The sequence below is a fragment of the Lampris incognitus genome, chromosome 8 (assembly GCF_029633865.1).
Source record: "Lampris incognitus isolate fLamInc1 chromosome 8, fLamInc1.hap2, whole genome shotgun sequence".
Classification (NCBI taxonomy): domain Eukaryota; kingdom Metazoa; phylum Chordata; class Actinopteri; order Lampriformes; family Lampridae; genus Lampris; species Lampris incognitus.
Window position 1 is genome coordinate 23,693,322 of NC_079218.1, and position 65,294 is coordinate 23,758,615.

A 65,294-nucleotide genomic window follows, 5' to 3' on the forward strand; every position below is an offset into this window, starting at 1 on the left:
CGTCGAAAAAAATTCAAGAAAAGTTGAGGTACATAGTTTTGGGACAGCAGTGTCAGGATACTTGATTGTCCAGCACAAAGCCCAAGTCTGCCCCCAATTTAGCACCTTTTGGATGATTTGGAATGCAGAATAACGGCACATTCAAAACTGTTTTCTTCAACAAGTTCATCATTGCATTAAAGGAGTGGCAGGCTCTCACACTTTGTTAGTATAAACTGGTGGAGAGCCTCTCACAACACATTAACGCAGTTATTCAAACCAAAAATGGACCTCCAATCTATTTCAATTAAAGTGATTACTGCAGTGAACTACAATATTTCTTTTATTTTGATATATGTAAAAGCTGTAAGGAGTGATTCTACATGTGATCATATCATGGGTTAGAATATGTTTTACTCACAAAGAGCTTGCAAGGAATATGACCCATTTAATTGGTGACAATACTTTATAAAGACAGTTACACTACACAGAATTAACACACTAGCTGCATGAAAATGTTTACAAATCCTAACAAACAGTTCCAACTACAAACCTGTGCAAATAGCAGACAAAAACAAAGTCAAATTATTGTTCTGATGGAGTGGCATGGGCATAGTTGCTAAAAGCAGTGAGTTAGGGAGATTATCTGGCTATGTAATATTCCAGTATACCATAGGGTCACAATGATGAGTCATTTGAACAGAGAAGCATCAACTTGCTGATGCTGCTGCTCCTAGAATTTTTATCCATTTTAATTGCAACTGTATTGCTTAAGTCTTGCTGTTCTTTCTCTTGCGTTGACTGGGGCATAAATAAATGATGTGATGACAGAGGTGTGTACAAAGGTGTGCAGTGAGTCGGATGAGGTGACTGAGGTAATGTGACGAACTAGAGGAGTGTCCTCTCCTGTGTTTAGCGTTTTGTAACCAGGCGAAGTAGAACAGAGCTGGCAGAGGAACGATGACTCATGGCTGCCTCATTGGCTGTGAGCACAAAGTGGGTAGGAGGGGATGACAGCTTCATAAAGTATCTGAGATCACACCGCTACATCACTCTACTGGCTCCCTGGAAAATGCTTACATACTGATGAGACTTCTATGTCAAGCCATCTTAAGGACTCTAGGTTCATTTTCCAAGTGTTTAAATTACAAGAAAATAGAAAGGCGGTGCTTGAAACGCTGGATCACCATATCCGTATTCCTAAACCCAAAAGCAGTCTTAATTGATTTCATGGTGTCTCAGAGCTTGTCAGTGCAAATAGGTATATCCTGAAATTCAGCTGTGTTCCACCTTGAGACAACATATTTATACACTGTCCCTACAATGAGGGCCGTAGAGAACATTTTTAAAGACGGGTATAAAGAGATCTTCTGAAAACACAATGCAGCCAAAGCTTCCAGCATTTGACAAGGATTCCCTAGAATTGTTAGGAACAACATAATTCTACAAGATAGTATTGTAATCTGCAACTTCAAAAGGCCAAGAAGATGTAATTCGAGATACAATCTGTTTTTATTAGCTGTGTAAGTTTGCAGATGCAATGAATTTGACCTAATATAAACACAATGACTTTTTCCAAGTCATGTTGATTACTCAAGCGTGCCTGACTTGCACAGGGTTATATGATTTGAGTGTACCTAAAAAGGTCCCCTGATGCAGGTAAAAAAAACCAAGCGTCTCCAAGCGATATGTTCTACTTACATGGTCTCCTCATCAATATCGTTCTCCTCAGTGTTGCTGGTGGCTGTAGAACTGCCTGAGGTGCTGCTGCCATCCAGGGGGTTGACCTCCTCTTCAGTTAGACAGTCTACCTCCAGGTCCCCATCTGAGAGCTCCTGGCCACATAAACACAACATTTGGACCTCAGTGGATCATAGCTCCATGTTCAAGTAACAACTTCAGTATGTGGATGTACAACATGACTTTAATAACTGTGTTTTGCCCCTTCCTTTTTCTTTAGGGATAGAGGGGTCCGTCTTTGCAGGTTTATTTGCCAGTTCAGCATTTTCACATTTTTTTCCTGCAAACTAACAGGACGGTCTTACAGATATGATATGACCCAACATAGTGCAATCTGGGGAATTCCAACAACATCTCTTCTAGAATGAGTCAGCTACAATGTTTCAATTAACTGTGACAAAAACAGCTCTAAGGTCAGGCACAGCTAAAGTTGAACTAAAAGAAGATCATTTGTTAATCTTAATAAAAGGTCTTTGTGCTGAGCAGAGTAGAATTTTTCCAAACAAATCACTTCTGCCAACACAGTTAATCTATAATAAACAATCTTCAGAAAGGGGTCATGTATCATAGGGTCCAGATAAGTCATTGAGAAGAAGGCAAACAACTGCATGATTTAACACAAAAAGGTATGCATAAATGAAAATTCCCACAGTGCTGTCAAAAGGCAGCAAAGCTTAATGGATTACAGTGGGCAGCCATCCATAAATTATTGGATCCATTGCCAGTTATCTTTAGCTGAAGGTATCAAGGAGAAGGCTTCTACCCACATTTGAGTCATCATGCTGGGTTTTGTCTTCCTCCTCGCCTTCTTTGGCATCTGTCAATGTGCTCTGTATGCCCTCCTCACTCTTTCCCGCCCGGTTGTCTCTTTCAGAGGCCAAGGGGCCTGTTCCCAGTCTCAGGTCACGAGGAGAGGAGCTGCAGGATGTCTGCCCGCAAAACAGCTCAATGGCCAGCCTCTGGAATCACAAACAATGTGGACTCATCAGGACATCATCCATTAGGGAACTGCATGGCTTTTGAGGAGCAATGAACAAGAGAGCTGTACAATACAGGACTCAAGGAGCCAACTCAGTTGGAAGAAAACTTTTGAGACAGAATCACAGAAAGTTGAATCAGTTCATCTGGACACAACGTTTATTGGGAGAAACAGACTGAAGAGGTCACTTAGATGAGTGATGAAACATTTCTCTCAATAAACATTGCATCTCAACTTTTCTGACATACCCGCCACATATGGAATCATCATTGGTTTACACTTAAGACAGCTGTTGTCCTTCTCCTCCCTTCGATTGGCGGGTGCACTGTTTGGGCGTCTTCCTGGTTTTAACAAATGCCCAGTTAGGATAACCACACTTGACCAGGGCCTGTTTAATGTAGGATTTCTCCCCTTCCCCAGCTGCTGTGTCATTGGGGATGTTGTCAGCTTGGTGATACAGTGTTCTGATGACTCCTTGTTTGTGCTCCAGTGGATGATGAGAGTCAAACCTTAAGTACTGATCAACATACGTTGTTTAAGGTAAACATCAAAATGTCCCCCATCACCAAAAAAACAAAGAAGAATAACCTGTCATTTTTCACAAAATGACAAGTGAACTTGAAAAAACTTGTTGCGGTTGTCCAACGAGTTAATGTGGTCGATGAAACGTGGCATGTCCTGAGATTTAATTTTAACCCAAGTCTCACCTACAAATCTGAACCAATGGCTAGGCGGTGTCCCTGGACAGGACATCAGAACCCTCTTTTCCACTTCCTCCATATACAAGTTGGTCACTATAGATGAAACTGGGGAACCCATAGCACACCACATTTCACTGACCACATTAACTCAGTGGACCGAGGGGGGGGGGGGGGGCTAAGAGTACACCTGTCGCCATTTTACAAAGCTGTGACTGCAACTATTCCTCAATCCTCTGTGAATAGTACACATGGCTGATGTAACTCTAGTTATTAGTCACAGCAATTTGTATATGAATCCGATCGTTGGTTCGGTTGTTATGCAACTGCATTGTTTTTAAGGGTGGGGATACCTGCAGTCAGTTGAGACTGAAGAAGTCACTTAGATGAGTGATGAAACATTTCTCCCAATAAACGCTGTGTCCAGAGCAACTGATTCAACTTTCTGTGATTTCCTTACCTGGATTATTGAGTATACATCACGACATTGTAAGACAGAAGACCGAACCCCCCCCCCCCCTACCTCTTTGAGGTTGTTGATCTGCTGAATGTAACTGGACTGTGCCGATTCCAGCTGGCTGATATACCAGTACTGGTCTCTGCACTTCTGGAAGAAGGTGGGTGAGCGTACTTGGTATCTGCAAAGCACCGTGATACAAATGAAACAGTTTATTCAAAATATGCTTACATGAAGAAAGCCTAGCTTTACTCTTTGTTCTCGTACCTATCACAGGCAGAGCCACAGAGGGGGAATCTCTTCCAACAGTATTGAGCACTGAAAGGATTTACAATTTGTTTTCACTGATCTGTTAGTTCAGTGGTAGGTAACATGGGGCTAATGAAATATTAGATCTCATGGCAAAAAGTGACCCATTCACTTTTTGTGTATTTTGCAATGTAGTAGCACCAGATTGTTGTGGTTTACTGTTCTGTTTTAATTAACTTTATAATAAGCCCCATTAAATGTCCTTGGGTAATTTAGTTACTTAAATAACTTTTGTTTCTAATTTCAATTGTCATATTCTCTAACTTAAAACTAGGGATGTCACGTAATATTGATGAATTTAATATTGATCAGTACATTGTTATACCGAGAAACTCTTAAGGCATCAATATATTACAAATGCAGTAAAATCTAATTTTTTATGTTCTGTTTTTCTATTCATTTGCTTTTTGTAATGCAATACGTTTATTAACCACATGGAGGCAATGTTACAGTCTGCCGCCAACGGTACACTGTTCCTGAATTGAGGATTTGCCTAAATCAAGAAACAACTTGTTTCTTTGATAGAAAAAAATAAAAACTGAGCATTTAACTTGTGGGGCCAAATGTAGCCCCATTTCTTATAGTACATTTGCATTACATGAGATTTTGTCATCACTTATTATGATTGTGAGTATTATTAGTTATTACAGGCTATTTAACAAGTTTATAAGCTGGTCTATAGCCACTGCCAGTATTTCCATTTGAAATTTGCAGATAAATAACAACATTTTTCCAATTATTGATACTTCAAAGAGGGCTCAATCGAAGTCTACTTCAAACAAAATTTTCACAAATAATTTTCTTATCAATTAGTTTACCTCCACCCACACACACAAAAAAAAAAGTAAAAAGGAGGAAGTATCAACACTTCTACATAGCATTGTAATACTATCAATCAGAACGTGATGATCAGTGTTTCCACACGTCCTTATTGCAACAGCACTTCAAACCATTCCAAGATGAGACGTTTTCAAATAATTAAATAGAGGTAGTGGAATAGTGGTGGTGGTGTGGTCAGTTGTTCTAATGACTACAGTACAAAGAAAAAAGCAAAACAAACTAACAACAAAAAGGATAATCTCATACGCCAGGCACTAAAGATTCATATTTTCAGCCAACAGCAAATGTAACTGCATGATGACTTCACACACATCTCGATCAAAATAGTATCACAGTGGTGGGGTGAGTAAGAGAGTAGATCGCTTGAGACATAGTGTGTTACACAATGCATTGCTGCCTCCTGGTAACAAAAAGAGAGAATTTGTATTGTGTGTTCGAGTCTACACCACAGCAGGACTCAGTATTCCAGCAATGATTATTGACCTGTATATTGGCATGACCTTTTAATGATGTAAACATCTTATTACAATCATTTTAAACTCACAAATTTCCCTATGGTGCAACTTTGTTTCTGGTATATAGCCTACAGCTGTGTTTTTACATATTGCACCGAAACTATATTAGAAATGTTTACAGTGATCAATGACAGCAACATAATTTGGGGAAAAGGTTTATGTGCATACCGTTCAACAAGCATTAATGTTACAAGCAGATCTTGTAGAATTAATGCTTGCATCTATATGACATACACCTTGCTAAAGCCAGGTAGATGTCTGTGTGTGTGTGTGTGTGTGTGTGTGTGTGTGTGTGTGTGTGCATACCCACCGGAGGACAAGCGTGTCAGTTTGCATGTTGAGGTATCCTTCGCTGGCCAGGAGGTCGAGCCTGAAAAAGCGGTTGTAGCCCCAGCATTCTCCAACCTCAAAGTCTGATGCAAACTCCCGTATGATGTTCTTGGTGGGGTCACTTGAGGCCTGGTGGACCATCTCCACACGATATTCATACCTTCAGACAAGGGAAAACACAGCATTAACACTTTAATCTAAATATCGAAACATATGACTTACAGAAAAGGTAGAAATTTGAAGAGAGAAATAAGATTTGTTGGGATCATACTTTGATGTTTCAGGGAGTCCAGCAGACAGTTCCAAAAACACAGACAGGTAGTTGCCACGGACCACGCCATTTCCATCCTGAAGAAACATTTTGAAAATAAATATAAATAACTGTTTTGTGTGGATGTACACTGAGTGTACAAAACATTAGGAACCCCTACTCTTTCCATGGAAAAGACTGACCAAGTTAGATCAGATGAAAGCTGATGCCTGTTAAATCCATTACAACTAGTGTAGAGCAGTCACTCTCTATCCGGTCCCTCAGGTACCAACAGTACTGCTGGTTTTGTATTCTGCATGGTAATTTATTAAATTCACCTGTTCTTCCAGTTATTACAGCCTCCAGTCGGGAGGTTTTACACCTGGAACGACAGGAGAATCAAAAACCAGCAGTACCCTTTGTACCTGCGGAATGGAGAACCACTGGTGTAGAGGAAGTGTATGACAAAGGTGAAGGTGGTTTAAGAAATACTTTTTAAGGCTTAAGGCGATTGAAAAAAAATGATTGTGTATTGTAGAGAAAATGTCTGAACTGAGTATGATAGCAAACATTTGGCATGGTGTTTTGAGTGTCAAACTGCAACATTGCTAGTTTTTTAATGCCAAAATATCCTGGGTGTGTCAGTACTATTATTGAGTCTATAAGGACATCCAGCTGCCAACGGCAGCACAATGGTTGAAAACAGTTCATTGACTTAAGAGGTCAGAGGAGCCTGACACAATTTGTACAAAGCAATAGACCAAAGACCTATGAAAAAACACACATTCAGTTGGACCAAGACACAAATGTGGTATGACAGCCAGATTACCCTGCAGATTTCCATTCTATTCTGCAGAAAAAAACAAACAAACATGGACCTGTGGTTGCAATTAGCTAAGAAACACAAGATTGGTACATCAAGTTCACTGTCAAGACAATGAAAATGCAGGCAGAGAAGCTATAAAAGATCCCACATCCAGTGATTGCCTTCTCATGTTTGTCTTAGGATGCTTTCAAAGCAGGCTCATTTGGAGCAGTTGTTTTGAAACCGTGAGCATTTCCCCCAAAGATCAATTCGTTTGGGCATATGTGAACACAGCAATTGCACTCGGTGGTGGGACAAAACAAGCAGGCCAAGATCACCAAGAAAGGGTGGTCTCTGCTCGCTTCCAATCAAACCCTGGAGCGGTTTATTTGCATTGAGAATACAAGCTGATCCAACGGACCAAAACACGCTTACCTGATGCATATTCGGAATAGAAATTGTTGGGTAAATACCACATATGACGTAGCGTATCTTTGTACAAAATGCATCAACACATCATTTTTGAAATGAAGTCTAGAGGCATGTTCAAAGACAATCTGATAATCGTTCTGATAACACTGGTATAACAACCAGAGCTTGTGAGCTCTGGTTGGGCAGCACAGTGGCCCAGTGGTTAGCACTGTTGCCTCACAGCAAGAAGGTCCTGGGGTTGAACCCTGGGACATGCCAGGTCCTTTCTGTGTTGAGTTTGCATGTTCTCCCTGTGTCTGTGTGGGTTTCCTTCGGGTGCTCCGTTTTCTTCCCCCCATCAAAAGGCATGCATAGGTTAATACTCCTGTTTGTGCCTCTGACAGAGGCAAGGCAAGAAGAACTGGAGTTGGTCCCTGGCTGCTGCACGGCGACTGCCCACTGCTCCTGACTGAAGTGTGTGTTGGGATGGGTTAAATGCAGAGGATTAATTTCCACATGGGGATTAATAAACTACATCTTAATCTTAATCCATTTTCAATGCATTGCTCCACTTTCAATGCGTTATTCCCATTATTTTCTTTTCCAAAGATCATGATGAAATTCTCAAAAGAAAATTCTGAACAATGAGGGAACAGTTTGCTCACACATGGCGTTCGTTTAAAAATTTTGGTCCGTTTCTAAATATTGCCAAAACAAAACAAACCAGGGTGCGAGTACAACTTTGTAACAAATTAGTCCCTGATTCGGAACACAGCAAACGGATTATAGGTGTGAAAGCAGCCTTAGTAGCACAGCTTAGTGTATGGAGTCAAATCTTAGGAACGGCAGCATGTAGGTAAATAACACAGGCAGACCCTGTAAACCTTCAAGGGCATTAATTGATTTTTACTAAAAGGATGAAAACCATTTTAATTGTGCACTCAGTGGCCTGTGAGATCTCAATGCAGTCATTAAATCAACCTACTAAATAATAACAGTAGTCTCCCCATATGACACAGACCAGTTTGTCTGTCCCGTATTAGACAACAACAAAATTCAATGGGAAAAACTTGAGGGAGCTATTGGTTATCCTTCCCATGCAAACAGGTAAATTTATCAATAAAAACTGGATTTAAACAGCTGGAATTGGAAGAGAACCTGAAATATGATTAATTACTCACTGGATAGACTTTGAGTCTCCAGCAGAGTCCAGAAATCTGGAGAGGTGGGCTATACACTGGGTCTGCTCTCTGCCTCAGGGTGCTGCACACACAAACACGCATACATGAACAGAAAGAAAAAAATTACACAAATCCCTTGTCAACACAAAAACCGAATATGTTATAGCATGACAGATTTTTTTCTTCTTGGCTTTTTTACCCCTTTTTTTCTCACCAATTGTACTTGGCCAATTACTCTATTTCCCGAGCCATTCTGGTCTCTGCTCCACCCCTCTGCTGATCCGGGGAGAGCTGCAGACTACCACATGCCTCCTCCGATACATATGGAGTCGCCAGCTGCTTCTTATCACCTAACAGTCAGGAGTTTCACCAGGGGGACGTAGCGCGTGGAAGGATCATGCTATTCCCCCCAGAGGAGGCACTAGTGCAGCGACCAGGACACATACCCACATCCGGCTTCCCACCTGCAGACACAGCCAATTGTTTCTGTAGGGACACCCGACCAAGCTGGAGGTAACACGGAGACTCGAACCAGCGAGCCCCGTGTCGGTAGGCAACAGAATAGAACGCTATGTTACCCGGACGCCCCTATAGCATGACAGATTGTTCACCAATGCAGAGCTTTATAATTCCTGTGACTGATGGAAATTTACAATGACAGACTAATTAAGAGCTGGTGCAAAAGATCTTGACCCGTGTCTTTCAACTGTGAACCAAACCTAGCCTTTTCCAAATGAAAAGGTCAACTGATGCAGTGCAGGGATATTTGCAAGAATGAAAACAACTTCCACGTGTCACATGAGTGCTCGGTGCTAGAGCACCAACCATTATGTGATCCATTCTACAACATTTAACCTTCACATCACTGTTCTATACAGCACTTCAGAACCTCTGTAGAATCCCTGAAAAAAAACCTGATGCCATATTAGTCATTTAATGGAATATGGAAATCTTAACCTTGTTGAAATACTTGAAGATGTGTTTGGTACTCAGCATGTCTGAAGCTTAAAATGAATGCAGTTTTACTATGCTTGGTTAAAGAAAGTGTTTAAACATGATTTACCTGAAGTTAGCAAGAACAAAAGTGCTGGAGTCATAAGCAGGAACCAGCTCACTGTAAAGAGAGAGTGCCAGTTAGATAGGTGACACAGAAAGGGTAGGTGTACAAAACGGAGATTCTCTACAGCTTGTGGATATTGTCAGTGTACATGAACCTCTGCACAGCCAGGCGACACAATGATTAGTGAGGTCACTGCCCCATCCAGAGAGTCCCAGCATCCCCAACCAAGGGCTAAATAAGAATTTCCCCCAATTAAGTTATCAATAGAGCATATAAAACAAAAACATGAGTAAAATATAAACATATATTTACCTGAGCATTAACATAGAACGAAAAACTGACAACATTTTATCAGATTCAGTCAGCTTGTTGCCCTGACAAGGTCTGAAGGGGAGGGTTCTGCAATAAAACATTAAGTCTGGGCTCAGCTAAAATAGCCAGTAAAGTCTAAGAATTTGTAATGGACTAGGCAATGCATGAGATTTCGCTTGAAACTCAGGTTGTCTGAGGTTTACTTCGATATCAGAGTGTGAGAAGTGTTGGGTGTTACCTGGTGAAATCAGGAGGAACGGGTGTAGTGACAAAGGACTGCATAGGTTTGCGATGGACCTGTTGGAACATGAGCAGGATCTCTGGGCTCTTGGAGATCAGCTCACTCTTGCTGCAGGAGTGCAGCTGATAAACACAATCAGAAATATAGGCCTCATCATTTGTTGCCACAAAGCACAACATCCTGAAGGGAAACTTTGGACTAGAGCCTAGGAAAATCATCACAAGTGACAATATGTTTAAATTTTCCCACATTGCCAGAGTTAATGAATCGATAATAAGAGGCTGTTATTTTTTTTTGTAAAAAAATAAAAATTTAGCCAACTGTTCTTTATCTTAAGAAATATTTTGTTTTTTTTACCATCTTCCTCCACCTCCATCTGTATTCAAAAGCCCTGAAGGAAATCAAATGAAGAGTTTCCCACTTATTGTCAAATGCAAAATGGTCTCAGATCTAATCTGGCACTGGCTGTGGAGACCATGCAGAGATTATTGGTGCACTTACGAATACAGCCATTTAGACAGAACAAATATAGAACACCCTCTTTACATGTACTCAACACTAAGGACTGCATCGCACAGAACATTAATTAAGTGATTAAAAGTTGCATATAAGTTGCAATAAATCTTCAAATAAAAAACACAATAAACCCAGTGATTCTCAAACCACCAAGGTACATAGAAAATTCAAGAAAATAAAGAATTCTAGATGCTGGTGGTAGCTATGACCCAGCCATCAGTCCAAATTCTTCCCATAACGACTTAGGAATGCTATATAGTGATAATGTTGTAGCAAAATGAAACATGAAAAACTGCAAACCTGATGTTCCACTTCTTGAAGAAGAGACTCGAGTAGCTCTGTCTCTTGAGTGAGGGAGGTCTTCTGGCCTAGTAGGGAGAGAGATGTCAATTCTGATTACCCTTTTAATTCTGCTTTGTACACAATATATTTGTATTAAATAAGAGCCATAATATGGGCTATGCGAATGAGCTGGTACGTGTGCAACATATGTGCTGGTAGGTAGTGCTGGGGACATCCACCAGAGAGAGGAATTATCCGTAGAGATCAATGTTATATCTGTGTGTGTATGTATGTCAATCACCTTTCCTTAAAAAAAAAAAAAGATAAAGTCTACAGTGTACAAGAAGCTAACACCTTAACAGGACTTCCGCAGGACAGGAAGGCATTTCCATTGATATCTCAGGACTAGGAGAGAGCATCCCAAAGGATTAAAGATGGCTGGGACAGGAAAATAATGTCGGAAGAATTAATTTTAATCAATGAGAACAGTTTTCACAAACAATAACAATAACCATGAGATCAGAAAGACCTGTCTGACCCAACCCCCACTGCCAATTTTAGTTTGGTCCAACCATAAATGTCTTAGTGCATCAATTCTAAGGAGACAAGATGGTAGCGTTTTTCGGTGCAGACCACTGGCAAAAATGGCAAAATGCAAAAACATAAAACCCGGGGAGTTAAATGGGACCCAAGCTATGACAGCAGGGATGGTATTCACAAGACTGAGAGGTGACAGGGAAAATACTGATGGGACTGAGTGGGACAGGAAGGCACCTTCTGTCTCTTCAGCTCATACCAGTTGGCAGATGTTTCCTTGAGATGGTGATGCCATGTATGCCAACCATACATACTACTGCAATTACCTACCCATGAGAGTAATGAGCTTGTTCTTGAGCTGGTTATCCAGACGTGCAATCATCATTTCCACTGCATTACGGATCTCTCGTACACGTTCATCTTTTGCCCCTCTCACAGCCTCAACATTCCTCTCCTGAACAGTGTAACAGGTGCACAGGACGGAGAAAGAGTGTGCATGTGAAGAAAGAAGCACCAGCATACACACAAGCAAATGCACATCACTGCGAGTCTCATATAAATGAGTCAGTTGTGCTGGTTAATTTACCAGTAATGGAATTGCTACATGCGCTTTATAGCTAGACATACATTTTCAATAGAAATTGTACCTTATTGCTATCTAGTGGGTTCAGTCTGCATTGCAAGGTGTTAGTGCAGGTATTCTTTATGAACTCCACTTAAAAAGTCTGCACATCAATGCTACAACATGATCCAACACATTTCTTACAAGTAATGTTTCAGTAAGATGCCTTTTCTATCATCACTGCAGCATGACAGTACAACCTTAGAAAGTCTTAAATATATGATGAAACAGTTTGCATTATATAAACAGTGTATATATATGTATATGAAAAGTTTGCATTAAAGTGAAAATCCTATTTTCTTTAACGATGTGCAAGTTATCCAGAAAACATTATCTTTGACAAACTGTCCCTCAGCCCATTGTTTGAAGTACACAATGTAATTACATGTTGACAATTAAAGCGCTGATGATTTTAACCATTTAGTATGAAAAGATTGTGCAGACTGCTTTAAAAAAAAAAATCTCCCTACATGTGACCCAAAACAGTTATGACTCCCCCATGACAACACTGAAAAGGGAGGTCCCCCTGTTTTTAATTCTATATCCAAATTAGTTACTTCTTTGCGTGGGCAACAAATACATTAGGAGCAAAAGGAAATTGGTCCTCACAACTTCTTGCACCAGACTGATGAGTTCCATGAGGCGACGCCGGAGCTTGGCCACCTCCTCATTCACCTTAGTCACATGCTGCTCATAGATCTCAACCAGGGGCTTAAAGGTGTGGCCACCATGCTATAGACAAGGGAGAGAGAGGGGAAAGATACCAGATAAGATGGCAGGAGATATGAAATAAGATGCAACTTTCCTGTTCATTAAATATCAGTCCACTTCATCTCTACAAACCTAGATGTAGATTTTAACAAATTCATATGCAATGTGTTATTGAATCAACCAACATAGATGGATTGCAGGTCATTTTGAAAGACTGGTACTTAGTTAAATTTTGCCCTCATTTGAATTAGCCTGGGTAGGACAACAACAGTGATCAAACACAACAGCACCACATTTCTCTCTCTTTAACACACACAGAAGTTTGTGGCACCCCTGTTTCAAAGTTTTGGATGGCTTTGCATTGCAATTCTAATAGTTGAATAAATATGGGAAGCTTCTGATTACATTAACATGTAAGATGTGGTCTAAAATTCAAGTATGTAAAGAAATTACCATGCCACCCCACAGAGCACACTGATGACAGATGCACTTCTTACAAGTCCAACAGAAAACACTCAACTTCTCAAGATGGTTCTCACATCTGGAGGAGAAAAAAAATATTCAGATATACAATCCAGGGACGATTTCCCACCAAAACTTTTAGTTTATACTGTATGTCATAACAAAAATTTATTTTCTTACAAATACTGCAAACCATGAACAGAACTTCAGTGATCCCTAAATATACGGAAAACAAATGCTTAAATTGCAATAAATTGTCAGTTCCTGTATCAAAAGCAGAGTCAATTAATTAAAGGGTGGAAAAACTTCAATTTAGTTAATCTGAAAGAAAAAATGGTGAGGAATTTGTTGAACAGGAAGTGCCATGCTGCAAATAGTAGATTGCACAGTAGGCTCCAAAACAGGCAATAAAAATGACTTGAAACTAGGGCTTTTCCAAAGACCAAAACCATGTCTTTTACTCCCTTTCTACAGATGAAACATAAGTTTGATGATTAAAGATTAGCTTCAGTATGGGCTCCCTTCCACACCCCTGCTGTCAAGGACTCTGACAAACTTGCGAAACATGAGTTTCTATGTAAAATACTGCAAGCACAAAAAGATAAAAATATTAGGGCCGTTCTAAACAAATCTGATACAGACAATTTCTATGTTCACCCTTCTGCCCAGTGTGGTTGCAATCAGACTGCACATTCTTCAGTCCACCACTTTCCCTAGTGTGACCTTTACATTAAAACCCCATGCCATATTGGGAATAAAACTAGATGGGTTGCACAAATTTGTAAGACAATGATATTTTCCTAAGAAATGTTAATTTCTATCACTAGTGTCTAATTTGCAAATAGCTTAGCAGAAATGGTTACCGGTGCCTTGGTTGAAAGGTAATTAAGGCATCATTAGCTATTTTTGAAAAATTATAATTTTTCAAAATGATTTTAACTAACTAACAAACTTCTCTCGAAAATGAATGGGGCGGGGCAAGCACTTACTAATCTCAGGCAAACAGTCAGATATTAACAGGCAAAATAATGCAGTTGTACTTGAAAAGGGCAAATTATCTTCTTTAGCTCTTCTGCCCCATACAGAATAGACAGCCTGAGCTATATAAAGCTTATAGGCTGTGGTGCGTTTCCATCCCAGGGGGAGGAGAAATGGGATCTTGAGACTGTGGGAGAGAGTATGAAATGAGGACATGGCTCCGATAAGGAACAAGAAAAGCAAGAGGAACATAGTATTGTCTAGTTAAAAAGGTAATAATGGGATAAAAACAGTGAAAGTATTCCTGGTCAAGGATTGAAGAGGGAGAAAAGGAAAAAGGCAGAAGTGGGGACATGAATGATGTACAGCTACCCAAAAGACAGAAGGATAATTAGTAGAGGAGAGGATGAAAAGGAGGAGGAGAGGGAGGCAGAAGCTCACTTGTCCTTGTCGTTCTCCTCGTGCTTGGAGAGGCTGCAGAGCTGCAGAGTGTCCAGCTGCTGGGTCACCTCCTCCGCCCAGCGACAGTTCACCAGCTCCCTCAGCTGCAATGGAGCCCTACAGAAACATGAACGCCAAACAAACAGTAACAATGCATTAGGATGCTCAACAATACAAGCTATCAAAACAATTAAAAAGCAGTACATTTCTCAGTTAGTACACTTCAGAAGATTTAAACATTTTCCTTTGTAACATCACTTATGACAGGAAAGAACACTGACATTGAATCATTCTCAGACTGAACATCAAAACTTAACTCCTTAAACATCCGAGTTGTATGTTAAACCACAGAGCCTCGAGCAGGTAGTGCTGCCATAAATGCATTTACAATGATCGTTCTTACCGACAGTGGGGACATTGGGCTCTCTGCTCCGTCAGCCACCGCTATCAAAGGAGAGCATTCAGTTTAATCTCAGGGAGTAGTTGTACAAATCTGATCTATGCAATTTGACCGTTTTTAAGTCATTAGATAGAAAGCAGGAATGTTGTACATGCATAGCCACTTAGTCGCCCCTGAAGTGTATGTGCAGCACTACATCTTATAATCAGTTGAAACATGCTTCGCAGTGCAAAAATAAAACATATTTAAGCAGGTCATCATATTAATTAAAAAATTCTGCAAACAAAGTCCACATTTCCGAAAGGTAAAGAATATATTTCTTAAATATGTCATTAGAAGGTAGTACCGCACAAGGCACAATAAAAAAATTGGTGTCCTCCTCACCCGGATACAACTGAAACAGCAGAGTTTGGAGCAGTGGGGACAGAGACGTGCGTCCCTCAATTTCTCCATGCAGATGAAGCAGCGAAACACTTCCGCAATACTCTGCAGACAGAGGGACACATTAGGCAAAAGATGGTTTCAACTTTAAAGAGAGACAAATCATTACGAAATGAGACCATGACTGAAGCAATGGAAATCTAAGAACTGTATGTAGGGAGACATGTGCTGGAATCAACCGTGCAATGTGGGCCACTTATCTTTGCAACATCTAGGTCACCAAGCGCTGGTCTCAAAGCTCTCGTGCTAACTGATTGGTTCTCATTGACCAGATGGAATCAACTGTATTGTGCTTTTTTCTTACTTCCAATTTCTTTTACGATGAACACTGGCAGATAGTTTAACAGCCTGAAGCAATGACTTTAATTAACTAACGCAAGCAGTGACTTTGTTAACTTGTATACACAATTTTCTAAAAAGAAAACCTTTAAAAGTACTTATCAATCAAGAGAAACAAAAGACTTTAAAAAAAAGTAGATACTGGTTGGGCTGAGGAGGGAACTGTAGGATGTGAAGAAGGAAGTGTGATGAGAAAAATATATTTTCAAGCAGTGTCTGCGCATTGAGTGTCCACATATGCAACATTTATATTGGATTTCTTGTCCTTGGCACCACTGTCTTAAATTCCACTGGTGACAACCGAAGGGAACATGGGCAATGGCACAAAGATTAAATGAACAAGGGATCAATCAATCAAGTTGCATTTTATATAGCGCTTTTCTAGCTGCAACAGTCACTCAAAGCGCTTTACAATTAATATATGACAAGGTATGACTCACATGTGTATAGTCTTCTAAAAATTGAAGACTGGGGAGCGTAATATCGTTGCTCAAAATGTTATCAGTGAGCTCAAACTAGACTTCGCATTTTGACAGATATATATTTTGATGTTATAAAAAAACTCAAAAGGAATTAAGTCTTTATGCATGCTCAATAATCCAGGTTAAAAAAAATCAAAGAGGGTTGAATCAGTTCATCTGACACGACGTTTATTGACAGATACGTTTCATCACCCATCTAAGTGACCTCTTCAGTCTAAACTGACTGCAGGTATCCCCACCTTAATGAACAACACAGCTGCATAAAGACCGAAACCAACGACCACTTTCATATGCAAGTATGGACATGACCATTAACTCCTAAATCCTCTGTGAATAGTGCACATGGCAATCTTATCCAGAAAGGGCCAGTGTGGGTGAAGGTTTTTGTTCCAGGCAAACAATTACACACCTGTGTCTCCTAATCAAGTTCCTCAGCAAAGAAGCTACTGCTTGATTAGTGGGATCAGGTGTGTAACTGCTTGGTTGGAACAAAAACCTGCACCCACACTGGCCCTTTCTGGATAAGACTGCCCACCCTTGCATCTAGTTAATGGTCACGCCTACATTTGCATATTAAACTGGTCATATTTGGTCTAAGAACTGTCCTCCCAGTTTTAAATCTTTGAATTTTGCTGAAATGAGTGCTGCTGGACGAATTCAATAAATTCCAAGACATAGGCCTTGAATAATCAGAAATAAAAACAAGAGTTGTCATTTACACACAAATGGCTGTTGTTGGGACATTCTCTGCTAAATACAGAGAACGCCTGATAAACACTTTGGCTGCTTTTCGTGTGTTGACTCCATCAATAACCTATTCTACAACAAAATGCACCACTGAGTGTATTTAAAATAGCCTAAATCAAGACATCTTTTGTCCCCAAAAGGACTAATGCTAAATTGCCGTGACAAGTTAGCGCGACATATTGACATGATGGGAAAACCTACATCACTCACAAAGGTGAAAATAATTTCAGAAAAAGATAAATGAGAATTTTCACCCTTCGCTTCATAGGGCTGTGTACTGGCAAGATTTTGGCAATACAATTTGTATCACAATACAAGTGTATTATGATACTACAAACACTGCAAAATATATCGCAAAATTTTGTCAAAATTTTTGAAAAATGTCAAAGAAAACTCCCCAATATGCATAAAGTCAGTAATTAGAGCCACAGCTGATGTGGCACTAGTAATGCCTACTACCTAATGGTTGGGTGTAAACACAATGAAGTTGTGCTGCTGCCAATTGTCTTTGAGTGTAATCTCAAGAATCAATGATGTTATCAAAAATTGATACAATATTGTGAAAGGTAGTACCGCAATACTCAACAGTATCAATATTTTCTTACACCCCTGCTGCCAAAGGTACAATTCGAACTACTTATTACAGTAAAAGGGTGTTGGAAAGAAATACACTCCATTTATATTCATTTATTTTGACCAACTCACGTGAAAAGCTCCCTAAAAGGGCCAGTAATGTATAAAACTAATCTATATCTATTAAACTCTGTCAATACACATACGGCATGTACAAAGCAAAGACGAGGTTCCCTCATCCATCTAGTGACCTTGTGATGAAACTGGGAGGACTTTCTCAATACTGGAGGCATTTTGCAGCCCTCAGAGTCAATGACTTGCCCCTGACATTGTTCTGATACTGTAGCACTGAGATAGATGACAAGGTAAATTGAGAGCTGGACAATGACCGTTATTTTACTTACCTCAACACTTTGTTCATCCATTTCAGCCAGTTTGGCTCCCTTTAAACAGGTTGAAATTAAAGCGGGTTCAACACGGGTGCTGAAAAGAAAAGAAAAGTAAATTACAAGTAGTAGTATTTGTCACACTTTCAAAGGCCTGTTATAACCTATCTGTGAGGCATCGAAAGACGAGGGGGGAAAAACACTGGCACTTTCGATGAGCCTGGCTTTATCGCCTTTATGATACCGCTGAGCCAAACACCTTTTTCTCGGCGCCTTGATACCTGACGGCCCAGCATCATCAGAGGTGTAGTGACAGCTATAAACAGGCATGATGTGCAATAAGTTTCATCAAATTAAAACGTAAAAGCTCGTTTCCGTCAGCGTCACTCAGCAACTATACTTGTTACCGAGGGTAACCACACCAAAACAAAGGTTTGTTTGGCGTTGGGTATGTTATTCAAAGTTAGCTAAATAAAGCTCGCTAATCATTTTAGCTGGGATAATGCTAGCGAATTTACCTTCCCGAGTCAGCTGCTCCAGTCTTTGGTGCCAACGTACCAACCGACTGATGAATAATCAGAACCTCAGCGAAAACCTCGCATTGTTATAACTATAAATACAAAGAACTGACTGTTCTGCCATACCTGGGCTGTATAAGCGGTGCCACAAGAAGCATACACAAGTAGCACCAGCAATGCTAAGCTAAAAGTAGACGGTTAATAATATCACTTCCGGGCTGCCGATGCCTCTTTCAAAATAAGGGAAAGCAAAGCTCGTTTACTTGAATAAGATTCGCCACTGACTACCTCCGCTACTGTTCCTTCTTTGTCGAGCAGGGCGCCCCCCGCCACTAGTAAGTGTAAACAGCACCTAAAAGGAGTGGGCGCGACACGGCCACTTGGCTAAAAAGGTACTTTATGTGACTCTTCAACCGTGAAATTTCTTTTGTTTTTCAGGTTCTGGAAGGTGCTATAGCAAACTACTCCCAGTCTTCATTAAAGAGGTAATAAACATTGTAACGTGTTTTTTGAGCTGTAAATTGAATGATATGACTGTACGGCGATGAGACACATCAATGTTGGTGTTAATATTGACATTTATTACCACATTTATAAAAAAAAATCGGCATTTCATGGATTGAAAATGGCTCAACACAACCCACCCACTGGGGATGCACAAGCCGGTGGATTGTGCCGGTCCCAAGTCCGGATAAATGGGGAGGGTTGTGTCAGGAAGGGCATCCGGCGTAAAACCTTTGCCAAATCAAATATCTCTACTATTACTTTCGGCTGCTCCCGTTAGGGGTCGCCACAGCGGATAATTTGTTTCCTTCTCTTCCTGTCCTCTGCATCTTCCTCTTGTAACGCCAGCCACCTGCATGTCCTCCCTCACCACATCAATAAACCTCCTCTTTGGCCTTCTTCTTTTCCTCTCCCCTGGCAGCTCCATATTCAGCATCCCAATATACCCAGCATCTCTTGACGCAAAACCTTCAGGTGTCTGTTAGAAAGATGAAGAGGAATTTCACCTTTCAGCACGACAAGGACCCAAAGCATTACATCCCAAATCAACAAAGGAATGGCTTCACCAAAAGAAGATCAATGTTTTGGAGTGGCCCAGCCAGAGCCCACACCTGAATCCAGTAGAAAATCTGTGGGGTGACCTGAAGAGGGCTGTGCACATGAGATGCTCTCAATCTGACTGATCTCTAACGTTTTTGGAAGGAAGAGTGGGAAAATTTTACCCAGTCAAGATGTGCCAAGCTGATAGACTCTTACCCAAAAAGACTTGAGTGCTGTCGCAAAATCAAAAAGTGCTTCAACAACGTTTAGGGGTGTGCACTCTTATGCAACCAGGTTATTGTAAGTTTTTTTTATTTTAATTTCCCCCCCTAAAAGGTTTGTTTGTTTTTCACTTGAATTTTATGGGTTGCAATTTCACATTAAAAGTGGAAAAAAATTCTGACATAATTTACCTTGGTTTAGTGTTTTTACATCACAAAAACCTGCCATTTTAACAGGGATGTGTAGACTTTTTATGTCCACTGTATATTCATCGTGATTTTGATACTGCTCCCACAATTAAATTGATCATAGCCAGGTGCAATAAGTGTGCTGCTAACTCTCAAACAAGCCCCGCAGCTGAGGCGAGGATGAACAGGACGTCACTCAATGGTCGAAAATTTTCTTTATTTTTAACCAACAGGTTACGAACCTTGAAAAAGAAAACACACAAAATACAAACATACATCATTCAAGTACCCTCAACTCAAAGCTAACACACAATACAACTCACTCACTCCCGCAATCACTCACCAGTCCGTCCTCGTCCCGTCATACTAAAGAGTCCCCGCTCCGAAGCTGCACCAACCTTCCCGACGTGACCCCCAGAACGCAAACCAGCCAATCACAACAGCTCCCCAACTGAGACCCCGGATGCACGCATCTCTCGCCAATAGAACCTCGCAATAAAAGTCCTCATCAAGCACACAGAAATCACATACAATCGGAACTGGAATAAATCTCATTATTATTATCAATGCTCAGATTCACCTATGTAACTAACAATTCAAACAATGCCACAATTCAACTACATGTAAACGAAATAACTTTCACAAGTTTGTACCCAAACCAAACAAAAATCTCTGACTAAACACAACTCAAATCCAACCACCCCACAGAAAGCAACACACCTCCCACTTGGTCTACTGGACTCTAGACCTAAGGAGACCACACTAATAATCACCGCTTTCTCTTTGGTGGTGTTTCTTCGGTTAACTCTTTAATTTCTTCTTTAAGTCTTTAACGACCCCGGAGCCAGGTCCCCCCGAAGAGGCACGGCCAGCATCACAGGGTCGCTCGCTGCCAGCAGGGTGCTTATCCATGCTCCATACGGAACCAGTGGCACTCCTGTCTCTCCTGTGGTCTGGACCCTTCCATAGCACAACAGTAGTCCTGACATCTCTTCTCTGACGACTACAAGCCTGTTCAATGTAGACTCAGGGAAAGCTACCCCCTCTTGGGCTGCCAAGCATAGGTCCCAAAAGGCAGCTCTGACCTCCCCCACATCGATAACTGGCTTGCCCACCTTCCCTCTCGAGTGCTTAGCCTCCCACTCTGCTCTCTCCATGGCTCTCCCGCGAATCATCCGTCTCTTAACAGCTCGGCGAACCCAACCGATCACCCCACAGAGCTTGGCCAAGCTACTGAACTTTTCAGGCTCAACCAGATCAACGATAGCCACGCCCCAGAGCCTCTCCTTGTTTTCAATCTCAGCGGAGGTCGACTCTTCCTCCTTCACCGTGTGCACAGGAGCCTCGTCAGTCCCATCCAGACGCCCCTGGACAGGATTTGCCGTCTTCTTCCACTGGGCTCTAGTGAAAGCCACTGTGAATGCCCTCCGCTGGATCTTACGCACAGCCTCTCTGGTGCTGGCCGCCACCTCCGCCGCAGACTTCATGGGACACTCTTCTACCGGCCTCACTTGGAACTCAGGACCCTTTTGCCAAATGGAGCCCTCACCCAGGTCTTCTAGAGGACCTCCTCGGGTGATGAGGTCGGCGACGTTCAGATCTCCTGAGATCCACCACCAGTCAGCTACTGGCCCAGCCTTCTGAAACTCCCCGACCCTGTTCGCGAATAACGTCTGATACCCGTAACTCTCCCTCTGGATAGCTCCCAGGATAGTCTGGCTGTCTACGAAATGGAACCATCTCTCCACCTCAAGTCGACCCTGCCTCTCCCAGAACCCTCTCAGCCTGGCAGCGAAGACAGCGCCACAAAACTCTGCTTTGACCCCGTCGCCCTTCTGGTCAAGGGGCGCCAGCTTGGCCTTTGACTCAACAAGGCGGATGTCCGCCTCTGTAGACGTCTCCCACCTCAGGTACAGAACAGCTCCGAAGGCGTCATCACTCCCATCTGAAAACGTGATGCCCCACGGCCTCCCCCTCCATCCAGGAAGAGTAAGGCTCCTTTCGAAACTGATTTGACGAAGCCGCACATACTCTTCAAAAAGCTTGATGGCATCTGCCCAGAGGTCTGTCAGAAGGGGACTGTCCCACGTGTCTTTCTTGGAGTCTCCTCCCCCAGTCTCCTGGAAGGCTCTCCTTACCAAGATGGCCCCTCTCGCTTTGGCCGGGGTAGCTACACCAACAGGGTCGTAGAGCCCTGCTACCTGGCTTAGGAGCTCCCGTCTGGTCTGAGGGTTTAGCGTTTTCTCCTTGATCTCCTTCTCTGAGAGGTCGACCCCCGTCCTCATCTTCTGCTTTCTTTTGGAGAAGTTGATTGAAACCATCAGGAAGAGTCTGTCGCTGTCCACATAGTATCCAACACCAAGAGCCTTGTTGTCTTCCTGCCCTAGCTGGTTGGGCAACACCAGGGTTCCGGACTCTGGACTTGGGCTTTTAACAGCTTGCCCAACCTGACTACCCTCGCACCTCCCACTTTGACCGGACCGAACCCACGGTTTGAGCGAGAAGCCTCCGGCCCAGAGTATCTCCTCCACTCCTCTGGTGATCTTGTCCAGCTTCCCTGGGTCATTGTGGGACGTGAAGATGTCGTCCACATAGCTTTCCTCTTCAAGCACTCTTCTCTCATCACTCATGTGAGAGAACCTGGGCAGTCTCGCGGTTTCCCTCATGGCCAACTGCGCTATGCATCCCGCTGGCCTGTCTCCAATATTGACCCGAGTAATAGCGAAGTCTCTGATCTCTTCCTCGAGTGAGTCCCTCCCGAGGAACTGATGAAGGTGAACCTCTCTTTCGTTCAGCCACACAGAATTGTACATCTTCTTGATGTCTCCTATGGCCGCATGCTCTCCTGCTCTGAACCTGAGCAGAACCGCCCGGATTGGGTTTAGCACATCCGGACCCTTCAGCAGGATGTTGTTCATGCTCGTCCCTTTGAACTCTTGGCTACTGTTCCAGACGAGCCGCACTGGCGTGGTGACAGAGTGAGGGTTCGGTGCGATTAGGTGACTTACGTACCAAACTGGCCCTCTCCAACTGTTGATTGTGTCCTTCTTTAACTCGATGGCTGCTCCTCTTTCCACCATCTCGTGTACTTGGGCTGCGTAAGCAGCTCTCCACAATGGGTCCTTCATGAGGCGCTTTTCGGTTCTCAAGAATGTCACTTCCACCACTTTCCTGTCATTTGGAAGTGAAGCCGGGTCTTCAGTCCAGGGGTATCCCGCGTTCCAGTGCGGCGTGTCACTGTGGTCGTCAGTAGCCACATAGGTCAGGCCTTCCTTGATCTTTTCTAGTTCCTTCCCTTCAGCTAGAGTCATTTCCTTCCCCCCTGGCTGGCATTTCCCGCACCGGCATCCTCCACACTTCGGCTCACAGGCAGCTCCGATGCTGTCCCATTTCCACCACTCAAGAACTTCCTTGCTGGTTGTGGCCATGTTCCTGATCTCCTCACCACTCTCTTGCTCCAGGCCCAGCGTTTCCTCTCTGGAGCTATTTGGCTCTCTGGAAATCTCTTCGACCTTGATCACTTTTGCTCTCATTGAGCGTGCAAAATGTGTCTTTGAGTTGTGAATGGATACCTTCACCTCTTCGAACAGATCAGGGTGCGCTCCCCCCACAGTCTTGCCCAGTGGGCCGTCCCACAACACCAGGTCTCCCACTGTCTTCATCCGCTGCGGAGCAAGCCTACCCTCTCGGTGGCTGATTAAGAGTTCGATTTTCTTTGGCCTGACCAGCTCCTCTGTCTTGACCTCCGGGAAGAACTTCTTGAGCTGCCGCGGGCTAACGACATGGTCTGCTTGTGCGATCTCGTCCAGTCCATAACAGACGATCTGGTGGGGACTCCACTCATTCTCTGAAGTCAACATTCTGACTTTGAGCAAGTACCTTTTTGTCTGGACTCTTACTTTCATTCCACCAACTCCATGCATGACCAGCATTACCTTCTCTCCTTTCAGTTGGAGTCTGTTGGCGGCTTGGTGGGTAATGTAATTAGTGTCAGACGCAAGGTCCATCAGGGTCCCAATAGTTTGTCCTCCATTGGTTGTGACCTCCATGATCATCATAAGCACTGGATGCTCTGTCAAACCTCTTTCTTCAAGGAGACCATCACTGTTTGTGCTCGCTCTCATTGACGCTGTTGTCTTGTTGGTAAATGCCCTTATTACCCTTTCCGCTACTTCAGGGGAGACATCAGCTAGGGCCTTCTCTTGTTCTTTTGAGAGCCTTCCTGCCTTTGTGTCTCTCTTTCCCCCTTCTTGCTCTTCCCTCTTTTTCTCATCACTTTTGTGCCCTCCTTCCACGGAGCACAAGAGGTAGTGGTGGTCTGAGCCATCTCTTTTCTGGCAGCACTTCTTCTTGCAGAGGAACCTGTTACTACATTCTCCATCCACACCATGGGATGCCAAGCATCTCCTGCAGGCTCCATTCCTTTCGATGACGTCTTTCTTTTCGGCTAGGCTGAGCCCTTTGAACTTCTCGCAGAAGAAGATCCTGCCTCCGTGTTTCTCATCTCCACACACGCTGCACTCCTCTTTTGCCAAATTCCTTCCTGTGGCCCTTGTGAACGCCCTCCTTTCCGGTTTGCTCGATTTCTCAGGCTCTTCTGACACTCTTAACTGCTCCAACCTTTCGAAAACCGCTTCTTGCTCCTTTAGGAACTTTAAGAGAGCATTAAAGCGACCATCAGCGGTGACACCGTTCTCGGGTTTGGTTTCGAATTTGAGCCAGTCCATCTTCACACTGTCAGGTAGTTTGCTCTCTATAGTTTCCATTGCCAGCGGATTCTTTATGGCATCAGTATTTCCGAGATCCGTCAGATCGGTCAGGGCCTTCTCCACAGCTTGAATCAGATCAATTGTCTTTCTTGGTTGGTTTCCTTTCACCGCTGGAAACTTCTCCAACTCCCTGATTATCTGAATCGCGATGGTAGTCTTGTTCCCAAACCGGTTCACTAGGACCCTGAACATTTCTCCTGCAGTATCATAGCTCGAAAGTCTGAGGTCTTTGGCGATTTTTTCTTCCACGCTGTCTAGGAGCTGGAATTTTTTCACTTCCGGTGACTCTGACGGATCTCCCTGCCTCTGCAGACTTTCCCAGTCTCTTCGCCATCGGTGGAAGTCTCTCATGCAACCGCTGAATGTCGGTAGTCTTGTTGGTTGGAGGCGCACTCTCGGTTTGGCTGCTGCTTGCGCGCCTCCCGCTCCCAGGCTTGCCATACTGGCGCTATGTGCTTCCTTTCCATGCTTTCCGCTGAGCCTTAGCTAGCTCAGCACGCTCTTCTTCGGCAGCTTCTGCCATCCTTTGCTGAGCTTCAGCAGCCTTTTTCCTGGCCTCCGCAGCCCTCTCCTCAGACTCGGCGTTAACTTCGGCAGCCTTTAGCCTGGCCTCAGCGGCTCTCTTCTCAGTCTCGGCGATCTCATCGGCCTCCTTTTTCCTGGCCCTGCCGAATTCTGCCAACCACCTGATCCAGAGCTCGTTTCTCTTGTCCTCCAGCACCCGAAGCCGCTTACTCATGTCGCACGTAACACCTTCAGGGATCCACTCTTCCCAGACAGCCAGCAGATTTTCTGCCTTGGCAATGAGACCTTCCAAGAGTGCGTTTTGCTCCTTACCGTTGCTGTAGGTTACTCCTTTCAGGCTGACTCCTTCAGCGCTTTCATAGCTTCTTTCTGCCCGTCCAATGGCAGATATTAGCTCGGTCTCCGCTTTTGCTCTCATTGAGCGTGCAAAATGTGTCTTTGAGTTGTGAATGGATACCTTCACCTCTTCGAACAGATCAGGGTGCGCTCCCCCCACAGTCTTGCCCAGTGGGCCGTCCCACAACACCAGGTCTCCCACTGTCTTCATCCGCTGCGGAGCAAGCCTACCCTCTCGGTGGCTGATTAAGAGTTCGATTTTCTTTGGCCTGACCAGCTCCTCTGTCTTGACCTCCGGGAAGAACTTCTTGAGCTGCCGCGGGCTAACGACATGGTCTGCTTGTGCGATCTCGTCCAGTCCATAACAGACGATCTGGTGGGGACTCCACTCATTCTCTGAAGTCAACATTCTGACTTTGAGCAAGTACCTTTTTGTCTAGACTCTTACTTTCATTCCACCAACTCCATGCATGACCAGCATTACCTTCTCTCCTTTCAGTTGGAGTCTGTTGGCGGCTTGGTGGGTAATGTAATTAGTGTCAGACGCAAGGTCCATCAGGGTCCCAATAGTTTGTCCTCCATTGGTTGTGACCTCCATGATCATCATAAGCACTGGATGCTCTGTCAAACCTCTTTCTTCAAGGAGACCATCACTGTTTGTGCTCGCTCTCATTGACGCTGTTGTCTTGTTGGTAAATGCCCTTATTACCCTTTCCGCTACTTCAGGGGAGACATCAGCTAGGGCCTTCTCTTGTTCTTTTGAGAGCCTTCCTGCCTTTGTGTCTCTCTTTCCCCCTTCTTGCTCTTCCCTCTTTTTCTCATCACTTTTGTGCCCTCCTTCCACGGAGCACAAGAGGTAGTGGTGGTCTGAGCCATCTCTTTTCTGGCAGCACTTCTTCTTGCAGAGGAACCTGTTACTACATTCTCCATCCACACCATGGGATGCCAAGCATCTCCTGCAGGCTCCATTCCTTTCGATGACGTCTTTCTTTTCGGCTAGGCTGAGCCCTTTGAACTTCTCGCAGAAGAAGATCCTGCCTCCGTGTTTCTCATCTCCACACACGCTGCACTCCTCTTTTGCCAAATTCCTTCCTGTGGCCCTTGTGAACGCCCTCCTTTCCGGTTTGCTCGATTTCTCAGGCTCTTCTGACACTCTTAACTGCTCCAACCTTTCGAAAACCGCTTCTTGCTCCTTTAGGAACTTTAAGAGAGCATTAAAGCGACCATCAGCGGTGACACCGTTCTCGGGTTTGGTTTCGAATTTGAGCCAGTCCATCTTCACACTGTCAGGTAGTTTGCTCTCTATAGTTTCCATTGCCAGCGGATTCTTTATGGCATCAGTATTTCCGAGATCCGTCAGATCGGTCAAGGCCTTCTCCACAGCTTGAATCAGATCAATTGTCTTTCTTGGTTGGTTTCCTTTCACCGCTGGAAACTTCTCCAACTCCCTGATTATCTGAATCGCGATGGTAGTCTTGTTCCCAAACCGGTTCACTAGGACCCTGAACATTTCTCCTGCAGTATCATAGCTCGAAAGTCTGAGGTCTTTGGCGATTTTTTCTTCCACGCTGTCTAGGAGCTGGAATTTTTTCACTTCCGGTGACTCTGACGGATCTCCCTGCCTCTGCAGACTTTCCCAGTCTCTTCGCCATCGGTGGAAGTCTCTCATGCAACCGCTGAATGTCGGTAGTCTTGTTGGTTGGAGGCGCACTCTCGGTTTGGCTGCTGCTTGCGCGCCTCCCGCTCCCAGGCTTGCCATACTGGCGCTATGTGCTTCCTTTCCATGCTTTCCGCTGAGCCTTAGCTAGCTCAGCACGCTCTTCTTCGGCAGCTTCTGCCATCCTTTGCTGAGCTTCAGCAGCCTTTTTCCTGGCCTCCGCAGCCCTCTCCTCAGACTCGGCGTTAACTTCGGCAGCCTTTAGCCTGGCCTCAGCGGCTCTCTTCTCAGTCTCGGCGATCTCATCGGCCTCCTTTTTCCTGGCCCTGCCGAATTCTGCCAACCACCTGATCCAGAGCTCGTTTCTCTTGTCCTCCAGCACCCGAAGCCGCTTACTCATGTCGCACGTAACACCTTCAGGGATCCACTCTTCCCAGACAGCCAGCAGATTTTCTGCCTTGGCAATGAGACCTTCCAAGAGTGCGTTTTGCTCCTTACCGTTGCTGTAGGTTACTCCTTTCAGGCTGACTCCTTCAGCGCTTTCATAGCTTCTTTCTGCCCGTCCAATGGCAGATATTAGCTCGGTCTCCGCATATCTCGACCAAAGGCTGGACTTGACTGCCCGTCTCACCTCTTCAACTTTGAGCTCACACTCTCTGGTTACTCTCTCTATGTCTGCTTTGAGCTGCCCATCCAGTGCCTCCGCGTCATCGTTCGCTTCAGCTAGCAAGCCAGCCTCATAGTCATCATTTGCAGAAAAAACCCTTTTTGCATCATCAGAAAATGATTTCCACTCAACTTTCAGCTTATCTCGAACCATGGTTGTTGCCATTCTAAGGATGTAGTTGGCTCTTTTCGTGAACGCCGTCTTCACTTTGGTCCTTTCTTTCTTTAGTGATTCCATTTTTATTGATTTACCTTGGATGCTAAGCCCTGAGCGTACCTGTATCTCCTTTTCTAACTCAAAGTCTTTCGCCCTCTCTAGCTGCCTACACTAGCTCAGAATCTTCTGCCCTGACTAGCTCAGCCCGACTAGTCTTCAGCGGCGTTACCGGGCTCACCAGGGGTCCCCCCGGGGATACCGCCCAAAATAGAAAGCAACACAAATAAATAAAGTGGGGAAGGTCTCACCTTCCCCCGCCGGCTTGCTACCCAGGTACGCTCAAAACTAAGCTAAAGCTTAGGCCATTAATTTAGACGGCTGCTAAACGTGATAACTGGCATCAGCAGGTAGCTGTTTAGTTAACCAGCTCCTATTCTACTGGCTGGGCTAGCTTTCCTTGCTAGCTCACGTCAGCTTTTGTTACGGTAATTACGTTAGCTTCCGATGCTAACTCACGTTAGCTTTCCCTTGCTAACTCTCATAATTGCTAGCTAGCATACTAGCTTCATAGCCTACTAGCTGTGCTTACTTTAGCTAGCAGCGGTAGCTTCCTAAACTGCTAGCTGAGCCCTTACGTTAGTCAGCTACACGGACCTGAGCTAGCATGCTAGCTACAAACAGGTACGTCGTTGAAAGGGAAATTTCATCACCTGCCCGCTGACCCTAGTGGCCTTATGTGCGGGTTTATTACGTTTAAACCGACAACATGGATACCACAACCTTTCTCGTCCAGGCGACGGTTCAGCAACTCTTCTGCCGTCGTGGTGGTTCGTAACTGTGCTGCTAACTCTCAAACAAGCCCCGCAGCTGAGGCGAGGATGAACAGGACGTCACTCAATGGTCGAAAATTTCTTTATTTTTAACCAACAGGTTACGAACCTTGAAAAAGAAAACACACAAAATACAAACATACATCATTCAAGTACCCTCAACTCAAACCTAACACACAATACAACTCACTCACTCCCGCAATCACTCACCAGTCCGTCCTCGTCCCGTCATACTAAAGAGTCCCCGCTCCGAAGCTGCACCAACCTTCCCGACGTCACCCCCAGAACGCAAACCAGCCAATCACAGCAGCTCCCCAACTGAGACCCCGGATGCACGCATCTCTCGCCAATAGAACCTCGCAATAAAAGTCCTCATCAAGCACACAGAAATCACATACAATCGGAACTGGAATAAATCTCATTATTATTATCAATACTCAGATTCACCTATGTAACTAACAATTCAAACAATGCCACAATTCAACTACATGTAAACGAAATAACTTTCACAAGTTTGTACCCAAACCAAACAAAAATCTCTGACTAAACACAACTCAAATCCAACCACCCCACAGAAAGCAACACAATAAGTCCTGCTGGATTTAACTTTCTCTGGTGCAAAGAAGGCATTATTTTGATTTTAAGATTTGTACATTTTGAATGTTCATGTATTGATATGTTTATATAAGGCTTTATGTAAGGTTTATAAGGTTTTTATATAAGATTTGTAAGGTTTTTATATAAGGTTTATAGAAACGCTTTGAGTGGCTGTTCCAGCAGAAAAGCTCTATATAAAGTGCAACTTGATTGATTGATTGATTGATTAATTGATTGATTGATTGATCTCTCCTCTGCACATGGCCCACGTAGCGGCCCTATTTGTGGGGGAGAATAAAAAGAACGAGGACCTCTACTGCAAGTCCTACAACTGTGTTTGTGTGGTGTTCGCCTCGGTACCTGATTTTAAAGAGTTTTACACCGAATGCGACATCAACAAGGAGGGCCTGGAATGCCTCGGGCTGCTCAACAAGATCATGACTTTGATGAGCTTCTATCCAAGCTGAAGTTCAGTGGCGTGGAGAAGATCAAGACGATCGGCAGCACTTACATGGTTGCTGCTGGCCTCAGTGGGACCCCTGGTCAGGCGAATAACCAGGACAGGGACAGACAACAGGCCCAGATTGGCAACATGGTGGAATTTGCCATCGCTCTAATTGGCAAGCTGAATGGCATCAACCGACACTCATTTAATAGCTTTCGACTCTGTGTGGGTATTAATCACGGCCCTGTGATAGCGGGGGTGATTGGGGCGAGAAAGCCTCAGTATGACATCTGGGGCAACACTGTCAACATAGCCAGCTGGATGGAGAGCACTAGGGAGCTCAGGAAGAATCGGGTCACAGAGGAAACATCTGACGTGCTGCAGAAGCTGGGCTACTCCTGCGAGTACCGAGGCTTCATCAACGTGAAAGGGAAAGGGGAGCTCAAGACCTTCTTTGTGAGCACAGACATGAGCAAGCAGCAGGGCATGGGCCTGAGCTAAGGCCAGTCCAGTCTGGTCCGGTTCCAGTGACTCATGGTAGAACGCACCTTTATATAGACTCACACACACAGTCAAGAGTTTACAGATTCCCACCAGGCCAGGGCTGAACTAATGACAATGCATTAGTAATATCCATAATTCATTCATTATCCAAGCTGTTTATCGCAATCGGGGTCGCGGGGATGCTGGAGCCTATCCCAGCAGTCATTGGGTGGGTGGTAGGCGGGGAGACACCCTGGACAGACCGCCAGTCCATCACAGCCAATCTCCATAATATCTCTGACCAAATGTCTCAAGGATTCAGTGGAACTGTTGCAATGATGCACTGTGGCTGGGAACTGTCTGGGTCATCAGGATTTGGTAGTCTTGGACTGTATGCTGGAAAGGATTCCATCTTTTTCTATTCTATCCATATATTTACATCCAACAATTAGTCACTTATATTCTTCTTTTGAAATTTGTGATGGACAAAACAGTGTATTATACTAATGCCAAATACTGTTGTGAACTTCCTGAAAGAAAGCCATCCCCTCCCATTTTCCCATTTATGGAAGAACATTTTCACAAATCTTCGCTGTCAGCAGGGGTCTTGGTTGTTGAGGCATTGGTTCTAAGATAGGGTAGATCCTGACTGGATCATATTCTTGTACCCATTCTGTTTGGTTTCCCTGGTGGACACTGTTCTGTTACTGTGTAATGGAATGTACGAGGCTATGCTATTTTAATTTTCAGAGGCTGCAGGTCATTTATGTTTCAAACATGAAAGTACAGTGCAATTATTTTGTTTTGAATAACTGCTGGAGAAAAAAAAAGCTATATTCTTTATGCAAATGTTTTGCTTTCTTATAACAATCAGATGTGGCAGAACCAGGCCCAGAAAGTAAAGGTCTGAACCGTGTATTTCCTCCACCCATGAACTCAATCAGCAAATTTCTTTAACTAGTTTTCCCTGCCTTGCTGAAGAGTGGTGTTGATCAGAATCAGCTGATTTAGTGAATGGGTGGAGCACATACATGATTAGGACTTTTATTTTCTAGACCTGGTTAAAAGTGAACTCAAGCATCAACTATAGATAATTTATGTATAAACAAATAAAGTAATATGTAGGTTGAATGAATATATTTCCTCCATAGGCCTACTTAAATTATTTGCTCTATTTAGTATTTTGCTTACAAATCGCCGATTTATTCTTCTATGTTTCATATTCATTCATGTTCCCCATCATTTAAATTTTACCTTTAACATCCTTTGTGTTGAAAAATTAATCAACTTTTAGGATGGATTAGGATATTCTATTCACTGTATTCCTTAATATTTCCCTTCTTCTGTTCCCTATTTTCTTGTTCCAACAATATATTTGGGACGGTGGTACAATTGGGCCACAATATTATAATGAGATGATGAGGTCTGTCAATCGAGTAGCATGGCAGACAGTATGAGCAGTTGAGTAATAACAATAATAATAATAATAATAAATAATAATAACAATAATAATGCATTTTATTTATGGGTGCCTTTCAGAGCACTCAAGGACACCTTACAAAACACAGAAAAACAAGTAGCACTATATCTTGAGTGACTACCTGGAGATTTGTTCTAAATGAAAAAGACTTGTCAGTGCTGTTACCCCAGCACATAATTAGCTACCACCTCAAAATATGCCAGAAATAGAAATGATCAAAAAGGACATTTGATTGCATGTAAATCTTTGAGAATCTTTGATATTGTAGCTTTAATGCTGACATAGAGGTCCTAACTGTTGATCAAAGCAGAATTATTCCCACGACTGTAGCTGTCTTTGCTAAATAGTGGTTTTGAAGAGAGAGATGGGTTGATTGCTTTGTGTCAGGCCTTGGAATTTGGATTTCACTTAAAAGTATGACCATAAACACAGTCTTCAGGACTGTAACTTAAAGCCATACATTGAGTGTAAGATAGATAAGATCAGTAGTAGATACACTTTGTGATCCCATGGCTCAATCAGAGCTGAGATTTTCAGTTAAAACGAAACACCCTGATTGTTTGGTTCAGTCAAGACTCACCATAATCCCTAAGGGAGTTATTCCTATGTTCCCATGTATCTTATGTTCCCCAGATTTATATGGCACGTAATGGGAAAAGGACAAAGGGTCCTATGTTCCCCAGTTCTACATATGTGCTGTCCCTGGATCCTATGTTCCAAGGGTCCTACGTGCCCAGGTTAGGTTGAAGTTAAGATTAGGTTGACAGTTAGCTATTGGTGAGGTTAAGGTTAGCTATTGGATAGGGTTAGGTCAAGGTAAGTGTTAGGTTAAGGTTAGGTTGAGGTTAGGTTAGGTTAAGATTAGGTTAGGTTTAGGCAAATTCAATGAATTTGGGGGATGTAAGTTAATTTGAACGAGTCCATGTGTGTTAACAGAATATTGAACTGGGGAACATGGGACCTTGGGAACTTAGAACCCTGGGAACATAGGACCCTTGGAACTGAAGACCCTGGGAACATAGGACCTTGGGAACTTAGGACCCTGGGAAAATAGGACCTTGGGAACTTAGAACCCTGGGAACATAGGACCCTAAAAACATAGGACCATAGGATTCTAGGAACCTAGGACCCTGGGAAGATAGGACCCTGGGAACTTAGAACTCTCAGACCATAGGACGGAACTTATGACTCTCGGAACATAGGAATTGGGAACTTAAGACCCTGGGAACATAGGACCTTGGGAACTGAGGACCCTGGGAACATGGATACACTCCCACTCTGAGTGAACAGACCAGAGTACTCACTGTGTCATCGTGCTGTTCAACCATCAGGCTCTCGCTCCATCAGTGACTCTGACTAACCCCACCTACATGCTGTTAATGAAAAACACTAGACTCATCCATATTTTGAGAACTTTTTGATTTATTAAAGTAACTTAACTGCCACCTTGCCACTCTTAAGAATGAAACATCTCTTGGGCATGTTTACAAACATAAAAAAAGGCTTTGTTTAAAAAGTCATACAAATAACACCAAATTGACAAGGACTGTACATTTGTACACAGAAGGTAGCAAATTAGCTATACTGATTGAAAAAACGTTAATTTTAGCTTACTGGAAAATGTGTAATTCAATTTATCCAAGTAAAAACACTGAAGGTTTGTATAATTTGTTCATTGATAGACATCCTTACATTAACATTGCAGTTGGTTCCTAATACAATAAGGTTGATAGGAATTATCCTGTACGTACCCACAAACCCAACAGTCCTTCTATTTATAGTATTACTGTTTGTCTCCTTATGACCGCCCCCATGAAACAAACGAGCGTTTGTGATTACATGACCACAGGCAAGGATCAGTGTGTATGGCAACTTTGCTAATAATATAATATAGACAACATGAGGTGGTGTTGATGAGAAGTCTAAAGAACTTAAATGATCATAACTGAAATGATTGTATTATCAAGTACAGAATGGCACAACTTATGTAGTTTAAATGAGCTAATTGCATATTTTACAGTCACAAGCATCCTGAGTGCTAGTCTATAACACCAAAATTTGAGTTGGAAGATATGAGAGAATACAAGAGTAAAAAAAAAAAATCAATCAATCCTTGCTCTTTCATCACACATAAATAGTAATTTCATTCACAAAATCCACTTTGACATCCCGGATAAATGCAGGGCAAACTATGCCATGTGCACTCATTTACAATGTGTTCTTTCGCTGCAACTGACATTTTGTGCTGCTTGCATTATGAAATGTATCATTCTGCCTCTCAAATCCTGCCAATCACAGAGAGTAGATGTGTAAGAACTTCTCATTCATGAGTGGATCATGGGAATTTTATGATTTGTAATTAGTTGCTCTGGAGTTCAAGGCAGCATGGCTAGGGAGTATAAAAATCAGCTTTCCTCTGATTCAGGCTAGCCGGCAGACCCAGTGTTCACAATGAAGCACCTAATTTACATTCACAGATATTTAATTCTAGATACTATGAGAAGTGAACATTTATTTTGATGAATGGAACTGTGAATATGGTAATAAAGCCCCAGAGTCTCTGAGTAATTTAAAAAGTGTAACACAATGCAATTACAGAGGCTTGACAAAAAAAAGGGGGGGGGGTTGTGGGGAAAAAAGTGTCCTAGATGAGTTTCATGATTGTGTATGGTGGACACATGTTGGATGGTAAGATTACAAGCCAGCAGAGTTAAAACTAATCGTCTGTACATTTGGTCATCACAATAGTATCAGAACTCAAAGGTTTGTGAATGTAAATGATTGTCTTATTGACTGAGAACTGGTCCCCTGGCTAATTAAAGCTGATAATTTCTGCTTCTTCAAGTCTTTTCTAACTCATCTTTCTCATTTATTCCATTCCTATCCTTAGATGAGGTTAGGAGAGGAGATCAGTATTTGTGAGAGCCAGGAGCAGGGAGGTCACAGCACCCACAGTCAGAGACAGAAGTACCGGTTCAAGGCTACAGCTTGAGCTCACAGCTGTGGAAAAAAAGTATAGTACAAGTAAATATATACGCTGTAATATAGTTAGATTTCAATGATTTTGTTCATGAACCACGAGATTTTCCGGTTGAAGACTGTGTGTGTGTGTGTGTATGTATGTGTGTGTGTGTTGTGTGTTTACGTGCGCACCTGTGTGTATGTATATATATATATGTATGTATGTAAAGCAAGAGTGTATGTTTGTATGTTCGCTTAAACTCCAGAAATACTCATCGTAGAACAAAAAGAAAGGTATCTTTAGAATCAGCAGTTTCCAAGGACTGCACAGTTCCAAAAAATATTTCAAAAACCAAGTAAAAAATTTGATTTATTTGCGAAAGACCGTGTACCCTGCGGCACTCTGTGGGGGGTACTGCGGGGGTATGGGGTACCGGGGCAGTTGCTACAAGCCATCCGGTTCTTGTATAACCAAAGTGAGAGCTGTGTCCGCATTCTTGGCACAAAGTCAAACACATTTTCGGTGGGTGTCGGACTCCGCCAAGGTTGTCCCTTGTCTCCGATTCTGTTTGTGATATTCATGGACAGGATCTCAAGGTGCAGCCAAGGTGAGGAGTGTGTCCGTTTTGGGAACCTCAGAATCGCATCGCTGCTCTTCGCAGATGATGTGGTTTTGTTGGCTTCATCAGAACGTGACCTCCAGCGCACACTGGGGCGGTTTGCAGCTGAGTGTGAAATGGCTGGGATGAGAGTCAGTACCTCCACGTCTGAGGCCATGGTTCTCTACCTGAAAATGGTGGATTGCTCCCTCCAGGTTGGGGATGAGTTGCTGCCCCAAGTGAAGGAGTTCAAGTATCTCAGGGTCTTGTTCATGAGTGAGGGTAGGATGGAGTGGGAGATTGACAGACGGATCGGTGCAGCATCAGCAGTAATGCGGACATTGTACCAGGCCGTTGTGGCGAAGAAGGAGCTGAGCCGGAAGGCAAAGCTCTCAATTTACCAGTCAATCTTCATTCCAATCCTCACCTATGGTCATGAGCTTTGGGTAGTGACCGAAAGGGTGAGATCACGGATACAAGCGGCTGTAATGAGTTTCCTCCATAGGGTGTCTGGGCTCAGCCTTAGAGATAGGGTGAGGAGCTTGGACATCCAGAGGAAGCTTCGAGTAGAGCCGCTGCTCCTTCGCATCGAAAGGAGCCAGTTGAGATGGTTCGGGCATCTGATTAGGATGCCTCCTGGGTGCCTTACTTTGGAGGTTTTCTGGGCATGGCCAACTGGGAGGAGACCCCGGGGTAGACCCAGAACTCGCTGGAGGGACTACATGTTCAATCTGGCCTGAGAACACCTTGGGATCCCCCAGGAGGAGCTGGAGGGCGTTGCTGAGGAGAGGGACGTCTGGAGTGCCCTACTTAGCTTGCTGTCACCATGAACCAACCCCGCTGAAGCGGCTGAAGATGAGATGAGATGAGATCAGATCAGATCAGATCAGATGATGCAAAAGATGCGTTCAAACGATGCTTTGTGGAGACTTCCAGCAAATCCTTCCAGTGGTCAAATGAGGCACTACACCTAACATTGTCAACGCTAGCCTGAAGGCACACAACGTGATTTACCCCGAGGCGCTTGAACACTGAGCCATTAATACAAACATTGGCAAAGAAGCTTGATGAATAGATTGAAAATTATGACGTTTGATAATTTTCGTTAATAACATTCATTTATCACATGTATCATATCATAAATTATCCTACATTTCATCATCGATTATATCGTAAAGATCAGATCATGTTGGTTGTTTTGGTGAGAACATTTCCCCCGAGCAACGCCAGGTACCTCTGCTAGTATATCTGTGCTTATGCTTATGTGTTCACACATTTCTGCTCACCCCGACAACTTTTGCCATCTCTTTGCAGCATCCCAGTCACACAGCTGCAGACAGGCCCAGTGGTCTTACTGGTACAGATCTGCTCACAGCCACCATTGTTTACTTCACACCAGTCAGATTCTGAAGAAAACATCAGGTTTTACAGTCAAAAGAGTAAATTCCCTGGGAACATGACAGAAATTTGAAAATTGTTCAGCAAAAGCAAAATATTTTTCCCAAATGTTGTCTAAGAAATCTAGTTAAAGTCTATTCAAGTTTAGTTCCTTTAGTGTGTGTGTGTGTGTGTGTGTGTGTGTGTGTGTGTGTGTGTGTGTGTCCAAACGCTGTCACACAACTGCAGCATACCCCACAATGAGATTTTGCCTTCTCAATATTTTTTAGGGGGAGGGGGCAACATGCCATATCGTTGTGCACACATGCTGAAGAGTCTCACAAGCATTTGCATGTAGACAAACGAACAGACCTGCCCACACAGACACAGATCCCATCTTACCTCTTTTTCTGATGGGTCCCACAGAAAGTATGTGCTGTTTATGTTCACTGTTCTTTGAGTACATCCTCCTGTTGTGTGGACAGTTCTGTGAGTGCAATATAGATAGATTAATAACCTGTGGACTTAGGTCAACAGTCATTTTTAAACAACTTTCCACCCCCCCATTTTCTCTCCAGTTGTACTTGGCCAATTACCCCACTCTTCCAAGCTGTCCCGGTCGCTGCTCCACCCCCTCTGCTAATCTGGGGAGGGCTGCAGACTACTGCATGCCTCCTTCGATACATGTGGAGTCACCAGCCACTTCTTTTCACCTGACAGTAAGGAGTTTCACTAGGGGGACGCAGCGTGTGGGAGGATCCCGCTATTCCCCCCAGTTCCCCCTCCCCCCCGAACAGGTGCCCTGACCGACCAGAGGCACTAGCGCAGCGACCAGGAATAATATCCACATCTGGCTTCCCATCCACAGACATGGCGAATCGTGTCTGTCAGGACACCCAGCCAAGTCGAAGGCAACACGAGAATTCGAACCAGCAATCCCCATGTTGGTAGGCAACGGAATAGACCACCATGCCACCCGGACGCCCACAATGTTTTTTTTTATCTATAGATTACTGCTAAACCATGGTGGTTCTCTTCTACTTGTACACGACATTTTATGCTCTTATGGAGACAATTTGCCTGTTTTACTGATATTTGGCATTCTCCTACATGAAGGCACACTTACAATATATGTCACACATTCGTGGCTATCAGATGATGACCGCGTAGCACTCTGTAATGACCTACTTTTCACTCTCACAGATGATAACACCGTTTCTGAATTAGCCGTGGAACTTCGGCATGTTTATTTTGCTCCATGCATAACGTGCACATAATCTGACTGACCCTCGTCTCCCTTCCCGCTCCCGTGGCTGCTCTGTTTTACTATTCCATAATTCCCTGTGTCCTTAAAGGTGTATTCCCCTAATACTGAACATCACACACTCCATGACACCAATTGGCAGCACTCAAATTTATCTGCTAATTGCTGACTCTTTAGTAAATTGCTCTGGATAAATGCATCCCCCAGATGAGTTAATGTAAAACAGAAATGTAAAAGGTCCTCACCACTTTGCAGGCATTTGTCTCTGAGTCACACAGGGACACATCACAATGGAGGTGGACCTCATCATAGTCTCCGATGAACTTGAAGACAGTTATGTGAAAGCGACAGGTGAGAGATACACCATTTTCCGCCATACCAATGGTGTTGTCCTTGATGTTTGGACACCTGCAGAATAGGGGATCAACATTAATGCAATGCATCAATGTTATTTTCCCTGATGAAGACATCGAACAAGATTTAACCATTGCCTATGTGATTTGGACAGGAATAGAAAAGATTCAGGATTATTTCTTGATATATTGATTATTCATAGCAAATATTGACTCATTGATAGAAATGTGTTCTGCAAATTGTAGAAAAAAAGTCTTATTATGATTATTTGATACACACACGATGATATGTAGTAATCTTATTCTGTTCTAATTCAAGTAATCCATCTTGCTTGTCTTTCATTCTGCTATCCTTTCTGTTGGTTTTGACTCTCAGAACTGCACTTCTGTTAGCTTGGTTCAGCCCAGTCAACCCTACATATGTTTAAATTAAACCTGGTTCACCCCTGTGCAGTGAAGCAGTGCTGGACTAAATAATCTACTCCAGTTAGAATGTGAACTGGATGCGTTATTATGTAGCCAGACCACATGCCACATGAGTTTATCTTTATTTTCAGGACTCTGACTGACACCAACCATCCCCAAACTTATTAAATCACCATGTTTAGGTTATACAAAAGTTCTTATTTGTCATTGCTATTTTTTGTGTTCCTTTTGTTTTTATGTACATCCATGTGATATTAGAAAGTTCACTATATGTCGAACAGTACCACTTCAACTTGGCAGAGTTCCCCTAAAATATATTGACTTGTAGTTGACTGAGGAAGTGGCTTTGGCATTTTAGTGATTTACTATGTATTGTTCATGTTACAGCTGTATTAAAATGTTCACTGCCCCCCCCTTTTCTCCCCAGTTGTACTTGGCCAATTACCCCACTCTTCTGAGCCGTCCCAGTTGCTGTTCCACCCCCCTGCTGATCCAGGGAGGGCTGCAGACTACCACATGCCTCCTCTGATACACGTGGAGTCACCAGCCACTTCTTTTCACCTGACAGTGACGAGTTTCACCAGGGGGATGTAGGGTGTGGGAGGATCACGCTATTCCCCTGGTTCACCCTCCCCCCTGAACAGGCGCCTCAACCGACCAGAGGAGGCGCTAGTGCAGCAACCAGGACACATACCCACACCCGGCTTCCTACCCACAGATATGGCCAATTGTATCTGTAGGGAACGCCCAACCAAGCTGGAGGTAACATGGGGATTCAAACCAGCGATCCCTGTGTTGTTAGGCAACGGAATAGACCCAATGGTTCACTGTTTTGTGGTTTCCAATGTTACTGTTGTTTGCCTGTGTCTGTTACAATTTGTACAGTAAACAAGATAAGATGATAGTTTTGTGAGTAGGGCGGGGGGCTGAATTAAGGAGAATGGAGAGAAAGAAAATAGGTTTTTAGAAACTCTAAAAAACAATCTGAAAATTGAACAAAACAATAGCACCACTACTGTAATAATAAATACACAAATCTACCGTGGGCATAGTTACAGTAACTTACTGGCCACTAGCTGCCAGTGATTTACTGTAAGTATCACAATAATTGTCTAACAGTGTAGACAAGGATGGTCAAATTTATGCTAATAAAAACCTAACCGAACTAAGAAACAAGGTTTTATACGAAACATATGACGTCAAAGACTCCATAGTTAAACAAGTCAGTAAACTTCAACCAGCAGCTTGGCTATCCAAGCCTCGTGTTAGTCTGGAAATACATTATTCATAAATACCCAATTATTTGTCTTACCCTCTCTCTATGATAATATAGCGAAGCCGGTCACTGCTGTAGCGGGTCGGTGTGGCCCAGCACATGTTTACGATGAGGATGAGTTGGTTTTCATCTGCACCCTCCACAAAGACCCCGACGAAGAGTATGTCTCGTGTGCTGAGCACCACCTCACCCTCCCTGTATGGCTGGCGGTAGGAGGAATTCTTATACAGAGCCATCTTGGTGATGAAGTTGCCCTCCTGAGTAGGAAGGGTGAGGTTGATCACACTGGACCATGATGGATAAGAAGGAGAAAAGGAAGAGGGTGACACTGATTGATTGATTGATTGATTGATTAATTGCTTGCTTGATTGATTGATTGATTGAGTGAGTGAGTGAGTGAGTGAGTGAGTGAGTGAGTGAGTGAGTGAGTGAGTGAGTGAGTGAGTGAGTGAGTGATTGAAAATTCTATAATTTAGGAAGAAGGACATGCTTGACTGCTGCAGTTTCTTAAAAGCTGAAAGAGCTTATTCCAGATGCTGCACATGGCTGTATTAACTATCTGTCTAAGCATGCATATAGCATGACACTGCACATATTCAATATTAGGCTACCTGAGCATGGGCTTGAGGACTGTCTCCAGAGAGATCTTGAGGTCCAGTTCATAAGCACAGGAGAACTCGACATTAATGGTTTTGTCTCTTGTAATGACATTCCCGGTGTTGTTCACACTCTCTATCCATACAGTATTCTTGTACATGATGTGCGTGCCATTGGACTGTCAAAGAGATGACCAGACATTTACAAAATTCAACTTCAAATACAATCAATTGGCAATCGGTGACTGACTTAAACCCAGATATGGAACTAGCATATAGGTCAAAGGAATTATGAAAACGTATCATACATGTGTTTGATCATTAAAATGTAAAACAACACTGGAGTCAAAAGACATGTAAATGTTAAAATTATCAAGGATAGCACAATAGGGTTCACAAGCTTATTTCCAATGTGGTCCTTGGGTGGGTGAGATTTTAGACAAGATGAGAGGGAATGCAAAAAGGCAGTTAAAAGAACTTTTAAAAACAATATAAAGTCACAAGGACTGAAATAAACTTAGAAAAAACACTGAACACTCATGCAGCAGGATGTGCATTGATATTAGCTCCCTGACCTGTACGATGGAGCCACAGTGTCCCTTGGTGTTGTTGATGTGGAAGGAGATGAAATCCTCTCCCTCGATGCCGGGGCAGTGCTGGTCATTGATCCTGACATCCTCTCTCTCAAAGCCCAGCTGGAAGAGTTTACATTTCGAGATGGACACCTCCATCTGTGCATGCTTACAGACCACTTCTGCCTGGATGATGTCGTCATCCACTAGGACAAATAAAAAGACCCACAGTAGTGACGCAACAAAAGTGCACAAATTGCATTGTGACATTCATTTGAAGTGTAAGAAATAACATTAACAATTTCACAGGCTAGCATTTGAATATCAGCCTTTTTCTTCTCAAAACTTCCTTACTATCATCCTTTACCTCTACCCCCTTTTTTTCTGTACCTCCCCAATGCGAACCACTCACCTTGGAGCTGGGCAATTCAATATTATTGTTATCATCTTTCAGTGGTATTGTATCGAGAGGAAATTTGGATATTGTCATATTGTAATACACAATTTTGTCTAAATTAAAGATAATGAGAATCTATTACCTATATTTAAAGAGAAATTTCACCAATGGTTTCATGTATGTGCAATCAGCACTGATGAGTAAGTAATGTAGTTGATTGAAGCAATAAAGTCATCACTGTGTGCTATACTGACGGTGAAATCAGAGTTGTCCTGCTCACAGGGTCCTTCCACCAGCGCCTACATGTACCGCAATACATTGTGTGTAAGCCTCTGTATTGTCATCCATAAAATCCTAGTGTTGTGGGATGTCATTTAGGTTAGTAGAGAGTATAAGGATGCGTTTTTTTTAACAGCAGCTAAGCCACTTTATTTGTCATTGGATTCTTGCGATGAATTTGTTCTCGCCATTTAACCAATCCTATTATATAGGAGCAGTGGGCAGCTGCAGTGCCCGGGGACCAACTCCAGTTCTTCTTTCCATTGCCTTGCTCAGGGGCACAGACAGGAGTATTAACCCTAACATGCATATCTTTTTGATGGTGGAAGGAAACTGGAGCACCCGGAGGAAACCCACACTGAGCATGCAAACTCCACACAGAAAGGATCTGTGATGGCCTGGGATTCGAACCCTGGACCTCCTTGCTGTGAGGCAACAGTGCTTAACCACTGGGCCACCATTAGAATAGATTAGAGTATGAGAAACCCAGACTAGCAGTTAGTTTTTCCAGCTGCCAACTGTCATTGCGATACATCCCTTGGCGGCCAGAAAAAAACATGGATTCACTGCCGCCCCAGAGATGCAGGGACAACTGCAGGTGTTTTTTATGTGCTATCCCTGTTGCAGATAGACAGAGATAAGGTTGGAGGTGAAGGGGAATTTTCTCTTGGATTTAAGCACAAAATGAGGTCTGAAATATTTGAGGGAGTGTTATTTGAAAACCAGTTTTGAGTTCATATTTTATTTTACATTACTAAACAGTTTGATGTGATGAACCTCAGCTGAATTCTTAAGTATGGTATTTTTGCAAACGTAAGCGGATATTGGGATGTAAATCGATATTGTGTAAAATTCCCTATGATTATCACCATAATAATATTTTTCATACTGCCCAGTACTAACTCACCCCCGGGGCTGCTGGGTAGCTCTGGACAGCCACACAGGTCCCCTCCATTCTCCTGCTCACAGGTATTGTTTGTACAGATCTCTCCTGCACAGGGGTCATAAATCCATTCTGCTAAAGACAGGCCCAAACACAATGTTAGCTGTCACACACAAGACATCCAGCTAACCACTTATATAAGTGTTTGGCTAACATTGTGATATCTAACACTGTAATTTGCTGTATGCCATGTGTTTGTGCCGTGCAGCTATCAGGAGGCTGGTGCCTGGCGATAGCCTTACAGCAGTTCTCTTGGGTGATCCACTTGGTGGTCAGGATGCCTAGGGAGCGGCAAGCCTCGGCATAGGCTGCCAGTGAGCCACAGACTTGAGCCTTGCGGTGATTGTAGCAGCCATCCAGGTAGCAAGATTGGTAGAAAGGTCGGGGATCCAGCAGACCGTGGCAGGGCTGAAAAAAGCCCTTCATCTGGGTCAGCTTCTGGCAGCTGTCTTCACCCTGAAGCCCCAGCACTGCTGTGTTCTCACAGGACTGGGCAAGTGCCACGTACTGGGTCTCATCACAACTAGAGAGAAGAGGTTATCATTTTACAATTACGCACTTATTTATTGAATTGATTGAAAGGGAAAAAATCATAATTGTCAACATGATCTCTATATATACAGTATGTTGAAAGGGATGAAACCCCATCAACAGATATACAATACGGAGCAGACTTTTGCATGCCTCTGAACCAAAATTATGCAGAAGACTGTCAGCCAGTGATGTCACTGGCAGACAATCTGTGAAGCTACGCTGGATCCACCATATGGGCAACCTGGGCATGTGCCCAAAGGCGTATAAGCCTCTGTGATGGGAGGAAAAAAAAGTACACGTTTTTTTTTTATGTTGGGCTCCACAGATATATGACACAAAGCTTGACCCATTCTCTTGATAATTATCTAATCAGAAAGAAATGAAAGTTGTTTCCAAGACAATGAAGTCTCGTGATTGATTATTATATTGGTGAGATGGCTGGGTAAGTGGTGACTGGTGAGCAAGCGGCAATACATTGTATCCATAGACAGGTGTCCTGTTTACAAACAGTACTGGGTACGTGCGCAGCCAGGGGGCAAAACTGCTCTGGTAGTAGCTCTCAAAAGATTATGAGATGCATAATCTGTTGAGAGCTACCAAAGCAGTTCAACAATGAGAATGTTGAGCATTTTCCACCCATCCTTATTCAGTTCAATTCAATTCAATTTACTGTCATTAAAAACAATGTGCAGGCACATGTTAAAAATGAAATGAGGGCTGTGGCTTCACCAAACAGTGCAAGAAAAACACACAAACACAGCAAACACAGTATAAGATATACACACGAAGACCAAAAGCTAAAAATAAGTTAAAAAAAGCAAGAGTACAAAATTTTTAAAAATATCTACAGACATTCAGTGGGTAGCCAGGTTCAGGTGGGCAACAGCTTGTGGAAAGAAGCAGTTTTTTGAGCCTGGTAGTGCAGGCTCTGAGGCTCCTGTAGCGCCTCCCAGAGCGCAGGGGGGAGAACAGTCCATGGTTGGGGTGGGTGGGATCTCTGCTGATGCTGAGACCCATTCAAAGGCAGCGTTTGTGATAAATGTCTTTTATGGCCGGGAGCTGGGTACTGGTGATATGCTGGGCCGCCTTGACGACCCGCTGCAGAGCTTCCTGGTCTACTGAGGTGCAGTTGCCGTACCACACTGAGATGCAGCTGGTCAGGATGCTCTCTATGGTTCAGTGGTAAAAGTTGGTGAGAATTTTGGGGGATAGACGGGCGCTCCTCAGCCTCCTCAGGAAATGCAGGCATTGTTGGGCCTTTTTCACAAGGGCCTGGGTGTTTGATGTCCATGAAAGTTCCTCGTTGATGTGGACTACAAGAAATTTAAAGCTGGAAACACGCTCCACTTCCACCCCATTGATGTGTATGGGGGAGTGGCTGCAGCTTCTAGACCTCCTGAAGTCCACAATCAGCTCTTTCATCTTCTGCACATTGAGGACAAGATTGTTGGTAGTACACCATGATGTGAGGTGCTGAATCTCATCCCTGTACGCCGTCTCGTCATTGTTGGTGATACGGCCAATGACTGTGGTGTCATCTGCAAACTTAACTATAACATTTGAAGGGTGAGTTGGCAGGCAGTCGTGCGTAAAGAGGGAGAAAAGGAGGGGGCTCAGAACACAGCTCAGTGTTCTGAGTCCCCTAAACCAAGTCAAGGTTAAAAACAGTGGAATTAATTTTCACCTGATCCACTATCAGTTAGGTTGTATCAGTGAGAAGTGCACGGGAAAATTTGCCAAACAGCAGAAAATGGACGGCGTTAACCAAAAGCCCAATGGGGCTGCAGAAAGAAAAAAAAAAGAAATGGAAAGGAAATGAAAGAAGTGGCCACAATAAAAAAATGTCTCGCTAACAAGTAGTTCTGTTTTTTTTTCCAAAAAAGCAAAACAAAGTGAAGAAGAGGGCGTTCCGATGGAGGATGTCGAGCTAGCAGTAACGATAGCCTGGAAGTGTCTACCATCGGTTGCGGCCGAAAACGTTGGCCTGGAAGTCTTTAGCTCCAGCAGTGACACACTGTCTCTCTGCTAGGGGTACAGAAAGATAGAGAAGTCTGAGCTTGTGAGGGATCTGGATTTTGAGGACTTGATCACAGAGTTTGCAAAGAAAATCACTGTGATGTGATGTTGCTATATTGTATTGGAATCAATTTGTCAAATTCATTATATGTTGGTTTTTGCAGTTCTGTGTGACGTTGCCTAGCTCACTTAGTGAGCCTTATTTTGAAACCTGCATTCAGCTGTGCTGTGTGATGACCTCAGGAGGGCATTGTTGTAAGCCTATTCCTAGTCAGTCACATTATTATGTATCAGTAATAACTGGTGTGCTGTCTGCTTGGGTGGTTTCCATGAACACAAATATTACCATAGACTAGAGTCATACACTGCCTTGGGATGATTTAATCCATTGTTTCCTTGTCTTGTGATTTGTGAGTGAAATGGCAGTACTTGCTCAGCTGGCCTGGTTATTCAGCTTTTGACCAATAGGTGTGTGATTATGGTCTGGTGGATTTGACATGCCAGCTTGACTGGAAGCTCAAAATAATTAAGGTGGGGTTTGATGGTTGGGGCATGGGGTGGGCGTGGCGTGTGCATGGTGTGTGTGTGTGGGGTGGAGGTATGAGCTTCAGTGCCCAGGGGCTCCTATGGGTACTAATCCAACCTTGCTGTGAAGGTGTGAATCTGTGAACCTTGCTCTCTTGTTTGCCAATAGGCTGCAATGAATAAGAAAAGGCAAATGACAATGTTGCATACTGCTCTATAATGTAGCATTGTTATTTGCATTTTCTTATACAGCTGTATGTAGCATCCATCCATCCATCCATTATCCAAGCCACTTATCCGAATTCAGGTCACGGGGATGCTGGAGCCTATCCCAGCAGTCATTGTATGGCAGCTGGGGAGACACCCTGGACAGGCCGCCAGGCCATCACGGGGTGGACACATTCACATCGAGGGACAATTTAGTATGGCTGATTCACCTGACCTATATGACTTTGGACTGTGGAAGGAAACCGGAGCACCTGGAGGAAACCCACACAGACACGGGGAGAACATGCAAACTCCACATAGAGGATGACCCGGGATGACCCCCAAGGCTGGACAACTCCGGGGTTTGAACCCAGAACCTTCTTGCTGTGAGGCAACACACTAATCACTGTGCCATCATGCCACCAATGTATGTAGCATTGATATTCACATTTTCTTAAACAATGCAGTGTGTCAGCAAACTGGGAATCAAGTTTTCACATCGTGTGAAAACTTGCTGAAAACTCACAATTTGGAAACTACAACCCTTCCTTTCCGGTTTGCTATTACCTTCAGAGAGCAACATCAAAATTTGCTACATTGCATAAGAAAATTTGGCTAACAATGCTGCATACAGCTGTTGTAGCGAATGCAACCGAATGCCATTTAAAGACAGCAATTCAGATTGTCCACCCTTGATGTCACTGACGGACACTATTCTGCAGTATTTTGTTGGCATTTCAGAGACACACAGAGGACTGCTCAGTGTTATCACTGATGACGAAGCGTTATCCCCACAACATATAAAGAGAGATAATATTTAACATTGTGATTGTTCCCCTTTAAGGATATTCAGATATTCAATTCTTATCATAACTGATCTCTCGACAGTTGATGTATATCCATCCATTATCCGAACCTCTTATCCTGCTCTCAGGGTTGCGGGAATGCTGAAGCCTATCCCACCAGTCATTGGGCGGCAGGAGGGGAGACACCCTGGACAGGCCACCAGGCCATCACAGCAGTTGATGTATAGTGTGAGAAAATTTAAAAAGTTCACCCCAAATCTTTTCTGAGGGGATATGTGACAAAAACATAGCTGCTACACTGAACTGTTTGTGCACATGACTACCTAAAGGTTATATTACAAATGAATGATATTATAAAAAATAAGATAAATATATTTTATATATAATATAAATATTATAAATGGGGCGGGCTAAGCTAACTGCTAGCCCATGCAGACTGGCAATTCCGATAACGCCGAGGGCGGTCTGGCGGCGGCCTCACCTAGCGTTGACTGTTTTTAGTGTTGTCATGTGGAGTGTGGGGAGCTGTGTTGAAGGTATCTGGCTAGGAGAGCTAGCGTTGGATCGGCTGGGTGAGCCTGGTCTGTTGCGTCTGGTGGGCCCAGGGACCATGACTCTGCCTGGAGCTGCGCCCGTGGAGGAAACACCGAGGGCGGTCTGACAGGATGCGGAAGCGGGGCAGGCTAAGCTAACTGCTAGCTCATGCAGACCGGCAGTTCCAACAGTCATCCCGGCAATGATTTTTTTTTTGTAGTTTGATCATATGTGTTGTAGTTTTTAGATATGTGTTTTTGTCTTTGTGTTGTACTGCTGTGGGCTGGAGGAAACGATATTTCATTTCATTTCACGTACTTGCGTACATGAAATGAAATGACAAAGTGTCCCTGATTCCTGAAGAAGTCGTAGATTAAATCTAAACCTATTTTTGAGAAAGGCCTCCAAATTGTTCCTAAAGAAGCATAGTGTAAATACTGTACCACCATGCCTCTGTCAAGCCTCACCTGTTCTGCATACCATTGGTCTTCCAGCTCTGGGCCAGCTCCAGGGCACTGACAGCTGGTTTGCCCCTGGAGGTGATGTAGTCGTCACTGGGGTCTCCATTGAAGTTCCCACACAGGCCACACACCTTGTTCTGGAGCCGCTGACCCATGGTGATGCTGAGCGTGTTGAAGCGGTTGTAGCGTACCTGGATGTCCTGGGGTGTATCGATGACGAGAAAGCCTTCTGAAGTAGACAAACGTGTCATCAGCCCTGTGACAAAGGGTACCGATACCGGTGTGCCATTAACCTGGGGGGAAAATAGGTAAGAGAAGAAAGAACTATTGACAGATATTGATAGCATACGACACATGGGTACTTTGGTTTGAAATCAAATACGTGAAAGCATGCATTGCATCCTGTATGCATAGCCTTGCATATAGACACACATTGGTGCATACACACACACAAAATCCAAGTTTGTCAAAACAAATCAATAATCAGTGACTAAAGCATCCCTGCATGACCTTTGAAATGCTGACCTTGACAGTGCTGCCAGAGATGAGTATATTCTCTTCATTGATGTAGAGATAGACATGGGAGATTGTGGTGAGGTTAGGTGTGCTCCACTTGTCAAAGTTGGCTATAAGCTGGAAGGAGAGGTCAGGTAATTTGTGACAATTGGTAGACAGGACGAAGGAACAGGAGGCGGGGAGACGCAGGGAGGCCCCGTCGAAGGTCTTAAAGACCCCACCACCGGAGGCCACGCAGTGCTGGGAGCGTCGTGTGAAGCAGCCCCTCACACCATAGCGGAGGGTGCACTCTTCCTCTGCCTTGCAGCGGCGCGGGTCACACTGGATCAGGTTTCGCCCGATGCATTGGCAACGCTTGGTGCAGTCACCGTTCCAAAACAGCTGCTTCGGCTAACATGAATAGACAGAAAGAGTCAGGGGGTTTGCCAACTTAGTATGTAAACTGTATGTAAACTGTATGATAATGGATTATATTCCATTCATATTCATATTTCATTATTATATTATATTTATATTATCCATCCATCCATCCATTATCCAAACCACTTATTCTGCTGTCAGGGTCGTGGGGATGCTGGAGCCTATCCCAGCAGTCATTGGGTGGCAGGCGGGGAGACACCCTGGACAGGCCGCCAGGCCATCACAGGGCCTTCGGCACCAAATGTAGTTAACCAGCTATTTTATAATATTTCATTGTATTATATTTCAAACACGGCATGGATCCTTGTTTTAGCTTGTAAATGAGCAGTTTCCTATCTACTATAACGAATAGTAGTTTATCCAGGATAAAGGCAGGAGTTCTCTCATGGATTGCAGAAGCAACACTAACCTCGTAGTACTTGCTGTCAGTGTAGCAGCCGCAATTTTGAGGCAAGATGCAACTCTTGCCATTGAGCACATAGCCCTGGTCACACTGGCATCCCTCTACACAATCCTGGGTGCAATCTCTCTGGCCACGGGCAGGGGCACACTGGGGTGGGCACACTGACATGCAGCTGGAGTAGTGGCTGTTTGGTGGGCAGCTCTGGACTGGGAGCAGGCATAATGACAAAGGCATTGCTAATTATTGGACCTTCTTCATTATTTCTTTACTAATGCCATTTTAATTACTGACTATCTACTATAGCCATTAACTTATTTTGATAATTTAACAAAAGGTCTTTGCAAGTTTTCACTATCCCAAAAGTCAGAAAACATTATTTTCATATATGCCCTCCTTGACGTTGGTCTCATACAGGTAGAGAAGTGCAGTGCCGTGAATTTGTTGCAGCTTCCACAATTTGCGAATATTTCTTTTTCTCAAGCTAGATACAGAATTTATGAAAATGAGAATGTACATGATCATGAGTCTTAAAAGGCAAGACCCTGACAGCTGCACATGTGCAACAGTCAAAACACATGAAGATATGAAAGCTAAACCAAGGTTGTGTACCCACCACAGGGTGTGTCACTCCTCCAGCCAAAAACAGGCACTCCTTGGATTTGACAGGTGCTGGCATAGATTTGCAGCCAGTTACAGATGGTGTCCCGAGCTCCTTGGTCCAAACATGTGTCTTGCAAACAACTCTGATAGAAGAATGCTGGCGCAACCTTGCTGTGACAGCGTGCAAACACACCTCCTCGGTCTGCAATCAGCCCACACAGCCTCACAGCCTCTGGCTCAACAAACACATACAGCCCATCACCAATGTGGAAACGCATGCCTGTGTTGCCCTCATCGGCCACCTCCTCAGCACCAGCATTCATGTTTGCGTCTGCCACCATAAGTGGGGCATCATTGGACAGGCTTTTTTCTGCCATGCCACAACGTGGGCACGAGTCTCCACAACCCACTTGGCAGAAGGTGTCCCTCTCTGCCCAGGACATGCCATAGTCAGTGGTTGTCAAAGTGGGTGAGAATAAAGGTATGCCTTGGCAGAGGCCACAAGAGGTGTTGTAGAGGTTGCGGGGTATGGTGAGCAGGAGAAGAGTGTTCCAGTCAAAGGCCACCTTCAGTCCAAAGTCTGTCTCCAGAATTAGTTGCATGCCGGAAGTGAAGATGCTGACTTTCCCTGGCCCCAGTTTTAGAGGAAGATACAGACGCTCCTTATTCACCTGGACAGAGAGAGATTAACTCACACTTGTAAACCTTTTTCCAACATTCTTTTGCCTCTTTAGCTCCACAATCAAACAAATGTTATTGCATTTCTGGGTATTTGTCATATAACTTGACAATATGGTGAGGGAGAGAGAGAGAGAATGAGTTAGTGTGAATGAACGAACATGTTCATCTATGTGTGTGTGTGTGTGCGTGTGTGTGTGTGTGTGTGTGTGTGTGTGTGCGTGCTGGTATGACTGTGTGATTTCTGTTTCAGCTCAGATCTTTGAGTCAGTTTGTGAACCTATTCCAAATGTCACTCAGGGTTAGGGTTTGGTCTGAGCCAAATCCAGTGTGTGAAAGGATGCCCATTGAAATCAGATCCACCTTAAGCCAATCAAAGAGGAATTCACCCTCTGCCTGGTCATTCTATCAGCTTGATTAGAAATAACTTGCCCCTACAAATACAACTATGACCTTCATAGGTCATTAAAGAATTGAGAATCCAGTAGAATTTTCTGTCAGCTTGCTGTTCCTTGTCCAGGTGCTTTCTAGGGTAACAACAATTTTAAGACATAACTCTTTTTTGTTGTTGTAAAACTTTGTCATTCTTTATATACTCACTGTGATGGTGTTCTTATAGGTTTGAGACACCTCGATCTCATAATCGTAGACCTCCAGAACAAAGCCTCTCACCCAGATTGCTTGGCCTGTGTCTCTTTCCTCATTACGAGCTCCCAGTTTAAATCTGGGGAAGGTACCAGAAGTTTCAGTGACCGCTGAATAGTCCGCAGCCTCTTCTCCCTGCCCATTACCCTCTACCCCACAGCTGGTGGTGGCCATTCTTAGAGTGCAGGAGCTCTGCAACTCAAACGGCACGCCACCGAATGGCAGAAAGTGCCCGTAACCTGCTGCCACGCATAGGGCCTCGGTGCGTGGCTGGCAGAAGTAGAGGCCATCGCTCTCCTGGCAGTACTCCTCAGGGTGGCAGGGTGTGAAATGACAGTACACACTGTTGTCAGAGCCGTTGCAGTAGCAACGCTCCTGACACTCCCAGTCACTCCAAAACGTCTGATTGGTGGCCAGCTGGCGCCCCTGGCTCATACAGCCACAGTCACTGCGTGCCACACACAGGCCGTCCCGTAGTGCGAATCCCTCCTCACACTGGCAGTCCTCCTGGCATGGCAGAGGGCAGGGCTCCATGGGCTCATCCAGGTTGGCACAGGTCAGAGGGCATGCACTTGTACACTCTTCAAAGTGACTGTTTTCTGGACAAGGCAGTGCTGTAGTAGAAACAAGAGGTGAAAGGAAGAGAGAAAGGAAGTCCTCACTGGTGATAGATAGAAGTAAGCATGGAGGGAGGGTAGAAAACTAAGAGGAAATATTAGTTAAAGTAATAGTTTGGAATTTTTGGAAGTCTATTACTATTTTATGCAATTAATGGGGGGACTAATCCACCATCCTCTTTCAGTGTAAAAAAAAAAGCGCTCCATGGTTCAGCCAAAGCTAACATGATGCTACAGCAGTCTATCATAGCAAATTTGAGTGATGAATTCAAAATTCACCACTTAAATTGAAAAAAAAAGAATGATTTAGGTTTTTACAGTTGGTAGCAATCATTTCCTATAGACCCTTTTACAGTTGGTACACAGTGATCATGTGATTTTATATGCGCGCACATTTTGGCAGCAAAAAATGGATTTTATTATTTGCGACCATACAATTGTATGCTACAACCTCTTATTTATGCTACAATATAACTTCTATTTGTTTTGACAGCCACTTATATATTTATCTAGACTCATTTTATTGCTTGTAGCCACAATCTTGGCCTGTTTGCATTGAACGGTATTTTACCCGATGGAATGCAGTAAAAATTAATACCTTCAGTTTTGCTAGACCTGTTCTGGCATCTACAACACAACAAGATGACTTTTTAAAAAGGTAAATATCAATCGATCAAAAATCCACTTGCACTCCGCATTGATTGGAGATGGAGAAGTTGCCTCTTTTGCTGCCAAAATGCGCGCACATACTACGCATGATGTAGGTCATAAAAGGGTCTATTGTGATACTGAAACACAGTCTACAAGCGATTACCAAAGTCTTTACCAGCAAAGCGAACATGAAGAGGGAGTTGACAATATAAATGAATGTACATTTACGGGATGACCATTCAAATTCGTACATCATATTAACATGTTCAATTGCATAGAACTATTGATGGCATGCTGGATCTGCATGTGCAGTATGAAGAAAAGGATGGCTGATTGAAAGTGGAAGTGACCCATTAATGTAAAATAAGACAAGCCTTAAAAAAATCTGAACTACTCCTTATGCATTATTATAGCATAGACACATTGTAATAGAGGCAGTATCCACTCACGGCAGTTAGTGGCGCTCCTCCAGGAAGCCAGGCCCACCTGAGCATCCTGACATGCAGAGGCGTAAGCCTGCAGTGATGAACATAGAGCTGAACGGTTCCCCTCCTTCACACACATGTTGTAAAGGCAGTTCCTGAAGAACGGTGATGGGTTAACTGCTGCGTGACATGCCAGGAAAGAACTATTCCCCGGGTCATTGATGTTCCCACACATCCAGGGGCTCTGGTAGAGACGCAAGTCTGTGCACATACGATAGAGATCGTCGCAGTCGCCATTGCAGGTGAGGTCATCTGCAATGGCCCGCCAGCCCTCTGTGAATTGCTCGGTGGACTCTGCTAGACGTCCACTGGGGAGGCGGAGGTCATCTGTGGTGTTGCTGTTGAACACACCGCACAGACCACAGGTGGCATTATAGAAGATTGTTGAGAGTGAGATGTTGAGAAATCCCTGGCGTGTGTAATGGACACGTAGCAGACCACTGGACTCCACCACTGTGGCATTGCCTGGGGCTCTGTAGATTGTCATCAACTCCAGTGGGTGGACATATGGCAGCGCCACCACTTCTCCATTCACCTGGAAGGCAAAAAATGCCAGTAAAAATTTTGGGTTACCAACTCAACCCAAATATTGACTTGGCTCAGTGGAGAAAATACTAACCTTCACTGTTTCTAAATCCGACCCTCCCATTTGGGCTTCCAGGTAGGCCACCCTTACAACCACAGGCCTTATCCAAGTGGGGCCTTTGTTTACCAGTCGCCTGCCTATCTTCACCTCCACAGTTGATACATTAGCTGGTGCTGCGACACATAGCTTAAGGAGGTAGTAGGAGCTGTCATCCGGGAAGGGCAGAAAAGTGCCATCAAAAGATGACAGCACTGAGTTCTGGGCGATGGAGCACATTCCCTCCCTACGAGGGTAACAGCCCAGTAAGCCCACCTCAGCCATACACACCTCGCCCTCCTTGCAGGAGTCGTTGAAGCAAGAGATTTCCCCGGCAGGCCCACAGATGCATCGGAGCGTACATTCCCCACCTTCACTGCTGGGGCCTGCCCAGAAAGTGTCATTTAAGGGATAGTAGAGGCCATCCCGCTCGCAGCCACAATCTTCATGCTGCACACAGCGGCTGCCACTCAGGACGTAGCCTGTGTCACACTGGCAACCCTCGGTGCAAGGATGGGCACAGTACAGGGGAGCAGTAAGGTCCGAGCAGGAAGCAGGGCAGGCACTTGTGCACACCTCATAGTGGCTAAACTCTGGACATGACAAGGCTTAGAGCCAATAAAAAGAAGAAATGATATCAGATCCTACAACATAACTGGGTAAATCACTTCAAGTTGGAGGAGCTGTGTAGAGCCAATCAGAAATAATTCAGCACACAGAATTTAATACAGATTAATACTTCAGAGTCATGTTTTGAACTCACCACAGAAATTACGAGATCTCCAGGGTCGTATGGTGACACCCAAGGCCTGGCAGGCCAGTGTGTAGGCCTGAATAGCCTGACAGAGTGTGGTGATGTTGTCTCTGTTGCTGCACATATCATATACACAACTATAGACGAAAGCTGTAGGGTCAACCACGGCTCTACAGTCCCTAAAGGGACCATCAGTTTTGTTGATCAGGCCACAGTAGTCAGAGCGAAAGTAAAAGGCTTCTGTAACTGCGTCGCATACACTGCAGTTTTGGTCACAGCCGTCAGTACATCTCCAGTCTGTATCCTCTGCTCGCCAGCTGCCGCCTAGCTCTACCACGCTCTCTGCTAGCGAGCCATCAGGCAGCACAGGGTCATCAGCAGGGTCATCGTTATAATTACCACAAAGACCACAAGTGTTGTTGAAGTAGGAGCTTGGTAGGGAGATAGATGCATAGTGTTGGCCATCATAGGCTACCAACAGTCCAAAGTCTGTTTCTAATGCAACAGCAACCCCGGACTGATAGACTCTGATGGCACCATGCTGGAGTTGGACTGGCAGGGTTTTCATCAGACCATCCACCTAAAGAGAGGAGCAGTGGAATATCCACAACAGGGACAATTAAATGTAATTTTGTCAACATAACCCCCCCCCCCTTTTCTCCCCAATTGTATCCGGCCAATTACCCCACTCTACCAAGCTGTCCTGGTCACTGCTCCACCCCCTCTGCTGATCCGGGGTGGGCTGCAGATTACCACATGTCTCCGATACATGTGGAGTCACCAGCCGCTTCTTTTCACCTGACAGTGAGGACTTTCGCCAGGGGGACGTAGCGCATGGGAGGATCACACTATTTCCCCCAGTTCCCCCTCTCCCCCGAACCGACCAGAGGAGGCGCTAGTGCAGCGACCAGGCCACCTACCCACATCCGGCTTCCCGCCCGCAGACATGGCCAATTGTGTCTGTAGGGACGCCCGACCAAGCCAGAGGTAACACGGGGATTCGAACCGGCGATCCCCATATTGGTAGGCAACGGAATAGACCACTACGCTACCCAGATGCCCCAAACAAAATTCCATTTAATTGAAAGTGAAGGCAGTTTTCAAATTTAGGCTTCACCTTTTATCGGGACAAATACAAGATAGACTCTGACCTGGACAGTTCCCAGACTGCCCTTGGGCAGTGTGACTCGGTGACTGTACACCTCCACGGTGACATCTCTGAGCCAAGACACAGAGGCTGCGCCGCGGTTCTCATTTTTGGCTTCCACACTAAAGAAGGGCAGCCCTGCCACCTCCCAGCAGGGCCGTGCCAACAGGTAAGAGCAGGTGCCTTGAAAATGGTAGAGGAAGCCATCAAAGGTGTGGTAATGGGGGTCACCAAATACAACGCAAGTGCTAGTGCGGGTAGGCTGGCAGTAGAAGGCTCCCTCCTGTTGTTCGCAGTTCTCCAGTTGTCCGCATGGAGCCTCTTGGCAAAGGACTTCATTGTTTGTATCTAGACACCGGCATCGCTGTGAACACTGGTCAGACAGCCAAAAGATTTCACCTCTTCTATAAAAACGACCTAGAGAGGGTGTAGTATAGATGAACACACATAACAGGCATTATAAAAACAGTTAAAGCATTTTGTTTAATTAGTTACTATGTTGTAAAAAAAGTGCCACCTCCTCTGATAAAATTATTGCTTGAACATTTATCAAAATTATTATTTATTTATTTATTTAGCATTTTCTGCTTTATTCGAAAGGACTCAGCCTTGATATGTGGTACGCGCTCTACCAGATGTGATCCAGGGGCACCCAAACTATTCTCTCTTTTTTTTTATTTTTCCCCCTTTTTCTCCCCAATTGTACCCGTCCAATTACCCCACTCCTCCGAGCCATCCCGGTCGCTGCTCCACCCCCGCTGCTGATCCGGGGAGGGCTGCAGACTATCACATGCCTCCTCTAATACATGTGGAATTGCCAGCCACTTGTTTTCACCTGACAGTGATGAGTTTCGCCAGGGGGACATAGTGCGTGGTAGGATCACGCTATTCCCCCCAGTTCCTCCTCCCCCATGAACAGGTGCTCCGACCGACCAGAGGAGGCGCTAGTGCAGCGACCAAGAGACATCCGGCTTCTCACCCACAGACACAGCCAATTGTGTCTGAAGGGATGCACGACCAAGCCAGAGGTAACACAGGGATTCGAACTGGGATCCCTGTGTTGGTAGGCAACGGAATAGAGTGCTACGCTACACGGATGCCCCAAAACTATTAATTTTTAATGAAAAATGGGTCAAGTAAGACCTTAGTTGAAATCATCAGGACCTTGAATTATTAAAACCTTGGTTGAAATTATTAAGGCACTGAGACCTCTCCTCATTGCAGTGTTGATATTCAAGAAATTCAAAGCAATATGGAAGGATGACCGTAAGGGGATTCCTTTTTCAAAAAAAAGAAAGAAAGCATATTCCATAATAAAATAGCATGGCCATTGTTACCCTTGTAACTAGAGTTAGAAGAGTGAAGTTACTTTACTTGTGATATAACTCATGTCCCTATGCCAGCAAAGGAAGAAAAAAAAATAGACAAAATTAGAGGTGTTTCTCAAACTTTGAACTTGCCATTGTAGCTGCATCCATTGGCAGGATCTATCAGATCAGCATCTATACGAAAGAGCCAGCGCCCCGGAAGGTTTACATTGGTTGTTTGTTCAATGTTCACTATGTCATTTGAGCGTGACCCTGGCAGATTGAAGAAGTGGCCGATGTCCCCTCCGTTGAAACCTGACTGAATAGGGGAGAGGTGTGAGGTTGTGAGGTGAAACATCTATTATTAAACACGTCTATTAGCATTTTCTCATAACAGAACATGGTAAGAAGTCTGTTGGTCATGACCTTGACCTTGGGGTATCATGACTAGGATACCTGTGCTGTTGTCCCACCCAGTCCTGTTAAAGGATCTCCTCCGCTGGCTGTCCCTGTGCTCCATGTGATTTCTCCATAGTTGAACATAGAGAAGAATGTCACACCATCTGAGATCAGTACGGTCTGGAATGTATTAACCTTTTAATGTAAGATGAAATAAAATAATTTCACTAAGGGTAAAAGCAAGTGAATGGACCTTGTAAGACTCAAGAGAAACTACCAACTTTTAGAACCAAACCTTTAATACATGAACACAATTCTTTTTTTTTTCTTTTGTGGATTTTCCCCCCTTTTCTCCCCAATTACACCCAGCCAATTATCCCACTCTTCCGAGCCGTCCCGGTCATTGCTCCCCCCCTCTGCCGATCCAGGGTGGGCTGCAGAGCAGACTACCACATGCCTTATCCAATACACGTGGAGTCGCCAGCCGCTTCTTTTCACCTTACAGTGAGGCGTTTTGCCAGGGGGACGTAGCATGTGGGAGGATCATGCTAGTCCCCCCAGTTCCCCTTCTCCCGTGAACAGGCGCCCCGACCGACCAGAGGAGGTGCTAGTGCAGCGACCAGGACACATACCTACATCTGGCTTCCCAGCCTCAGACACGGCCAGTTGTGTCTGTAGGGATGCCTGACCAAGCCAGAGGTAACACGAGGATTTGAACCAGCAATCCCCGTGTTGGTAGACAATGGAATAGACCACTACCCGGATGCCCCATGAACACAATTCCTATTCTCATAATTGCATTTGAGCACAACATTATTCAGTGCTACCATAAGTTATAAGTTACAAAAAGGTGAGCAAAGAGCCAGTAATCTTTGAATATTAACAACACCAACAATCCCTGCTTGGTCACCAGGTCCGCTCTACGCAGCCGTGAGAAAGTTTGACAGCAATTACAAGTCAGGTAGGTTGTGTACGTTACCGGGGTTGTTTGGCTGCCTCCATAGAAGGTGACCTGGTGCCATGTTGCGATGAAAACCCAGGTGGCTGTGAAGGTAGGCATGTTTTTGAAGTACTTGCGGACATCCTGAGTAGCCCGCTCTAGTATCTCTGCTTCAGTGGTCTCACGGTAGTACACATCTCCACGTATGCCATTGTGCACATCTGCCCAAAGGGGGGCAATGAATGACCTACTGTCACTCAGAGGAAAGGCCTCTGGTGTGAATTGGCTCACCTGCACGTTGAAGGAGATCACACCATTGTTGTTGACCTGTCAGCATAAAAGTATAAAAGTTAAGATTTGTTTCACCATTATGCAGTGTACTATACACTCATCATAACCCAGACATGAATAAAGTGTAAAATGGATCCTTGTTGGATTCCCTCTAATGATAATGCCGCGATGATGGCTTTGATCAAGGCTTACAAAAATGGACCGGTAGGGTATGTTGAAGAAAATGAATGGGATGAGCAGAACAACTTCTGGAGAACTCCCATCATCCATTTTGGGGGTCTCTAGATCCCGATGGCTGGATCCAAAGGGGTAGAGAATATCCTGAGTAGTAGCTAAAGGAGGATGATGAAGTGATACTGGTCAAGCTCAAACAGTAGAATGTTTTGGACAAAATATGACATCAGCTCACAAAGAAATAATCACGGATTAGTGGTGGGAGAGGTGGTATTATTCATGATGAGTGACTGTAAAGAAAAGTATCATACCTCCCCCTTGTGCCAATATGCTGAGGAGGTGGAGCACAATAACTGGATTGCCTGGCCTGACCATCCTGGAGGTAAAACAGAAAGGAGTGGAGTTGAATGAGACAAGAGATTTTGTTGATGTTAAGGAAGTGATATCACAATTAGCCAAGCATTTCCCATCCTTGATCCTTACGGCGATCAATCAGTGGGACCTAATGTTATTTCAAGTCTTTACATCATTAATTGTGCTTAGAGCCACCGGTAGCAATGAGTCATAGGGCAACTTTTCTTAAATAAGAGAGTAAGATAAAAGTGGAGAGGCAGAGGCATCAAACCCATGTCAAGTAACTACTTTAAGATCAGGCTCCCAGGTCTCTCCTGGGAAGTTGTGAAAAGGCTCTATTATGCGTGCTAGAACAATGTGTCAGGATCACATTCGCCTTAAGATCCCCATGTGAGCTGACAACAGTGGGGTGGGGGCCTCCAAGTGCCATAGTTCCCTGCACCCTACCCAGCTGACCCTCTCCGGTCCAGCGTCTCAGTGTCTGAAGCTGGGAGCTGCTTAGGACCTCATTACCACTTCTGTTTGGGAGCCATCCATGCCTTGTTAGCTAAAGGAAGAGGAGCGTAAACACTGGGGCACTAATGGCTTTAAGTGGGTAGGTTTCAATTGCCAAGGTCTTTGCAGTGGCCCTTTGGGGCTGTTCGGTGCCTGGCTTGGCATGCTTCCCATTGCCAAACCAGAGTGTGCTGCCAAGTTGGCAGGTCTAGCAGACACCATACATAATTGAAGACTTTACCATTTAACCTAACAGACCAAACCTTTAAGAGTAAAGCCTAAGATGTGGATTTACTGTGTTCAAAATAATGGGTTTCAATTAGTATACATTTGCATCAGTTTCATCATGGTAAACACATCTCTTAAAATTAAAAAAAGGTTGCAAAATACAGGCATGAGAAACCATATACAATGCTCAAGCAATATTACAAAGTTTCCTTCTACAATCTACCAATTCTTCAACATTCTACCAATCACATAAAAATGGTTTCTTTACTCCTGAAAGGGATCGGTTACATAAAAGTAAAACTCAGGTGTGCCAAAAAAAAAAAAATTGTTATGCTATCATCACCAACCTGTCTTTATGGTAAAAGCATTATTGAAGAAAATTAGTTGTGCAATCAGAAAATTTTCAGAATTACAGTCACCTGCATGTTTAAAATGATGTCATTTTAAAAAATTTGGAATAACATAAAAAATCCTGTTTTTTTATTGTTTGAAATTGATATGTGATGTTCTTCCCTTTCTTTAAAAAGCAGATGATATAAACAGTTTTACAGTGCTGAGGACACTAGACAGCAGTTTGATGTGTTATAGTATAGTCTTGCTGATACATGAGGAATGTGAGGTAAATTGGCTGTCTCTCTCTCATATCTCCATGTCATCTCTGTAATGTGTGACTAGTATTCACAGCGATGGTGATTTGTCCTCAGGTGTGCCAAGGTTAGTGGGCCCTGGTGATAGAGGACTGTTGCATTGTCATCTCTCAGTCATCACACATAGCAAGTGCAGACATTATCACAACTGCTATTTTGACTTCTACAGTTCACCATCGTATGAGTAGGACAATTAAGATAAAGCCCCAGGGCTTAAAAGCCAAATTGGGGGGCGGGAGGGGGGGTCATACTCGGAGACATACAACTCTTAACAGTTCGAGTAGGCACTATCCTCAGTCAAAGATCATTCCTACTCTGCAAGGTCAAGGTCAAGACTTGCAAACAAACTCAACTTAGAATAACCTACATTAAACCATATATAAAAATCACATCCAAAATGCAGTTTGCCAAATTATGATGGATTGGAATTATCATTACCATCACCATGTTACAAAACAAAAAGTGGTGGAATCCGTCCGAGAGCTTGAAAATACAGGAAAAATCCCCTATCAGCAATGCTTAATAGAGTACAGTCAGGCACACTGGCATCACCACTGAGTTTTTTTCCTGACACCTACACCATGCAGGTTAACCTGTTCCATTTATATTTGCCACTGTAATAGTAAATCTGACATTAATGGATATGAACATTACATAAAAGCATGTCTTCTCTTTGTGCAGGAGTCATGCACCTAATTAAGAAAGTTGCAGTTCATTTTAACTGCCACATTGCCACAACCTGAAAAATGAGAAGTTGTGATGAATTGCTTGTGACAAAAGGGGTTTAGAAAGAGGAAATGGCACACTTACCTGCCTTCAGGAGACTGACATCTAGCACCTCGCCACTCTCACCAGGCTGCCTCCACAGAGCAGTGTACCATCCAGCAGGGAACCATCCACCGAGAGGAGGTGGTGGGAGGGGGGGAGGGTGGGGGGGGTGTTGTGGTCGCTGAACTGATGGGAGGAGAAGGAGGTGGTGGGGGTGGAGGTTGGATATCCAAATAGAAGCGCACTACTCATCCATTCCACAAGTTCACCAACAATTACTTGCAGTCCAGAAGTCGACCAAATCCTTGAGTGTGGTGCAATTTGGGCACTTAATTATAATGGGGCAGAGATCCACGAGTTGAGAAAAGTGGAGAGGGTGAGAAAAAAAAGAAAAAGGCCCGCTGAAGCTCGAGGGAGAGGGAACTTGCCCGAGGAAGCAGGTGCAAAATTCAGCAGGGGTAGTGTTCAACTTAATCTGAGATCAGTGTTTCAGGAAAGGGTAGGTGGGGTGAGAAGAGGGGATGGGAGGTAAGGGGAGGAGTGGGGCAAAGTGTGTGAGGTGGAGGGAGTGGAAACTGTAGAGCACATCAGAAGTAGATAGTGCAAATGACAGATCCTGAAAACGATGAAAGGTAAGATTTTAAAAAAATCAAAGTGTAATGCTGAACCCAGACATATTTTTTTAAACCATTGGAATTAAAAATGTATCCCTGATATAATTTTCAACCCTGTTGATCAGACCTCAAGTCTACTGTAGACAAAGTTCACTAGGTACACCTAAAGCGCTCCAAGTGCCAAACCAAAGTAGTTCGGTCTCACTCTGGGGTATTTATGGACAAAAAAAAAAAGAAAAAGAAGAAGAAGACAAACACACACAGACTGAAATCCCTGCTTTTCAAGCCTTGAGGTAGGTAGAGTTACATAATTAACATCAGCCACATAGGACACACTGTACTTTTTTTTAATTAGGAAAAGCCTCATTTGTAACGATACACAAGACGCTTCATTTCCATAGATCCCGGAGAGATATTATGAGGAGAAATCTCAGGTGGATCCACACTGATAGGATCTGGGAAGGAGAGGGCAGTCAGTTGGGTCTTTGTTACGAAGGGACAGTGGAAGTAACTGGAGAGGTGGGGAGCAAGACGTGTGAAAGGCTGCAGGACTGAGGGCAGGCCCCTGGTTCCCATTAACCAGTGGTGAGCCTCTCTGTGGAGGGCTCCTTTATACCGCCCATGTCTTGTTGTGTAAATGCGCACATACTTGTAACCAGCTTGTGAAAGAGAGTGGAACGTGAAAAAGGGACAGAAAAATAGTGATAGGGGACCTCCTCACCTTTGGATCCTAATACATTGTGGTAGGTGTTTTGGAAAATGTCGAGGTTGTACAGACAGGAAAGACTAAAATGACATGAATCAACTCAAGTCCAGTCTGACCCATGACAGTGTGCTGATGTGCTTCATGTGTATAAGTCATTCTAACCTGGTTTAGACCATCAACTTTAGGCTGGATGACTATTATAAATTGAGTGGTGACAGATTAAAAGACACTTGACAGTTCAGAAAGCCAGCAAGTAGATTGGTTAATAATAAGCAACCTCTGCTGTGTTCTCTGACATGAGGAACCCACACCTCTTGGTAGATGCTTGGCAAGAGGCAAGGTCTTAAAAAAAAAAAACAGTTCACAGATCCACCAAGGTAGGTTGAAATGTGTGATTAGTGAAGAGATGGTACCGTACACAGGAACCACCCAGAGTCAGGTGGCATATAAGCTGGCAAGGAGTAAGTAGCTCGGGTTCAGGACATGGGTGGGGTGAACTAGACAGAAGAGTGTAGATCATGACCAAAAAAAATCACTGTCTGTGATAATGCTGGAGATACTTAGTACAGGGCGGATGTGAGTGACCAGAATTTCCAATGTGATGAAGTGCAGAGTGGCCAGGATCAGTTGGCAACAGCAGAAACTAAGATCCTTACAGTGGAAATTCAACAAAGTAAGAAGGAAAGAGAGGAGCACACCAGCAAAGATCTGTGGGATCTGGTGGGAAAAAAAGGCTTATTAACCTTTGCAGAGACTGAATGGCACACGGCATGGGGGAGACAGGGCCTGGAGGCATGATGCCATCATTGCTTCCATGGATTCCCTGTCCATTTGGGTAGAAAAGCAGTAGGATCTTTCTTATTTCAACAGCAAGGAGTACTTTTACTCCACCGATGAAGGCCATGGTGCCGAAATATGTTTGGGATTTTTAAAGGTTTGAGTTATCGCAAGCCAATTAGAATAAAAGCTTTTTAACAGGTTGATCTGAAGTAATTTTCTTTTTGTTTTTGTTTTTTTTACATGTAAAGCATGCTATAAAGAGTCCTTCTTTATCCAACCAGCACCCAGTTATTGGATACCAGAGGCTATACAGCATTCCTGCTTTTTCTGTATTTTTGCCACCCATTGTCTTTTACTGTATCTACCGGTTTCTTACCGTGTGAATGGAAAGCCCTCTGAGACTGTAACTGTTAGTTAGGGGGAAAAAAAATAAACGTGACTTGACACAAATTGGTGCAGTTACACTTTACTGGAGAACAGCATTACATTACATTCAGAGGAACAGGAGGGCAGTGTGTGGGAACAGGGTCAGACTATCCAGCATCACAAGTTCTGGTGAATCCATCAGGCCTGACCTTCACAAAGAAAACCCTGGACTTGATTCCACCTGAGCTCAGTTCGACAGTCACATAATCCCCAGGGTAGACCACCCTAATTCCACCTACCAAACTTCCCCTCTATGCCCAGCATTTGGCCTTAACCCACCCCCCTCTCCTCCTTTTCCAGGCACAATGACAAATCTCCCTCTAGTAACCCTAACCACCAACCAAACTACTCCTTCGCCTACGCTCACAATAAGCCTTGTTCAGTCTTCCCTGTTCTTGGTCCCACTTCATAATGCAATGGGGCAAATAAAGATATCAACCCACTCGGTCTTGTGTATGATAACAAGGTGTCAGGAGCAGTGGAGAGAACTCTCATCCATCTCCCATCTTCATTCTGATGTTTCATGAGTAAACATCTCCAAGTTCAGTGATACCCATTATCTACAGCAAGATCATTGCAATGATGTTTGTGAAGCAAGGCTATGTCCACATGGAAGAAGGGAATGAGTAATTTCTATGCTCCAAGGGTCAAGAAATCGAATCATCTCACAACTTTTGTGTTTTCCTGTCCTGTAACTCGGCAGGTTGAGTACAACACTACGAACATTAGTAGCTCAATTCCATCTGAGGCTGACCTTACTAAGAACCGTATTTGCTTGTGGTTCTGTGGGGCATTTTTGTACACATTTTTTTATCCCCTCTTGACATGTCCAGCTCCCCTGTTTTGGTCAAGTCCCACCATTGTATAATCCCTAACAGTGTTTGGGTATGGTGTAGAAACCAGAGAGTTCCTCTGTGGCCTTCCTAACAGGTCTTCAACTTCTTATAATGTCTTGGGGGGGGGGGGGGCGCGACATGGCTCAGGAGGTAGAGCCTTGTAATCGGAAGGTCGCTGGTTCGCTCTCCAGAGAGCATGTCAAAGTGTTCTTGAGCAAGACACTAAACCCCGAACTGCTCCTGATGAGCAGGTTGGCACCTTGCATGGCAGCCTCCGCCATCAGTGTATGAATGTATGTATGAATGGGTGAATGTGAGGCATACACTGTAAACACTTTGAGTGGTTGGTAGACTAGAACAGCACTATATAAATGCAGTCCATTTAACACTCAGAAGGGGTCAGCTGTAGGTGGTGGTGAATATTTGGATGGAGGTGGGTGTGTAGTAAGTATCAGGATTAGAGCCACACTGCTGGGAGGAGGAAGAAGGGAAACCAAGGGAATGCCCCAGAAACACAACACTACCTGACACGTATGAAATTGAGTCTTTACAGCTTGGCTGAAACATGCATGCCAGAGAGAGAACCGGTCTGCACATCTCCAACTACAGCAAAGCAGTCAGCCAATGAAAAAGAGCTTGGACGACTCACCACGCATAGACTGCCGGCAACTTGAAGTACCTTCATTGCCAAGTCTGTCCTTGATACTTTGTCCTTGTGGAGCAA

General features: G+C 44.1%; 3 protein-coding genes across 4 annotated transcripts in view; 1 reads left to right on the top strand and 2 right to left on the bottom strand.

The window, feature by feature from the left end:
* Positions 1 to 18,626, bottom strand: part of trim37 (tripartite motif containing 37) — a 32,065-nt gene extending 13,439 nt beyond the window's left edge. Inside the window, exons 1-17 of one of the 2 annotated variants that reach the window (XM_056284823.1) lie at positions 18,543 to 18,626; positions 18,043 to 18,121; positions 15,441 to 15,542; positions 15,060 to 15,100; positions 14,657 to 14,773; positions 13,229 to 13,316; positions 12,674 to 12,796; positions 11,773 to 11,896; positions 10,924 to 10,991; positions 10,105 to 10,229; positions 9,558 to 9,608; positions 8,495 to 8,576; positions 6,119 to 6,195; positions 5,828 to 6,007; positions 3,920 to 4,034; positions 2,487 to 2,678; positions 1,681 to 1,814 (exon numbers count right to left, since the gene is read on the bottom strand). In XM_056284823.1, coding sequence (XP_056140798.1) covers positions 1,681 to 1,814; positions 2,487 to 2,678; positions 3,920 to 4,034; positions 5,828 to 6,007; positions 6,119 to 6,195; positions 8,495 to 8,576; positions 9,558 to 9,608; positions 10,105 to 10,229; positions 10,924 to 10,991; positions 11,773 to 11,896; positions 12,674 to 12,796; positions 13,229 to 13,316; positions 14,657 to 14,773; positions 15,060 to 15,100; positions 15,441 to 15,542; positions 18,043 to 18,063 — 1,640 coding nt within the window. In that variant the 5' untranslated portion in view covers positions 18,064 to 18,121; positions 18,543 to 18,626. Of the gene's footprint in view, positions 1 to 1,680; positions 1,815 to 2,486; positions 2,679 to 3,919; positions 4,035 to 5,827; positions 6,008 to 6,118; positions 6,196 to 8,494; positions 8,577 to 9,557; positions 9,609 to 10,104; positions 10,230 to 10,923; positions 10,992 to 11,772; positions 11,897 to 12,673; positions 12,797 to 13,228; positions 13,317 to 14,656; positions 14,774 to 15,059; positions 15,101 to 15,440; positions 15,543 to 18,042; positions 18,122 to 18,542 lie in introns of those variants that run through there. The other variant, XR_008810603.1, reaches the window with a different exon arrangement.
* An 11,418-nt stretch (positions 18,627 to 30,044) lies between these two features.
* On the top strand, positions 30,045 to 30,479 carry LOC130116531 (adenylate cyclase type 7). The gene has a single exon (XM_056284455.1). It carries the CDS (start codon positions 30,045 to 30,047, stop codon positions 30,477 to 30,479), a length of 435 nt encoding a protein of 144 aa, XP_056140430.1.
* Positions 30,480 to 36,761: 6,282 nt separating this feature from the next.
* On the bottom strand, positions 36,762 to 59,091 carry tecta (tectorin alpha). The gene is made up of 23 exons (XM_056284246.1): positions 59,028 to 59,091; positions 58,735 to 58,874; positions 58,291 to 58,578; positions 57,369 to 57,506; positions 57,066 to 57,231; positions 55,610 to 56,022; positions 54,468 to 55,038; positions 53,702 to 54,312; positions 53,047 to 53,617; positions 51,476 to 51,943; positions 51,285 to 51,439; positions 50,020 to 50,677; positions 49,413 to 49,612; positions 48,593 to 48,973; positions 48,074 to 48,360; positions 43,227 to 43,507; positions 42,949 to 43,059; positions 41,369 to 41,571; positions 40,809 to 40,972; positions 40,234 to 40,482; positions 38,388 to 38,550; positions 37,281 to 37,365; positions 36,762 to 36,907 (listed from the first exon to the last, which is right to left on the bottom strand). The coding sequence occupies exons 1-23, from the start codon at positions 59,089 to 59,091 to the stop codon at positions 36,762 to 36,764; spliced, it is 6,513 nt and encodes a 2,170-aa protein (XP_056140221.1).
* Between the last annotated feature and the right edge of the window lie 6,203 nt (positions 59,092 to 65,294).

Excerpts from the sequence above, each read along its gene's own strand:
- LOC130116531 (XM_056284455.1), top strand. The coding sequence starts at position 30,045 with ATGGTTGCTGCTGGCCTCAGTGGGACCCCTGGTCAGGCGAATAACCAG.
- tecta (XM_056284246.1), bottom strand. The coding sequence starts at position 59,091 with ATGGTCAGGCCAGGCAATCCAGTTATTGTGCTCCACCTCCTCAGCATA. Across the intron at positions 51,440-51,475 it reads CACCAGCTGTGGGGTAGAGG|CGGTCACTGAAACTTCTGGT; the intron begins GTAATGGGCAGG and ends CGGACTATTCAG. Across the intron at positions 43,508-48,073 it reads ACCAATGGTATGCAGAACAG|TTGTGATGAGACCCAGTACG; the intron begins GTGAGGCTTGAC and ends TCTTCTCTCTAG.